Genomic DNA, 72089 nt, shown 5'->3' with positions numbered 1-72089 from the left:
CATAAAATGACAGCTTGCTTCATCAGAGGCAGCAAGAAAGAAGACCCACAGAGAGAGAAAGACAGAGAAAGAGAGAGAGAGGGAGAGGATGAGAGATGAGAGTCATAATCTTTTAGACCTAATCTTGGAAATGACATCCCATTACTCTTATCATACTCTACTCATTAGAAGCAAGTCATTGTGTCCTGCTCATTCTTAAGGAGAGGGGATTTCACAAAAACATAAATGCCAGGAAGCAGGGAACTTTGGGAGCCACTTTAGAAAGTTGCCTCATTCCCCCTTTGTAACTTGTTTATATAGCCATGTTGGCATATGTCACATTGTGTTACTGTTAACTGTGTACACACTTTTCCTTCCTTTCCTTCCTAGCATTTGTGTAGTTCCTACAAAGCTAGCACATACAAAGGCTCTCAGCAAATGTTGAGTCAGTGCATGTGTACAACTTTTGAGATCTCATGAGCTGCAAATCATACCTTATATCAGTTATCTACATTAAGGGCTAAGATAATTTGATATAGAGCCAACTGTTCCTGGCCACCAAGATTTTTTTCTTTTGATGGCTTTCTTTTTTAAAAAAAATTATTAGCATAAATTAGTTGCACAGAGGAGTTTCCTTGTTCATTGTGACATTTACATATGTGCATATAATATATGTTTGTTAAATTCACCCCAACTATTATTACTCTTTCTTAGTTCAGGGCCTCTTAGACTCTTTTTAATAGTATTTAACTGGTTCCATTATGGTATTTTCATAATATATATAATGTACTTCTATCATATTCACCCCTCCTCCTTTCCTTTCCCCTTCGCCCTTCCCATTGGTTACCCCCAGACTTATTCATTCTTTTTGTTTGTATGTTTTGGTTTTTCTTTTTTTTGTAGTACTGAGGTTTGAACTCAGGGCTTTGCTTTTGCAAAGCAGGTGCTCTACCGCTTGAGCCACAACTCCAGTCTGACTTATTCATTCTTTATGGGATGGTTTTGTATAGCAGTTGTCATTTTGAAAAAAAAATTGGGTTGTCCCCTGTTATCTGCAGATTTCAGAACACATTTCAAGAAAATGCATGATTATTTTAGATCTAAATGAAAAAACGAGGAACAGAAAAAAATTAAGTGAGAAGTATAAGATTCCTCCATAAAATAATTTCACAAGCAGAACAAGGGAAGTTAAAACAACCAATACCCTTTCTTCAAGCCTTTGTTCTCTCTTAGCTTTACCAAATGCTGTGCAGTATGTCAACAGAATTTCACATTTCAATCTGTTTCTGAGTAAGTTTGGAGATAAAACTAGCATTTCCTAAAACAGGTTTTCTCAACCTCAGCTCTACTGACATTTTGGAATGGGCAATTCTTTGTTGTGGGGGCTGTTCTGTGCATCCCACAATGTTTAGTAGCATCCCTGTCCTCTACCCATTAGATACCAGTAGCATACCCCAGTCATGATAGCCAGGGTCTCCAGACACTGCCAATGGCCCCTGGGTTGAGAGGAGGTGCCCCTGGCTAAGAACCACTGCCCTAAAGGATGTTATCTAGAAATACTCATCCTAGGAACTATACTGGCATCTCTTGTTTCCAGAAAATAGCACGTGTATACACCAATGCAGATGCATCCCAGAGAGTCCTAAAAGCAGAACTGACAAACATTTGGAGGGAAATGTACTAATGCCATCTTTTACTTTAAAATACGTTAAAAAAAAAAGATAGATTGAGCAAAAATAAATGGATGGATGTATGGTTAAAAACCAAGCACAGTAAAAGATAATCTAGGTGGTAGGCTTATAAGTATTCATTGTGACATTATTTCAACTTTTCTGTGTGTTTGAAAATGTTCCTAATAAAATGTTGGGGAAAAATAATTCATGCATATTTAACAATCACAGATAGGAAATCAAGAGTTTCAATTTGCTTAATTATCTCAGAGGGAAAAAAGCAGGAAAAGATCTTTATCAGTACTGACAGGGATATTCTTTTTCTTCCAAAATTGTGCTATTAAATCTAATTAATCTAATCACATGAAAAAAAACTACCTAATAGTCATGGGGCAGTTCAAAATATGAGCACTGACTAGAGTTGAAAGAGGACTCCAATTCATTAAGTGTCCTGTTCTGTAGATGTAGCTGAGTCCTGTAGAGATTGTGCTCTGCTTTATATAAGAATCTTTTCTAGTCTTCTAGTTTCAGGGATTCTGTCTTTATCTCCATATTAGTTAAAACTAACCATAAAAACTATTTTGGCCTAAGAGTTTCACTGCTAATAAAATCAGAGATATTGAAATATTTAAGTTAAAACAGTTATATTGCCTTCTATAAAACCCTTCCTACCCCTAATTATAGTAACTGTTGCCTTTTAGCATTTCATTAGACCATAATTCATCCAATGTTTTTGAAACTACCATATGTCAGGAACTATGAGTACAGTATCCACCCTAAAGGCACTGGACATTGTAGAGATTCACTTTTCACCAATGTGAAATGGTGGTACTGTTGTCATCCTGACACTTTTAGAATCAGATGACCCCATGAGTTTAGTATTTTGAACAATTTTAAAGAGCAGGTACAGAATGAAAGATGCTCAAAATCATTAGCCATCAGAGAAATGCAAATTAGAAGTACGGTGAAATACTACTGCACTCCTTCTAGAATACCTAAAATGTAAACATCTGACCATTTTAGTTGGTGCAAGGTTGTACCACAACTGGAATGTTTGTGTGCTGCTGATAGAGATGTAAAATAGCACAACCACTTTGGTGAACAGTTCAGCAGCTACTTCTAGAGTTAAAATGATTACCATACAACCCAGAGATTCCACTCCAGGATAGTTACTCAAGATAAATGAAATAAAAATAAATGTTTAAACATAATTCTGCTATGTACACAAATGTTCATAGCAGTTTTACCTAGCAGACAAAACCAAAAAAATATTCTTTATTTATTAACAGGCAAATTAGATAACTGAGTATATTTGTATAATGGAATATTACTCAACAACAAAAAGGAACATGTCCCACATGTGACATTGACTCATCTCAAAAACATGCTAAGAAACCACAGTTTGAAAACCACTGCTTTACCCCAATATTTACAAATTGTCCAATCCCATACACCTATTACTTATTTAGTTTTCATAATATATTCTCTCAGGGAGGCATATGTATATGCATACTGTATATGCATACACACACACACACACACACACACACACACACACACACACACATGCATACTGTGAGCATATGATCTAAGAAATAACTCCATGAAGAGTGCAATGAAGAATAGGTTTCAGGACCATAAGTTAATTAGAAGATCATCTACCACTTCTTCCCAATCCTTTTGAAAAATCTCCTTAAGTTCAGACAACAGGCACCAAAATACAGTTAGACAGGAGGATTAAGTTCCAGTGCTCTACAGCCCAGCAGAGAGACTATAGTTTACAACAATTTATTATATATTTTATAAAGAATCAGCAGAGAAAAGTTCAAAGGTACCCAACACAAAAAATGATAAACGTTTAGGAGAAAGAAATATTAATTACCTCGATTTGGATCATTGCACATTGTATACATTTATCATACAATCACACTCTATGCCATAAGTATGCACAATTATTATATACCAATTAAAAATTTAAATAACAATTGAAATTTAAAAGTTTAAAGTCTAAACTGTGCCAGTTTTGCTTTTTGCCTTGTTAAAGCCAGAATGCTGAAAAAAATGTTTTTCATTCACTCAGAATCTTGCTGTTCTTCCAAGTCTTCATTCAAAAGGCCAGTTTTCTTTTTAAACCAATCCATTTTTTAATTACTAAATTCTTGACATTACAGAACTAAACTGAAATTTACTAACATTCCACTTTTACATTACTTATTGACAAATGGAAATAAAATCTATGAGCCAAAAACTCAAACAAAACTAAAAACAGGGAAAAGTTTATAAAACTAAACATGGATCCTAGCATTAATAGCTGAATGGAGAATGTGATTTTTAAATTCTTATTGTACATTCTGAACACTTACAAATTATTTAAAACCTGGAATCACTGACCAGAAATTACATAGTAGGATCATGGGAAAATAGAAGGGGGTATGAGTGAACCAATACTGCTCTAGTTGTACCCTGTGCCCTTCTCAGAGGATAACTTGGCATTGATTAGATACTGGGCCAGACTAATACTGGCAGCCAAGTGAGTGACAGTAATCTGCTTACCAGAAGAACCCAAAAGGCCCAAGTAACAGCAGACTAATACAGATATTTTTGGTTTCCTTTTATTTCTTCTGCTCTTTCCCATCTTTAGCCATCAGGCCTCCCCAGCCTTCTTTTCCTATGAGTTGCCTTTTTCTCACTAGCAGTTGTTTAGGACTTGGTTCCTCTTTGGCCTCATTTGGTCACTTTATTCTCAAATTAATACCACTTCATTTATCAGTTTTTCTGCTACTTTTTTCTCAGTCAATAAGTGATCAACACTGACAGGTTTTTGTTTTGTTGTTGTTATTGTTGTTTTATATCTTTAGCTCCAAAAAGTCTGTTTCTACAGTTGTTCTTACTTTTTTGGTGTTCCTGAGGATTGAAACCAGGGCCACTCAGTCACACTCACAGCCTCTGTTTCTATAGTTTTCTTTTTCTTAAATCCTAGATCAGTGTCTCCTTGCTAATGTTGTCAGAGTATCTCCCAGTTTACTAAGCTTAATTGACTGATGACAAGAACCAGTGATCCTTCACCAGTAACTACTAAATGCCTTCCATCAGCTGGGACAGTCTTCCCATCTACCCATGACAATGAAAATATACCTGCACATTTTGTTCCAACTATTAGCTCCTGACATGGCAATGTTCCAAACCAACATGTCCTTTCATATTGCACTTTTAGGTCCAGGGCAGAATGGAGGTACACTACACAGTAATAGAGATGAGAAATAGATTCAGCTGATTTCTCTCACACGGCAATATCAATATAATCCTTTTCATTACCGACAAAATCAGTCACATGATCACACCAACTGGATATACATTTAGATGTAGATCTGTACTTGGAATAGTACAACAATACCTTGAAAAGTGACAATTTGCTTAGATCAATATGAAAAGAGTGACAGTGAAGTCCAAGTTCTACTCGTAAACACTACATCAAGAGGTGAGCTCCCGGAGCAAAGTAAATCAGCAAGAGAGTCTGGTACACCTGACAACAAACAATTGGGTCTCTGAATAAAATCCAGCAAAAGCAATTGATCCTGGGGGAACATATCCTAAGATAGAAAGATGAACAGTCCTTCCTGTGCTGCTGCATATATATCAATTTCAACAATATATCAATAGTTTCTAAATATATCAATAGATTACCTTGTGAATAGATGACATAAATCCAAACACACCATTGTTGACACACTAGGAAATGAAACAAGTTGTAATAGATGCTGAGACATCATTGAGTAGGTGTGGCCCTCAAAAGGAAAACTGTGGGTTGTCACGTGCTTTGTTAATGGTCTACATACATTAAAGGTACAAAATTACGGCTTCTTTCTTCAGTGGGGAATCTGATTTGATAGATGCTATTGTCATTTCCAGTGTAATTCCAGGATCCTTTCCTAGTATCCCTAGGGGCTGAAAACCTAACAGTGCTCAGATACAATAGTTTCTGCAATAACAAGGTGTCATTGTCATCCTTAATAACACTGTATGGTGTGTATGAAGTATGGGGAACCCCAGGTTAATCAATGCATAGTTCATATCAATAATCTGTTCATGAAAAACACTTTCCATTGCTGTCATAAACTATCTTACCATTGAGATTAAAACAGCATTTTGTGTCACACGTCATAAGTATGATATAAGTTGCTTGTCAGGACATAGATTAAGAAACAAATACCACAGCCTTTTAATAACCACTTTCTGTAGAATGAACTTCTATTCTGCTAAATCTGTGAAATCTCTTCTTGCATAGTTGGAGTAAATTCCTGGAATAGGTCTTCTTGATTCTACCTATAAGCACTGTTAAATTTCATCACTGATCAACTGTGCTGTGCTGCCACATCAAATGGGTCACAGGACATGACTGACTTGTAAGGTGCTTCATAAATGCAACCATTTGGTAAAAATGGTAGGCCATGGAAGAATCCAAGATGGGGACTAGGGTGCAGAAGCAGACAGTGTGAGCTCCATAAATCAAAAATACTGCTGAAACACTGGAGCCACACTTGGCAGAAATAAAGCACCAAGAAGAATCAAAATTTCGACACCCAGAACCCCTAGCCCGTAGAAAGCTTCTCCACACCACGTTATACTGAGAAAACAGGAGGTCTCCTGCACTGCCAGATGCCAGCTCCAAACCTGCTTGGGAGACATTCGGCAGACCAACAGGTGAGCACCAAGTGTCACGTGGTTTTCCCCCAGACACCCCAGGGATATGCCAGCATAGCCCCCTGGGCAGACTGACCCCCCTCCTTGAAAAAAAAAAAACCTGAACAATAAGCAAGGAAGTGAAAACAAACACACAACAGAGGGGGTGGGGTGTTGAAAGCACACCAGAGAAGGGGGGAGGGCAAGGAGCTGATCTTCATGTGAACTTTCAGTAAACAAAGGCTAGAAAGACAGAAGGGCTGACAGCGGGCCACTGATAAGCCACTGACTGAAATAGGGCAGTTAGTGGTCCACAAAACTCATCTCCTGAACCAGTGAGCAACATCCAAAGTCAAATGACACTGCAAAATTGAAAAATAATCAACAAACCATCACAACATGCAGACAGCATGGGGCCAGCTGATGGATCATTGACCTTGACCCACAGAAAGGGGGCGAGGCAAAGAAACGCCCCCAGTAAACCAACACAGTGAAAACCCAACTCCAAAGCAGGATGGTTGGTGGGCTACAGAGCTGATCTCTGGAACCTGAGGACAAGCCACACCTCACTGAGGGAGAAGCTGACTAAGCAGCCGCCATTGAAAGACAGGAGAAAAAATGGTGAGACTCCCCAACCACCTGGTGAAACTAAGACAGAGCCTCTGCTTAAATACCAACACCAGGGCTGGATGCTGTAGGAGTAACACCAGAACTACTAAGAATGAAATTCTATTGTTCCTGAACCTGGAGTTTTTCTTGTGTATTTGTTTATTTGTTTTCTTTCTTATTTGTTTGTTTGTGTTTGTTTGTTCATCTCTCCCTGTTGATTTCATTGGGGTTATTTTGTTTTGTTTTGTTAGTTTTACTATTGTGAGTTAGTCAATACTAAATTACACCCAGACAGGGACAGAAATAGCACACAAAAACTAAACTAAAAAAATCCAATACATCCACAAAAAGGGAAAGAAAACAGATGACTGAAACCACCACTAGCCTTTCAAGAACATAGCTACACAGTACCAAGTGGAACAATGGGAAGATGGAAAACATTCTCCCACAAAAAATAATTTAATACAGGATTCAGAGGGAAATGAAGAAAACAGATACCCAGTTCCAGAATCCAACAAAACAAACATAAACAATGCCAAGGACTCCAACTATATCCACAAGAATGTCCTCAAAGAAGAAATCCCACAAGAAATCACTGAGAATTTCATGGAGATGTTACTAGACATGGACAACCAAAATGTACAAGAGGTACTCAAGAAATTTCAAGACACCAAAAATAAAGAATATGAGAAGACACAGAAACAAACAAATGAACTCATAGGAGCCCTAAATAAACACCAAAGTGAAACAGAGAACACTATAAATGGAGAGATAAATAAACTAAAGATGAAAATTGACAATATTAAAGAGGAAGTGACCCATGATATAGAAAACCTCAGAAAAAAGAATGGAACAGAAATACAAAACACAATGGAAGGCCACTCCAGCAGACTAGAATAAGCAGAAGACAGAATCTCAGAACTTGAAGATAAAATGGAAATTAAAGGAAAAACTAAACAGCTATTAGTCAAACAACTCAAGACATGCAAAAGGAATATGCAAGAACTCACCAACTCCATCAAAAGACCAAACCTGAGAATCATGGGCATTGAAGAAGGAGAAGAGGTCCAAGCAAAAGGGATTCGCAATATATTCAACAAAATAATAACAGAAAATTTCCCAAATTTAGAGAAAACTATGCCCATTCAGGCACAGGAAGCCTCCAAGACACCAAACAGACTTGACCAAAATAGAACTACCCCACAAAATATTATCATTGAAACAACAAGCACAGAGAATAGAGAAAGAATATTGAAGGCTATAAGAGAGAAAAAACAAATAACACACAAAGGCAAACCCATCAAAATCACAGCAGATTTCTCAACAGAAACCTTAAAAGCAAGAAGAGCATGGAGTGAGGTATTCTAGGCACTGAATGAAAATAACTTCAACCCTAGGATACTCTACCCAGCAAAACTATCATTCAAAATAGATGGAGCAATAAAAGTCTTCCATGATAAGCAGAAACTAAAACAATATATGACAACCAAGCCACCACTACAAAGGATTCTTCAAGGAATTCTACACAGAAAGTAAAAGCAAACAAAACCATGAAAGGGCAGGCAGTACCAAACCACAGGAGAAGAAAAGACAAGGAATCAGAGAGTAACACTGATTCATCTGCACACAATCAAACCCGTAACAAACATAACTAAATGACAGGAATCTCCACATACCTATCAATACCAACACTGAATGTTAACAGAAGCAATAGGGATAGGCAAGGACTTCCTCAATAGAACCCCAGCAGCTCAGCAACTAAGAGAAAGGATGGACAAATGGGACTTCATAAAATTAAAAGGCTTCTGCACAACAAAAGACATGGTCTCTAAACTGAAGAAACCTTCCACAGAGCAGGAGAAAATATTTGCCAGCTATACATCAAACAAAGGACTGATAACCAGAATATACAGGGGACTCAAAAAACTAAACTCTCCCCAAATCAATGAACCAATTAAGAAATGGGCACCTGAACTAAACAGAACTTTTTCAAAAGAAGAAATTCAAATGTCTAAAAACCACATGAAAAAATGCTCACCATCTCTGGCCATAAAGGAAATGCAAATCAAAACCACACTAAGATTCCACCTCACCCCTGTTAGAAGAGCTATCATCAAAAACAACACCAACAACAGTGTTGGTGAGGATGTGGGGAAAAAGGAACCCTTATACACTGTTGGTGAGAATGCAAGCTAGTGCAACCACTCTGGAAAACAATGTGGAGGCTTCTAAAAAAACTAAACCTAGATCTGCCATATGATCCAGCCATCCCACTCTTGGGGATATACCCAAAGGAATGTGACACAGGTTACTCCAGAGGCATCTGCACACCCATGTTTACTGCAGCGCTATTCACAATAGCCAAGTTAGAAACAGCCAAGATGCCCCACCACTGACGAATGGATTAAGAAAATGTGGTATTTATACACAATGGAGTTTTACTCAGCAATGAAGAAGAATGAAATCTTATCATTTGCAAGTAAATGGCTAGAACTGGAGAACATCATCCTGAGTGAGGTCAGCCAGGCTCAGAAGACCAAAAATCATCTGTTCTCCCTCATATGTGGACTTTAGGTCTAGGGCAAATGCAGCAATGTCGTTGGACTTGGGTCACACACTTAAGGGGAGAGCACATACAGGAGGAATGGAGATAGGTAGGAAACCCAAAACTTGAAAGTGTGTGATGTCCCCACTGCAGAGGAACTAATACAATAACCTTAAAATAACAGAGGTCAATATGGGAAGGTGACCGGGAAGTAGTGAAGAAGTCAGGTAGAGATGAATCAATTCGGGTTGTAACACACTTGTGCATGGAAGCAATGATAGGAAGCTCTCTGTATAGCTATCCTTATCTCAACTAGCAAAAATGCTATGTCTTTCTTATTATTGCTTATGTCTTCTCTTCAACAAAATTGGAGAAAAGGGCAGAACAGGTTCTGCCTGGAAGCAAGGGAGGATGGGGGAGAGGGAGGGGCCTGGGGGCTGGGGGGAAGAAATGGCCCAAACAATGTATGTGCATATGAATAAATGAATTTTTTAAAATGGTAGGCCATGGCCAGGCACTGTTGGCTCTCGTCTTTAATCCTAGCTGCTCAGGAGGCAGAGATCAGGAGGATTGGTGTTCGAAGTCACCCCAGGCAAATTGTTTGCAAAACCTTTTCTTGAAAAAACCCACCATAAAAAAGGGCTGGCAAAGTGGCTCAATCCCCAGAACTGCAAAAGGACAGATTTTTAAAAATTTGTTGTGCTGGATGGGGGTACACTGTGGTATTTACAAAAGTTCTTACATATAACAAATATATTGTACTTGAAATCACACCCTCCACCAGCTAGGGCAGTTTTGAAGGTAGAACTTTTCTGATGCAATTTCCTGGCTACAGTCTTGGTGTGTTTTAACAAGGAATAACATTCCCTCTATTTCCTTGCCAGCCTGCAGTGATGCAGCAATTAAATTACAGCCATGGTTGGAAATGGAGAGAGCAATCCTTTCCTGACTTAAAATATGCAATCATAAAGTCAGTTGTAAATTTTACCAATGTGCTTACAGTATTCATGCTACTTCCTCATGCACAGTTCATGATGCTCAGCATGGTGGGCAATCTGTGATACATTTTTGGCCTATATACACCCCCCTTTTGTCTCAACGAGTGATAGAGAAGTATCATTAAGTTTGAAATTTCTAAAGCTCTCTTAATTTTAAACCAGTCCACAAGGGCTAGGAGATCCTGTGGTAATTCTAAGACAGAAACTGTCCTTATCCTTTCCTCCTGTTTTGTATCTCCTACTTTTGGAAACATGATCCCCAAAACAAAGTTCTTGGCTTATAGCAATTATAGTGCTTGACTTTTGGAATTTGTCCAATAAGGTAAGAACATCTGCCACATTACTCATTTCAAAAATAGCACTCATAATCCAAGGATATAGAGGCTCCACTGATGCAAAGTCCTTTGCCAAAATTGGTTTTTTTTGTTTTGTTTTATTGTTTTATTATTCACATGTGCATACAAGGCTTGGGTCATTTCTCCCACCTGCCCCCACCCCCTCCCTTACCACCCACTCCGCCCCCTCCCTCTCCCCCCCACCCCCTCAATACCCAGCAGAAACTATTTTGCCCTTATCTCTAGTTTTGTTGAAGAGAGAGTATAAGCAATAATAGGAAGGAACAAGGGGTTTTGCTGGTTGAGATAAGGATACCTATACAGGGAGTTGACTCACATTGATTTCCTGTGCGTGTGTGTTACCTTCTAGGTTAATTCTTTTTGATCTAACCTTTTCTCTAGTTCCTGGTCCCCTTTTCCTATTGGCCTCAGTTGCTTTTAAGGTATCTGCTTTAGTTTCTCTGCATTAAGGGCAACAAATGCTAGCTAGTTTTTTAGGTGTCTTACCTATCCTCACCCCTCCCTTGTGTGCTCTCGCTTTTATCATGTGCTCATAGTCCAATCCCCTTGTTGTGTTTGCCCTTGATCTAATGTCCACATATGAGGGAGAACATACGATTTTTGGTCTTTTGGGCCAGGCTAACCTCACTCAGAATGATGTTCTCCAATTCCATCCATTTACCAGCGAATGATAACATTTCGTTCTTCTTCATGGCTGCATAAAATTCCATTGTGTATAGATACCACATTTTCTTTTTTTTTTTTTTTTTTTGGAGTTTGGAGATGAGCTTGGATGCAGCCAACATGGTGCACAGCTCTTTGTTCTTCCTTTTTTTTTTTTTTCATTTTTCTTTTATTATTCATATGTGCATACAAGGCTTGGTTCATTTCTCCCCCCTGCCCCCACCCCCTCCCTTACCACCCACTCCAGCCCCTCCCGCTCCCCCCCTCAATACCCAGCAGAAACTATTTTGCCCTTATCTCTAATTTTGTTGTAGAGAGAGTATAAGCAATAATAGGAAGGAACAAGGGGTTTTGCTGGTTGAGATAAGGATAGCTATACAGGGCATTGACTCACATTGATTTCCTGTGCGTGGGTGTTACCTTCTAGGTTAATTCTTTTTGATCTAACCTTTTCTCTAGTTCCTGGTCCCCTTTTCCTATTGGCCTCAGTTGCTTTAAGGTATCTGCTTTAGTTTCTCTGCATTAAGGGCAACAAATGCTAGCTAGTTTTTTAGGTGTCTTACTTATCCTCACCCCTCCCTTGTGTGCTTTCGCTTTTATCATGTGCTCATAGTCCAATCCCCTTGTTGTGTTTGCCCTTGATCTAATGTCCACATATGAGGGAGAACATACGATTTTTGGTTTTTTGGGCCAGGCTAACCTCACTCAGAATGATGTTCTCCAATTCCATCCATTTACCAGCGAATGATAACATTTCGTTCTTCTTCATGGCTGCATAAAATTCCATTGTGTATAGATACCACATTTTCTTAATCCATTCGTCAGTGCTGGGGCATCTTGGCTGTTTCCATAACTTGGCTATTGTAGATACCACATTTTCTTAATCCATTCGTCAGTGGTGGGGCATCTTGGCTGTTTCCATAACTTGGCTATTGTGAATAGAGCCGCAATAAACATGGGTGTGCAGGTGCCTCTGGAGTAACCTGTGTCACAGTCTTTTGGGTATATCCCCAAGAGTGATACCACATTTTCTTGATCCATTCGTCAGTAGTGGGGCATCTTGGCTGTTTCCATAACTTGGCTATTGTGAATAGTGCCACAATAAACATAGGTGTGCAGGTGCCTCTGGAGTAACCTGAGTTGCATTCTTTTGGGTATATCCCCAAGAGTGGTATTGCTGGATCAAATGGTAGATCAATGTTTAGCTTTTTAAGTAGCCTCCAAATTTTTTTCCAGAGTGGTTGTACTAGTTTACATTCCCACCAACAGTGTAACAGAGTTCCTTTTTCCCTGCATCCTTGCCAACACCTGTTGTTCGTGGTGTTGCTAATGATGGCTATTCTAACAAGGGTGAGGTGTAATCTTAGTGTGGTTTTAATTTGCATTTCCTTTATTGCTAGAGATGGTGAGCATTTTTTCATGTGTTTTTTGGCCATTTGAATTTCTTCTTTTGAGAAAGTTCTGTTTAGTTCACTTGCCCATTTCTTTATTGGTTCATTAGTTTTGGGAGAATTTAGTTTTTTAAGTTCCCTATATATTCTGGTTATCAGTCCTTTGTCTGATGTACAGCTGGCAAATATTTTCTCCCACTCTGTGGGTGTTCTCTTCAGTTTAGAGACCATTTCTTTTGATGAACAGAAGCTTTTTAGTTTTATGGGGTTCTTCATTTGCCAATATTGTTGTAGCTTCTATAAATGGAGTAGAAAATAATTGTGATAACTGTTTTAACTTTGTGTCAGTGAGCATAGCATTGTCAGTCCACTCTTAAGACTCTCTTTGGTCTCCACAGGTGAGTGATATTCAAACACATTGGATCAGATATCATTGCAATGTACCATCTCAGTGCAGGGATTCTAATACAGGAGAGTTGATTTGCCACGTGTAATGGCAGATCATCACCCAAGCCTGACCTAAATATGGATATTTGGAGAGGGAGAGGATGAGGAATGCCTCTACACAATACAGAGGACACGACAGCAACTGTGGGCAATCCACTGAGAGGAAGGCCCGCAATAGATGAAGAGACAACTCTGTCAACATCACTTCATATTTCTTAGTGGTTTGAATGGTAAGTTCACTGTGGTACTGGATGTAACCTATTACTAATGTTGCCCATGGCACACAGTAAGCTTGAGCAGATGCCTCCCAGGATGATACAATACATGCCAACTTTGAATACACAATAAGAAATATTTCCCCAGTACTGTCTAATCCTCTAGACATTATTTCCAGGAGATTAGATACCCTAGCATCATTAAAATATCATCTTTCCCATATTTGTACAGTTACTTGTCCAATATCCATTTTTCTTTAATTGGTGACCCGTTGTCTCAGTATGCAATCTAATAGATTGAAAAACGTTTTTACTCAAAGTCAGCTTGTCAAACTGAAAACTATCAATAGTAATAGTTTGGTTGTCACCCTGCCCAAGTATAACACAATTTGCTCCTATGTATATGATATGTGTACATATTCATAAAAATAATGGAAGTCCATTATTTTTCTGATAAGGTAGATTGAACTTGTCTTGAATTATAAAGGTTCTATATCTTGGAATTAAACTCCCCAAACAAAAGAACTACCCAAATCCTAAAAATATATCTAACTCTTTACATAAGGCATGCTGTACTTCTGGTCTAAAATAATTGCACCAGGAAGAACAATTCAGGTTTATTACAAAGCTTCTTCTAGATGATGCTACATAAGAAAGCGTAGCCAAGGCATGATTCAAGTTGGTTGATGGCATTGCCATTGAATGAGTATGGATAAAGGGCATTACTTTTTCTTTGAGGGTCAGTTCAGCTACAACCTGGTATATTTGATGGGTCAAGGGCTGTACACTAAAATTCTTTCCCTTTCTTTTGATTTCTTTTTCTTTGTGAATGTATCACCATTGAGTTCTTCCAAGCTCAATGCTCATTTCTCCAAAACAGATGGGGAATTGATGGCACACCATTAAGTCAGCCATCAACTAATGCCTTTAGTAGTCTCTTGGCTCCTTTTGGATGTCACAACGATCTCTGATACTTTTCTCCATATGTTGCTTTGTTGAACTCTTGTGGGCAATGATTATGCAATTCAATGATAGACTTGTCAGTCACAAGATCACTGATATTTAGGTCAAGAGCTAATGTACCATTTGAACAGTTCAACACCACATTACAAGATTCATCATATATAAAGTTATTAGCCCAAGCCATATTCAATTTATAGTATGTAAGACATTTAGATCTAACAATACAGGGTGGCCAAACTCATTGGTTATGTAGTAACACATACACAGTAACAAAAATGTTTCTAGTCTTTTGTCCATATGATTAAAGGTCTTCAGCTGTCACTTCTCTTTTTGCATCTTAAAAAAACTATTCTGGACCCTTTCTCAATGTCTATTTCAGGAAAAACATGTACTTTGTTAACTGAAAATATTTCCAGTGAAAACTACAAGTGATGATGATGCTAAAAGCATCAATAATAAGTTTTAGCTCTAGAGATAACTTATGTACTAGCTATTCAGCCACAGCTTTGAAATCTGAGGGAAACTCAGGACTATTATGGTGTGCCATTATATACCCTTGACAATAGGAAAGTATTGACTCGAACCCTCAAAGTAGGCATCAGTACCTAGAACTAATGCTGCATTATATAGAAACTGTAGCATGCTGATTATAGTCAGGTTCACAGAAGTTAAGCTTCTATTAACTACATCACTCATAAAACTAGAGATTAGTAGATTTATCTATGACTTAATGGTATCAGCAAAAGCCAAAAAGTAGATGGAGGTCATTAGATAGGATTGGTATGTTTGTGTATGTTTGGCCAACACTAAAGAGCTCTAAGTTATATAACCTGATTCCATAGACTCTGCCTGGTGTGAAAAACTAACCTTATTAATTACATTTTGGATTTTTTTTTCATTTTTCTTTTATTATTCATATGTGCATACAAGGCTTGGTTTATTTCTCCCCCCTGCCCCCACCCCCTCCCTTACCACCCACTCCACCCCCTCCCGCTCCCCCCCTCAATACCCAGCAGAAACTATTTTGCCCTTATCTCTAATTTTGTTGTAGAGAGAGTATAAGCAATAATAGGAAGGAACAAGGGGTTTTGCTGGTTGAGATAAGGATAGCTATACAGGGCATTGACTCACATTGATTTCCTGTGCATGGGTGTTACCTTCTAGGTTAATTCTTTTTAATCTAACCTTTTCTCTAGTTCCTGGTCCCCTTTTCCTATTGGCCTCAGTTGCTTTAAGGTATCTGCTTTAGTTTCTCTGCATTAAGGGCAACAAATGCTAGCTAGTTTTTTAGGTGTCTTACCTATCCTCACCCCTCCCTTGTGTGCTCTCGCTTTTATCATGTGCTCATAGTCCAATCCCCTTGTTGTGTTTGCCCTTGATCTAATGTCCACATATGAGGGAGAACATACGATTTTTTACATTTTGGATTTTAATATACTTCTCATTAATAGACATGATTTCAGCACATGACAAACAACCTTGGATAGAACTGACTCCTTGGATCTAAAGATCTTCACCACCCTTCCATGCTATAGCCATTGTTAACCAAGTCTTTCCTACTGAAGTGGCAAGTAGTGACAAAGAAGCTGATGCATGCAAAAATCAGATAAACACTCTGTACATAACAAAGGTGAGATGGGCTGCTTGTTCCCAACCCTCTGCAAGATTCTTTGGTGATGATCTAGCTTTATCTTTGAAGTCAGGCAAAAACTGGCCCTCGTAGGAAGAAGAGAAGACTTTCAGTGTTTGGCAGTTTGATTAATTTCGTTGCCTCTAAATCCATCTGGATCTTGCTCCATTCTACACTTAATCTTGTATATGCAGGATGTACCAGGTATATCTGTTGGCGGTCAGGGGCTCAAGGGAGGTGGATGATCAGGCTGGGATCAAAGAAATAGATTATATTATGCAACTATTAATGGGCATGGAGTTGGGAAAATAAATTGTATTTATGCTACTCAACCCTTTACAAGCAAAGAATTAGGAGTAAATAGAGATGGGAGACAAGGTGGCAAATGAGTAACACTACACAGCATTCTTCTTCCCAGCACACCTTACTGAACAACGATTCTCATACCCAATTTCCTGCAGAATCAACACCCAAGGAGTCAAAAGTAATTGCAGTAACAAGGACTCATGGACGGCAGTCCCAGAAAGCTCCAGCCAGGGAAAGGTCCCTCATTACACCCAGAAGCACACAGAATCCCATGGCTGGCGCACTCTGCCCACAGACCTGCTGAGGCTCGGCAGGTCTAGCATGCATACCCTGTTGCACCCAGAAGCTACTCCTGGAGCCCAAAAGTCAGTTCCTGGGGTGCTCTGCCTACAGACCTGCCAAGGCCTGGCATCCCCGGCACAGTATCCCCCAAGCCCAGAAAGCCCAGCATCTGCTCTCTGCACAGGGACTCACAAGTTCCCACAGGGTGCTCTCACACAGTGCATCTAGTGTATGGATTGCAAAGTGGCAGGAAAACCAGTAAGAAACAATAGCCAACAGAACCATCCCCACTGTGACAAAAAAAAAAAAATAGAGCCCTTAGGACCGGAGGGGCACTGCTTCCATCCCCAGCCCCATCTGAGAAATCACAGCAGTATGCATCCTTTTTGGGAGCTGCATGCCTGTTCTTCCCATCCCACTTCAGAGACATGCCACTGGTGCAGATACCTAACAGAAGACTGTGCCCAGATTACAATGATAGTCTATTACCAAGACTCATCTTTGCTCCAACATACCTCTAAAGATACTGGAGCAGCAACAACAATTGATCTTCTTTAGTTTGCCATAATCTCAAGGCTGTGATTTATCGGTTGTGATAGCTTCAGCAGTTAAGTTTCCTCTCCCTGTGTGGAGTAGGGAGTGGCACCCAGCATCTTGAGAACTGAAGCTGGATTGTTTGACTACTGAGACACACCCCCAGGTTAGAGACAAGAAATGACACCACCACCCAGCCACTATGTGGCCCTACATAATCTTTGAGAAAGCTCCAACTAAAGAGGCTCAGGGATTGGAACCTCCAACCCCAATGCCTAAATCCCAGTGGAAAAAAAATGAAGCAACAAGGTGACAGCTCTCCCTCAAAAGCCAACAATGCCACAATAAAAGTCTTAAACAACAGTGAAGAGAAAGAAATATCAACCAACAAATTCAAAACAGCAATGACAAACATAATCAATGAATTCAAAGAAGAGATGTATAAGCAAATGAATGAAATCAAAGAAGATACAAATAAACAACTAACTGAACTCAAGAAGGATTCAAACAAACAAAAGAATGAAATAAAGAAGACAATGCAGGATATGAAAGAGGAATTCAATAAAGACATAGATATCCTGAAAAAATCAAATCGAAATCTTGGAAATGAACAGCTCAATACCTCAAATAAAAACCTCAACATAAAGTCTGGCTAACAGAGTGGAATAGGTTAAAAACAGAGTATCAGGGATGTAAAATAAAGTAGAGGAATTCAATCAATTAGTCAAAGACAATGAAAAAATACTAAGAAAATATGACTAGAATATGCAAGACATTTGGGACACCATCAAAACACCAAACCTATGAATTATGGGTATAGAAGAAGGAGAAGAGATACAAACTAAAGGCATAAATAACTTATTCAATAACATAATAGAAGAAAACTTCCCCAATCTCAAGAAAGGGAAGGGCATTCATATACACGAATCTATTAGAACATCAAACAGGCAGGACCAGAAAAGAAACAACCCCCAGATACATTGTAATTAAGACACTAAATATACAGAACAAAGAAAGAATTTGTTATTAGCATATAATAGCTGTACAGGGGAGATACATTGTGACTTACATATGTGCTTACAGTATATCTTAGATTTGCCCCTCCATCGTTTTCCCTCATCCTCCCTCCCCCCTTCTTAGAATAATTTCAACAAGTTTCATTGTTCTGTTTTCATACATGAATACAAAATACATCTACCATATTCACCCTCATTTACCCTGTTCTTTTGCCTCCCCCTCCCACTGGTACCCACCCTGAAAAGGACCTGTTTTACTTTCCTTTCCTTCAATTTTTTAAGTGTATATTGATTGTTCAAGTGGGGTTCACCTTCATATTTCAGACATGTATATATTGTGCTTTAATCAGATTACCCCCTCTATTACTTACTCTTTCTCTATTGCCCTCCTCCCCTATTGTACAAAGCTTACAGTGCATTGTATTATAATCTTCATACACAGATGCAATGTATTTCAATATTTTTCACTCTCTGTCATTCTCTTCCCCTTTCCCACCTCCCTCCCTGAAGTCCTCTCAGACTCACAAATACCAGCATGCTCACTCTCTCTCAATTCATATATATATATATATATATATATATATATAATCATATACACATTTATGTGTACATTGTCTTATATGGGAGGAGGGCAAGATAGTGGAGGAGTAGAAGCCTTCATCATTGAACCCTGTGAATAAGAATTTGGATAAGAAAGAAGAGAATACACACAGGAAGAGCCCACAAAAGACTGACAAGATATCTGAAAAATATGGCAAATCAGAAAGATGACAGGAAAAGAAAGAATTTTGAAATCTGCAAAAGAGAAGTAACAGGTAACATATAAAGGCAAACACATCAGACAAAAAGCAGATTTCTCAACATGAAATCTAAATGCAAGGAGGACATGGAATGATATCCTTGAAGACCTGAAAGAAAACAACTGTCAACCTAGACTAGTCTATCCAACAAAACTATCCTCATAACTGAAGGAGAAATAAAAACTTTCCACAATAACCAAAAACTAAAGGAATTCGTAACCACCAAATTAGCACTACAGAAAATAATTAAAGGAATCCTACATTCAGAAGAAGATAGATACAACTGGGAAAATTCAAGAAAGAATAGACCCATCGGGCACCAGTGGCTCACACCTGTAATCCTAGCTACTCAGGAGGCAGAGATCAAGAGAATCATGGTTCAAAGCCAGCCTGGGCAAATAGTATGAGAGCCCTATCTCAAAAACATCCAACACAAAAAGGGCTAGCAGAGTGGCCCAGGTCGTAGCCCATCTACCTAGCAAATGTGAGGCTCTGAGTTCAAACCCCAATATTGCCAAAAATAAATAATTAATTAAAAATTTTAACAAGAGAGATAAGATTGAGTTGGGCACCAATGTCTCACACCTATAATCCTAGCTACTTGAGAGACTGAGATTGAGAGGATCACAGTTCAAGGCCAGCCTAGGCAAATAATTGGAGAGACCTCATCTCCAAACTAATCATAGCAAAATGGACTGGAAGTGGCTCAAGTGGTAGAACACCTGCTTTGCAAGTGCAAAGTCCTGAGTTAATCTTCAGTATCACCAAAAAAAAAAAAAAGCGAGAGAGAAATGGGACTGCATCAAATTAAAAAGCTTCTGTACAGTAAAGGAAACAGTCACCAGACTGGAAAGAATCAACAGAATGGGAGAAAATCTTTGCCAGCTATACATCTGACAAGGGATTAATAACCAGAACATACAGGGAGCTCAAAAAACCAACCCTGCAAATGAACTGAACAGACCATTTTCAAAGGAAGAAGTACAAATGGCCAAAAAACACATGAGAAAATGCTCAACATCCCTGGCCATAAAGGAAGTGCAAATTGAAATGACATTGATATTTCACTGCACTCCAGTCAGAATGGCTTTCATCAACAACACATATAACAACAAATATTGGCATGGAATATAAATTAGTATAATTACTATGGAAAACAGTATGGAGATTTTCTCAAAAACCTAAAAATAGACCTGCCATATGATCCAGCAATTCCATTCCTAGGGATATATCTAAAGGAATGTAAGTCAGGATACAATAGAGACACTTGGATACTGATGTTTTGTGGATTTTTTTTTTAGGTTTTTAACTTTTTTGGTGGTGTGGGATTTGAACTCACACTTGCTAGGGTAGGCTGTGTACTACTTGAGCCATGCTGCCAACCCTTTTTGTGTTGGTTATTTTATTTTATTTTTGGCAGTACTGGATTTGAACTCAGGGCTTCAATTTTGTGAGGCAGGACTCTACTTCTTCAGTCACACTTCCAGCCCCGCACAACAATGTTTATTGCAGCACTGTTCACAATAGCCAAGCTATGGAAACAGTCCAGATGCCCTACAACTGATGAATGGATTAAGAAAATGTTGTATATATACACAATGGAGTAATAAATTCAGCAATAAAGAAGAATGAACTTATATTGTTTGCAGGTAAATGGATGGAACAGGAGATCATCATGTTAAGCAAAGTAAGCCAGGCTCAGAAAAACAAAGGTCATATGTTTTCTCTCATATGTAGAAGATAGACTCAAAAGATAAACATGTACACAAATACAAACATCACACACACACACACACACACATAGAGTGAGAGAGTGAGAGAACATGTCTGTAATAGTTGGACTGTTTGAGGGGAATAGGGAGAGGAAGAAGAGGAAAAGAAAATGATAGAGAGTGAATAATACAGAAATACATTACATAAGAAAATTCACTGAAAGCTGTTGAATGATGGGGGAGTGGGGGAAGGGTAGGGGAAAATAACAGAGGGGGTTAATCTGAGTAAAGTAAAGTATGCATGGGTGAAATACCATGATGAAAATCCTCTGAACAATGAATATACACTTTAAAAATGAAAAACAAGAATGGAAAACAGATCCTATTAGGGGATGGTTATTAGTGGGAGGGGGAAGGTGAGTGGAGAGTGTGAAGGAGGGTGAATATGGTCGATGTAATTTATATGCTTGTATGAAAATAGAACAATGAAACCTGTTGAAGTCATTTTAGGTAGGAGGGAGGGGGATGAGGGAGAATGATAGTGGGGATGAACCCAACCAAGGTACCTTGTAAGCATATATGGAAAGGTCACAATGAACTCCCCTCCATACGGCTAATATATGATAATAATTTTTTTTTTAATTCTTCCAGTTTTGAACAAAATTTCAGAATAAAAAGTCAGTTGGCATCTTTATCTGTCATTTTGGTATTAAATAATGAATTACAAAAAAAAATTTTTAAGTAAATAGAAAAGCCACTGGTGACAGTATAAGGAAATTTGGTTGTATATTTCTTTACGTATTCTGTTTCTATAGTTTCTATGACTTGGTTCTTCTAAATCTTTCAGACTCTAGAAAGCTTCCTACTCACATGTCATTTTCTTGAAGTTTTACTAAATATCTTCATAATATTACCAACATAAAATATGTTCTCTCTAACAGCCCTGACCAAGAGTGGAGGATTATAAATTGAATTACTACCCCAGGCAGCTTAGCCATTGCTCACCTATTTCTATTTGGTCACTATCTCTTAAAAAGAATTTATTACTAGAGCCTATGTCAGTGTCAGCTTCATATAAATTTCTTTCTTTTTTTTGCCAGTACCAGGGCTTGAACTTATGGCCTTCACCTTGAGCCACCATTTCAAATTACATTTTTGTTTTTTAATTTTTAATTTTTTTTTGACAGTGCTGGAGTTTGAACTCAAGGCCTTACACTTGCTAGGCAGGCAGGCATTCTCTTACTGCTTGAGTCATTCCACCAGCCCCTTCTCCTTTTCTCAATTTACATTTAACCTGTATCATTTTTATAAGAAAAACAATAAAGATTCATATTCCTACAGGATACATTTTTGAAGCATCTGTTTTTGCAAACAACAGCTTTTCGTTAGAAGTCTTGGAGCTGTTGAAAACTAGCCAGTATGTATAGCAAATTTTAAACAATGGACCTGGTCACCTAAAAGTGACTTTATGGGACTTTGCTAAGCTTCAAACAGCAAATCTCCACACTCACTAACTACCTTCCCAATTAATAAACACCACCTCTAAGTATGAAAGACCATTTTCTACAACAACGAAGGGTGGAGGGAATCTAAAATGCTTGGGTTTTTTTTCTTCAGTACTGAGGTTTTGAACTCAGGGCCTACACCTTGAACCACTCTACCATCCCTTTTTCGTGATGGGTTTTTTGAGATAGGGTCTTGTGAACTATTTACCCAGGCTGGCTTGGAACCTCAGTCCTTCTGGTCTCTGCATCCAGAGTAGCTAGGATTACAGGCGTGAGCATCCAGTGCCTGGCCCAAAATGTTTTTTGCATACAACTTATGCTACCTGTGACATCTTGTGGTGCTTTTTAATCCCCCTAACTTCAGTGCATCTGCTACTTACTCATTACACAAAGTCATCATAAAGTACTTTAACATTCCCCCACACCAAAATAAAACAAAACAAGCAGCATATTTAGGAAGAAATAGCTCATTTTTATCTTTCTAAAATATTGTATTTAGATGTTTACTAAACAATCCAAAAGCATTTCTGGGGACAAATGAAACCAAGAGACTTATGTCACCCTATAATAGTACTTGTACTCCTAAATCATTTCTATCCTTCTGTTCTGATTTTAAAGACTACTTTATACTTCTATCTTTTATATTATAATGTGAGGATTTTATGAATTGTGACCAGTAATAGACTTCATTTTCCTACACTCAAGTTTTGCTTACAGGAAACATAAGTTCCTTGGACTTAAAAAGGAAAAGAATAGAACATTCTGTTTTAGTTCTAAATTATCCTAACATATTATAAATACTCGAAAATTCTTATTTCTCAGATTCACTTGTCTTTAAACTTTCATTTGTTCTGTGTTGCAGCACTACTTTCACAATAAAACACTAATCCAATCACTGAATATATTAAGAATCAATAATGTTAGACATTCTTTAAAAAGAGAAAAGTTCAGGTAAGGATTTAGATGAAAGTAGAATTACTATTCAAACAACTAAAAGAATACTAAATATATTTTACAACAAAAAATGGTTTGTGGAATATTATTCAGGCACAAAAAGCAATGAAAGTTTGATATATGCTGCAACATGGATGAAACTTGAAAACAATATGCTTGGTGAAATCAGCCAGAAACAGAAGGACAATTATACCACTCTTGGGGATATACCCAAAAGACTGTTACTCCAGAGGCACCTGCACATCCATGTTTATTGCGGCACTATTCACAATAGCCAAGTTATGGAAACAGCCAAGATGCCCCAGCACTGACGAATGGATTAAGAAAATGTGGTATCTATACACAATGGAATTTTATGCAGCCATGAAGAACGAAATGTTATCATTCGCTGGTAAATGGATGGAATTGGAGAACATCATTCTGAGTGAGGTTAGCCTGGCTCAAAAGACCAAAAATCGTATGTTCTCCCTCATATGTGGACATTAGATCAAGGGCAAACACAACAAGGGGATTGGACTATGAGCACATGATAAAAGCGAAAGCACACAAGGGAGGGGTGAGGATAGGTAAGACACCTAAAAAACTAGCTAGCATTTGTTGCCCTTAATGCAGAGAAACTAAAGCAGATACCTTAAAGCAACTGAGGCCAATAGGAAAAGGGGACCAGGAACTAGAGAAAAGGTTAGATCAAAAAGAATTAACCTAGAAGGTAACACCCACGCACAGGAAATCAATGTGAGTCAATGCCCTGTATAGCTATCCTTATCTCAACCAGCAAAACCCCTTGTTCCTTCCTATTATTGCTTATACTCTCTCTACAACAAAATTAGAGATAAGGGCAAAATAGTTTCTGCTGGGTATTGAGGGGGGGAGTGGGAGGGGGTGGAGTGGGTGGTAAGGGAGGGGGTGGGGGCAGGGGGGAGAAATGAACCAAGCCTTGTATGCACATATGAATAATAAAAGAAAAATAAAAAAAAAAAGGACAATTATTGTATGATTCCACTTATAGGAGAATTCATAGAGACAGAATAGAGGTTACCAGGGCTGGGGAAGGGGAATTATTGTTCAATGATGATAGTGTGAACTGTGTTTGGTCTTCCTCATTTTCCTTAGGAGCATCCTAAAATCTTTAGAATCTCCAGAGTGATAAGAAAAATTTTTATATGCTAATGAGATGACCAGAGCTCTAATATAACTTCAGGATGGAGATATGGTTAGAGAGTTGGGACTTCCAGCCCCACTCCCCAGCCCTCAGAGGGGAAAAAGGGGCTTGAGGTTAAGTTGATTACTAATAGCCAATTATGTAATCCATCATGCCTATGCATTGACACCCATATGCATATGCCTATCCATAAACACCCAAAGGACAGGATCTGAGGAGAGATTCTGAATAGCTGAATGCAAGGACATTCCTGGATGGTGGGACACAGGGAGAAAGCATAGAAGCTCTCCACCCCTTCCCCCAAACCTTGCCCTAAGAATCTCTGAAACTGTTTTTAAAAAGTCTGCTAAAAAATGCTTCATGGAACATTTTTGTTAAGTATCACCTTGTGGCCTGTGCTATAGATGAACTGAGGAATAAAGCTAGAAGTGGAATTGCTGAGTTGTATTTTCAACTTTGTTAGATATTGTCAATTTGATCTTAAAATGCTAGTGCCAATTTTTATCCCTACTATCAGTGAATGAGAAGTATAATTCCATCATTCTTTCCCAATAACACATGCTTCCTCATTGATTTTTATTATTTTCAAGTTTTGATTTCCTTTCTTTTTTTTTTTTTTTGCTTTGCAAACATGCTGGGTGAAAACACAACATGTATAGCTGCTTTAACTTGCATTTTTGGGATTACTGGCAAAGATGATTATCTTTCCCTGTGTATTTGAGGCAGGTTAAAATTAGGGAGAGTTTGGGACTCATAGAAAAAATATTACACCTCAGATTAACCAGACTTTGGCTCAGGGACCATCCTCACCTGGCAGGGAACCACCATTCCCCTCCCCAGTTATTGATTATTGGATGGGAATCACCTGGTTCTGCCCTTCCCAGGGGTAAGCACAGGTTTTAAAAGTACATGGACAAGAGAAGCAAGCTCTTTCTCTATCAGCAGACTCCACCTGTGTCCACCATGCTCCCCTTTCTATTTCCCTTCCCCAACTTTTAATAAACTCCATTTACACCTATGTGTCCTGCCACAGATTCTTCCATGAGGGACAAAGAATTTGGAAGTCTTCTGATCACAGACTGCACCAGCACCATTAACATGTGGCGAGCCAGTCAGGAGAAATGATGAGCCCCTAGATCCCGCACTTTAGAGGGTCATTTTTACTGTTTTTTCTATTTTTCATTCTGTACAGCCAAGGGAATGAGCTGAGCTCTCCCTTGGGGAAAGCAGCTGAGAGATGCTGGGTCCATCTGCCTGACACATAGGCCACATTGTGGGGGTGGGCAGTCTCCAGGAGCCAGTGGTGTCCATCTGCCCAGTGTGCGATTCTGCCATGGCTTGTGGTTCATGGAGAATGGGCAGGCACTTTAAAGTGGAATGCCCTTTCCCTTCTTCCTCCCTCCCTCTCCCTCCCCCTCCCCCACTCTGCATCATGCATGCAATGTGTGTGTTCATGCCCCTCCCCACTCATTGATTATGGTTCTTGCCTCCAGCAGGAGCCAATTCAGTGGAAGTGACAGTAAAGTTTGTTGGGCAGGGAGTGCACTTATAGTAGACTGAAGGCGGGTTGTCTCTAGAGTGAGAGCAAGGGGTCAGGTTTTAAGGTTGGAATATTTGTTTAAAAAAAAAAACCACTTAGCCTTGGGTCCTTTTGGCCCCTGGGGTGATTTCCTGAGTTTGGGTCATTGTCTTGTTAAGAGAGACATTGAGTGATCTACTGGTTCCTCCTCTAATTGGTAGAGAATTTCTGTTTAAGATTCCTAGTGTTTAGAGATAAGGGCAAAATAGTTTCTGCCTGGTAGTGAGGGGGGTGGGGGGGGGAGAAGAAGGGGGAGGGGGGAAGGGAAGGAGTGGGGGGAAGGGAGGGAGTGGGGGGAAGGGGGGAGAAATGACCCAAACATTGTATGCACATATGAATAAAAGAAATTTTTAAAAAAGATTCCTAGTGTTTGCTCTGTCTAGCTCCTATGTTTGGGTTTTTGTTTTGTTAAATTTGCTTGTGAAAACCTTGCTCCAAACATAGTTATTTAGGATGTTGATTGCTCTTGGGTAGAGAGTGAATTAGGCTTTAGGGTAGTGGCTAACTTTAGAACTTCCTGTGTAACCTCTGGGCTCTGGCTACCTGATCTTAAATAGAGATTAGTGGAGTTGGAAAATTCAATTAAAGTGATTTCTTTGTGTGACCGCTGTTTATGCCTACCTGTTACCTATCACAGGGACTAGAGGCACAATTGCGCCCTGAGTATCTGGCCCCACCTATCAGCACCAGCCTGGGAGCATCAGCTCAGAGGCTGGGAGGCTTGGCACCACCCGGGTCCCCAACAGCAGCAGTAGCAGCAGCAGCAGCAGAAGCAGCAGCAGCAGCAGAAGCACCAAGGGAGGGCCAGGAGCCCACCCCATCTCTCAGAACCCATTGACTCTTCAGCTGTGCCCTCACACTGGCCCTGCCTTTCAGCACAGCCCAGAAGCCCTGCCCCTCAGTGTGTGCCAGCTTTCCTGACCTGCCTCTTAGTGCAGACTCAGAAGCCCACCTAGCCCCCAGTCTCAGAAGCCTGCCTAGCCTGCCAACAAGTAACCTAGCCAGCCTTCAGAATCCACTTACCTGGAGGTAGCAGCAGTGGTAGTAGGAAGCTAAAGTTGCCCACTCTGGTGCCATGGCCCCAGGTCAGAACCTTTTTCCTGTGGCTGCCTTGTGTCTACACCATGGGTCCCCTGTCCCATGACATCACTCTCTTGCCTGCCATGCTTCTATTTGCCCTGGACACCTGGTCCCAACTCTCGCCCACACTCTCCTTATCTCTATGGCCAGCAGGGGTTGAGGAAGTGCTCACCCCAAAGTCACAGTCCTTGTCTCAGGGATGCATGCCCCAGGCCTGCCAGTAAACAGCTGATTATTTGCCAAATTCTAAAGATAGTTTCTATGTCTCCTTTCTTTAGGAAAGATAACAAGGACTTGCCTGTATAGCAAATGTGAAGCCATGAGTTCAAATCCCACCTTATTTTGCTTTGATAATTTAGTCTTTTCAATAGGATGACTAACTCATATGGACACCTGTCTCTCCAGGGGAGATGTCTTTTATTCCTAAAACACATTGCTATTTGCATGTATATGTTGCATGTAACATGTCTTTGTGCTCCATTTCAGAGACCTTTTGGGGAAACCATGTGGTCACAGAAAATGCTGCCATCATGATGACAGTGCCACTCCCTAGGGATAAGAAATTCATGGGTAATGCCTTCTTGCCATCCTCTAGGAAAATTGTAAGTAACTTGTGGTTAAAATTCCCTAAATTGGTATAATTTTTATACATGCTGTTTTTAATACATTAATCTGTTAAGGATTGGACAAAGAATAGAGTATTTGTGTTTAAGATTTGTTATAAACTACTTAGGAATTTAGCTGACTAATCTAAAGATTATGACAAAGAAATGATTTGTTTAAGAGTGCACATCAACTTAATGTGATTGTTTTGTGTGTCATTGTGTGTGTTTTCTGTGTATGTTTTTGTCTCCTACCAATTGTGGCCACTTAATTTTTACTTTTTTGAGCTCATATATGTGCACTTTGACATTTTTGGCATGCCTAAGGCAAAATACCTGTGTGTGTGTGTGTGTGTGTGTGTGTAGATGTCTTTAGGATGGCTCTTAAGCTACTTTTATAAAATTAATATGTAAAACTCTTATTTAAAAGGTTATTTAAAGTTCTAATCTCATCCAGGCCTAAATAGCTTCTGCTTTAGGACTAACAAAAATTTATGGACAATAATCTCAATCTGTTTCATTGTATCATGAATGTAATTTACATTTAACTCTTTTATAATTAGGTTTATTGATTTATGTCCTCTTATACATAACTGTTATAAAAAGCATAGTTTAATTTTCTTCCTAAATCTTTCAGGGTATAAGCTTGCTAAGAGTTTTATTAAAAACAATGCTATCTAAATTTGGGTTTTTACAAAAGTTGTTTCAAGATACAAATTAAGGATTCGGGGAAAAAAATGGTGGCTAAGGTAGGGAATCATATCTCCTAAGATCCGTGCCTTAAGGAACCTCCTTGAGATGCTGGAGCCACACTTGGGTAATTCTGATAACTCCTTGCCAAAATAATAACCACCATCACATTAGGTGCAGATAATAGTCAAAGACTGACCATTAAAAAAGCCTTTAATTGTACCTAACTGCCACAAAAATCCTGTCCAGCACAGCCAGCAAGGTGTGTCTGCCCTCTGGCCTTGGGATAAAAGCCCCTGGCTGCTTCCCTTTTCTTTTTTTTTTTTTCTTTTTTCCCTCTTTTCTTTTTTCTCCCAACAAACAGAAGACAAAGCATCAATCAGAATCAAACCCTGTGACATCCTAGACCCCTAGCCCATGGAAAGCCTCCCTACGGTACACCACACTGAAAATAGAAAAAAAAAAAACCCTGCATTCTATCTGATCACAATGCAATAAAACTAGAAATCAACAACAAAAACAACAGCAGAAGACATGCAAATAATTGGAGGCTGAATAACACATTGCTCAATGATCAGTGGGTCATAGAAGAAAAAAAGTCAAAAGGTCCATAACATTAATGAAAATGAAAACACCAGCTATCAGAACCTATGGGACATAGCAAAGACAGTCCTGAGAGGAAAGTTTAGAGTCATGGGTGCATATATTAAAAGGACAAAAAGATCTCAAATAAATGACCTAATCCTACATCTCAAACTCCTAGAAAAACAAGAACAAGCAAAACCCAAAACAAGCAGAAGGAGAGCAATAATAAAAATAAGGGATGAAATAGAGATGAAACCATACAAAGAATCAACTAAACAAAAAGCTGGTTCTTTGAAAAATAAAGAAGGTTGACAAGCCCCTGGCAAATCTGACTAAAATGAGAAGGGAAAAGACCCAAATTACTAAAATCAGAAACAAAAAAGGGGAGATAACAACAAACACCATGGAAATCCAGGGAATCATCAGAGACTACTTTGAGAACCTATATTCCAATAAATTGGAAAATCTTGAAGAAATGGGCAAATTTCTAGACACTTACGACCATCCAAAACAGAACCAAGAGGATGTTAATCACCTAAACAGATCTATAACACAAAATGAAATTGAGGAGGCAATGAAGAGTCTCCCAAAAAAGAAAAGTCCAGGACCTGACTGATTCTCTGCTGAATTCTACCAGACCTTCAAAGAAGAACTAATACCAACTCTCTTTAAACTTTTCCATGAAATAGAAAGGGAAGGAACAGTGTCCCACTCATTCTATAAAGCCAGTATTACACTCCTCCCAAAACCGGACAAGGACTCATCCAACAAGGAGAATTACAGGCCAATCTTCTTAATGAACATCAATACAAAAATCCTCAATAAAATAATGGCAAACCAAATCCAGCAACATATCAGAAAGATCATTCACCATGACCAAGTTGGCTTCATCCCAGGGATGCAGGGGTAGTTCAACATAAGCAAATCTATAAATGTAATACAGCACATTAATAGAGGCAAAGACAAAAACCACTTGATCATCTCAATAGATGCAGAAAAAGCCTTTGATAAGATTCAACACCACATCATGATAAAAGCCCAAAGAAAATTAGGAATAGAAGGAATGTATTTCAACCTTATAATAAGGCTATATATGACAAACCTATAGCCAACATCATACTTAATGAGGAAAAACTGAAACTATTCCCTCTAAACTCAGGAACGAGACAAGGATGCCCATTCTCCCCACTCCTATTCAACATAGTCCTAGAATTCCTAGCCAGAGCAATAAGGCAAGAAGAAGAAATAAAAGGAATACAAATAGGTAAAGAAACAGTCAAAATATCCCTATTTGCAGATGATATGATCCTATACCTCAAAGACCCAACAAATTCCAGCCAAAAACTCCTAGACACCATAAACAGCTTCAACAATGTAGCAGGACACAAAATCAACCTACAAAAATCAGTAGCCTTTCTATACACCAACAATGAACAAATTGAGAAAGAATATAGGAATACAATTCCATTTACAATAGCCTCAAAAAAATGAAATACCTAGGAGTAAAGTTAATGAAGGATGTCAATGACCTCTACAAGGAGAACTACAAACCACTGAAGAAAGAGATCGAGGAAGACTACAGAAGATGAAAAGATCTTCCATGCTCATGGATTGGTAGAATCAACATAGTAAAAATGGCTATACTACCAAAAGCAATCTACATGTTCAACACCTATCAAAACACTAATGTATTGAATGTGATGAATGACATTCATCACAGACATTGAAAAATTGACCCTAAAGTTCATTTGGAAACACAAAAGACCACAAATAGCCAAGGCAATACTCAGCAAAAAGAGCAATGCTGGAGGTATCACAATACCCAACTTCAAATTATACTATAGAGTCATAGCAATAAAAACAGCATGGTACTGTCACAAAGGCAGACATGAAGACCAGTGGAGCAGAATAGAGGACCTGGATATGAATCCACACAGCTATGCCTACCTTATTTTTGACAAAGTCACCAAAAACATATGATAGATAAAAGACAGCCTCTTCAACAAATGTTGCTGGGAAAAGTGACTAGCTCCCTGCAGAAAACTGAACTGAGATCCATGCCTGTCACCCTGTATTAGTATCAACTCAAAGTGGATTAAGGACCTTAATGTCAGACCCGAAACCTTGCAGTTAGTACATGAAAGAGCAGGGAATACCCGGGAAACAACAGCTATAGGCAAGGACTTCCTCAGTAGAACTCCAGCAGCCCAGCAACTAAGAGATAGGATGGACAAATGGGACTACATGAAATTAAAAAGCTTCTGCACAACAAAGGAAATGGTCTCTAAATTGAAGAGACCACCCACAGAGTGGGAGAAAATATTTGCTAGCTATACATCAGACAAAAGACTGATAACCAGAACATACAGAAAGCTCAAAAAGACAAATTCCCCCCAAATCAATGAACCAATAAAGAAGTGGGAAACTGAATAAACAGAACTTTTTCTAAGGAAGAAGTCCAAATGGCCAATAAACACATGAAAAAATGCTTACCATCCCTGGCCATAAAGAAAATGCAAATCAAAACTACACTAAGATTCCACTTTACCCATGTTAGAATGGCTATCATCAAGAACACCACCACCGCCAAATGCTGGTGAGGATGTGGGGAAAAAGGAACCCTCATACATTGCTTGTGGGAATGTAAGCTAGTGCAAACACTTTGGAAAACAATATGGAGACTTCTTTAAAAAAAAAAACAAAAACTAAACATAGATCTGCCATATGATCTCATGGATATAACTGAAGGAATGAGACTCAAGTTATTACAAAGGCACCTGCACATCCATGTTGATTGCAGCACTATGCATAATAACCAAGCCATGGAAACAGCCAAGATGCCCCACTACTGACAAATGGATCAAGAAAATGGGGTATTTGTATACAATGAAATTTTCCTCAGCCACAAACAAGAATGAAACTTTGTCATTCCCAAGTAAATGGATGGAACTGGAGAACATCATCTTAAGGGAAGTTAGCCAGGCTCAGAAGGCCAAAAATCACACGTTCTCCCTCATATGTGGATTATAGACCTAAAACAAATGCAGTAATATTATTGGACATGGGTCACACACTAAGCAGAGAATACACACTGGAGAAACATGGAAAGAAAAGGAAACCTAAAACTTGAATGTGGTTGATTAGCTCCCTGTTGAGGAGTTAATAAAGTAATCTTAAATTGTCAGAGGCCACTATGGAAAGGGGGCCAGGAAGTAGTGAAGACGTCTGGTAGAAATGAACCAATGTGGGTTGTAATACACAAGTGCATGGAAGCAATGCTAGGAATCTCTCTGTATAACTATCTTTATCCCAAACTAGCAAAAACGATATGTCTTTTTTATTGTCTCTTATGTTTTCTCTTCAACAAAATTGGAGAAGAAGAGGGCAGAACAGGTTCTGCCTGGAAGCAGGGGTGGGGAGGAGGTGGCACAAAAAATTTATACATATGTAAGTAAATGTAAAAACAATATAATAAGGGGAGAGAAGAAAAAAAGAGATACAAATTAAGGTCTTAAAGCTGGTAAGTTTATATGTATGTGTGTGTGTGTGTGATTGGGTTGGCTATAGTTTAAGTTTGCTTAGAGAGTTTTCTAAGGTCAAAATTTAAGATACTAATGTGTATTTAAAAATGGGTTTCTGTTTTATCAAAATAACTGTCGGATTTTTGGTGCTATAGGCTGATACAAAATTTTACCAAAACCAAACAAAATTTACCCTTCAGATAGGATGAAAAAAATCTTAAGTTTTAGGAGTCTACTAAAAGATTATTAATCCTCAAATACTAAATTATGTGTGTCATTAACTCTCAATGACTGAGTCTATTATTTTTGGTCTCCAGGGGCTACATGCAGGTCAACAACCCTGCTGTGTGTCCCAAGCTATTCTGTTAAAATCAGCAGTCTAGGATGTGATTTCTTATCAATATCTAAGCCATGACTAACAGTTATTGGTTTCCTAACTTTATGCTTACTCCCTTGTCTCTGTTTCTATATCTAATCATTTGAAACATTAATCTTCTTTATTGTTATCTTTTTAGAAAAGGTACATGTTCTTTCATTCTTCTCAGTTTACAAGCTGACTACAACCACGTGGCCTGATGTGCTCACATGTTGCTGGCTCTTCCTTCCCAGCCCAAATCCTGAGCTTTCTGCCCACATGTTCTCACTACTGCAAGCAAAGGACACAGGTCTTAGGGAAAACTGACCACAGGCTGTGGGTTTGTATCAGCCAAGCTTAGCTTGGTGCAATTTCGATTTAATAGTTAATTCTGTACTGGTTACAAAATTTCATATTAATATGTTTCTTTTTAACACTCAACAGATTTTCTTCCTTTATATTGTTATCTTTTCATTTTCACATGTTGTTTTTGGTATCAGCCTCTTTGCCCAGTAGATGCTAGTTCTGATGTTTTAATAGTTGGGATGGCATTCAGGATCAGTATCCAATGCATTTAGGAACCCTCTTGCAGGGGTTTAAGAGACTGGCCCTGACATATATCTCTTCAATTCATAGTAAAAATGGCTATACTACCAAAAGCAATCTACATGTTTAATGCAATTCCCATCAAAATCCCAATGATATTCATCACAGAGATTGAAAAATCTACCCTAAAGTTCATTTGGAAATACAAGAGTCCATGAATAGCCAAGGCAGTACTCAGCAAAAACAGCAATGCTGGAGGTATCACAATACCCAACTTCAAACTATATTACAAAGCAATAGCAATAAAAACGCCATGGTACCGGCACAAAAACAGACATGAAGACCAGTGGAACAGAATAGAGGACCCAGATATGAATCCACACAGCTATGCCCACCTTATTTTTGACAAAGGCACCAAAAATATACAATGGAGAATAGACAGCCTCTTTGCAGGTTATCCACCTGCAAAAAACTGAAACTAGATCCATGTTTATCACCTTGTACTAGTATTAACTCAAAATGGATCAAGGACCTTAAAATCAGACCTGAAACACTGAAGTTAGCACAGGAAAGAGCAGGGAATACTTTGGAAGCAATAGGTATAGGCACTGACTTCCTCAATAGAACCCCAGCAGCTCAGCAACTAAAAGAAAGGATGGACAAATGGGACTTCATAAAATTAAAAAGCTTCTGCACAACAAAAGACATGGTCTCTAAACTGAAGAGACCACCCACGGAGTGGGAGAAAATATTTGCTAGCTATACATCAGACAAAGGATTGATAACCAGAATATACAGGGAACTCAAAAAACTAAACTCACCCAAAATCAATGAACCAATAAGGAAATGGGCAGCTGAACTAAACAGAACTTTTTCAAAAGAAGAAATTCAAATGTCTAAAAACCACATGAAAAAATGCTCACCATCTCTGGCCATAAAGGAAATGCAAATCAAAACCACACTAAGATTCCACCTCACCCCTGTTAGAAGAGCTATCATCAAAAACAACACCAACAACAGTGTTGGTGAGGATGTGGGGAAAAAGGAACCCTCATACACTGCTGGTGGGAATGCAAGCTAGTGCAACCACTCTGGAAAACAATATGGAGGCTTCTAAAAAAACTAAACCTACATCTGCCATATAATGCAGCAATCCCACTCCTGGGGATATACCCAAAGGAATGCAACACAGGTTACTCCAGAGGCACCTGCACACCCATGTTTACTGCAGCACTATTCACAATAGCCAAGTTATGGAAACAGCCAAGATGCCCTACTACTGATGAATGGATTAAGAAATGTGGTATTTATACACAATGGAGTTTTACTCAGCCATGAAGAAGAATGAAATGTTATCATTTGCAAGTAAATGGATAGAACTGGAGAACATCATCCTGAGCGAGGTTAGCCAGGCTCAGAAGACCAAAAATCATCTGTTCTCCCTCATATGCAGACTTTACATCTAAGGCAAATGCAGCAATGTTGTTGGACTTGGGTCACAGGCTAAGGGGAGAGCATATATTGGGAGGAATGGGGATAGATAGGAAACCCAAAACTTGAAAGTGTTTGATGTGCCCACTGCAGAGGAGCTAATACAGTAATCTTAAAACAACAGAGATCAATATGGGAAGGTGACCAGGAAGTAGTGAAGAGGTCAGGTAGAGATGAATCAATTCGAGTTGTAATACACTTGTGCATGGAAGCAATGCTAGGAATCTCTCTGTATAGCTATCCTTATCTCAACTAGCAAAAGCGCTTTGTCTTTCTTATTATTGCTTATGTCTACTCTTCAACAAAATTAGAGAAAAGGGCAGAACAGGTTCTTCCTGGAAGCAAGGCGGGGGGAAGAGGGAGGGGGCAGGAGGAAGGGGGAGAAAAGGCCCAAACAATGTATGCACATATGAATAAATGAATAAAGGAAAAAAAGAGACTGGCTCTTTGGAGCAGTAGGAAGTTGGGGTACCCCACTGCTTGTTTCACAGAGACATCTGCTGAGGGCCTTAAGGCAAGCCAGGTCTAGAGGACCTGCAACTGAGACTTCCAGTATATAAGAGGGATACCCTGAGGATCTTGGAACTGTTCTCACTCTCTCTCAAAGGGCAATCTTCCTTCCCTTTTCCGATCTCTCTCCACCAGCAGCATAGGAAATTCCATTCAGGAGCCCTTATGCAGGGGTGGAGAGACTGTTTCTCCCCCTTCTCTTTCCCTCTCTCTCTTTCTACCAGCCAGCATAGGGGCAGCCAACAGATTCACTTGGCTGTATCCTTAAATACTGGAAGTGCTTTAATCCTGCTAATCAAAAAGACAATTAAATTTAATGAAGCCCAGTCTAAGAGCCATTTTTAAATAAACCTCTTTGTTGTTTAATTTGGCCAAGAAGGTCACATTGGCACTGACTTCTGATCTATTTGCTGTATTACTTCCCCTCCTCCGTAGGACAAAATCTGACTTTCTGGAAGAAGCCATGACTTTCCAGGAGAAGCTACTACTGTTCTGGGGGAAGAAAACTGCCAAATTGGCAAAATCTTCAGAGATGACTGTTCAGAAAAATAATTTAAGAGGATGTGACCCCTGAGTGGTCAGCATCCCCCAACTTCTTAGGGGAACAAGTGGCGTTCAGTCACCTAAGACAATTTGAGAGGAGTACACAAATAAGGGGACTTCTCCAGATCTAGATGGAGTCAATTATGCCATACCTCTAAAGTAATCAAAGCCAAGAGATTTTACAAAGGGGCTCTTATGTATGTGCTCTAATATTGAAGACTTCTAGGCTTCTGACAAAAGACAAGCTCATGTCTTTGGCCAAGGCCTTCTGTTTAAGCAAAGGTAATATTACCTTTGATGGTATCTAACTTCCACTTAGAGACACTGTGAGTCTACTTTATGTGCAGAACTGACTCCTATTGATGTTTACCCTCTAATTGGACTGACACCTGCCCCCTGGTATACTTAGCCCCTAATGTAGAACTGCCCACGACACCTATGAAAAGTAACTATAAGCTCTTCTGTCACTTTTCAAAATGAAAAATTAGATTCTTTATCCTTCCTGCTACACCTGGCAGGCCCTTTCTGATGATCCTATCATTGCTAATATTCAGGTCATGCCTTCTAAACCAGATTCATCTCTTCCAGAATAAAAGCCTTTAGCACCCAAATCATGAGGCAACAGGGCTATTGATCTCTACAGACGAAGAAGATCTCCAGGAACAACCCAAATCTCCATGAGAAACCTTGACTCTGCTGGACAATAACTCAGACACCTTATGTCCAAATGAGCCCCAAGGGAAAGAAATAGGAGAGGCAATTTCCCCTTATAGGTAGGGTCTGCTGCCCCTTGTCAGCTTGAAGCAGATTCAGAAGAAAAGAGAACTCAAGCCCTTCAGCAACCCCCCAAAAAAGAATGTTTTGGACTATTGTCTCTCGGGGAATTTGAGGCAGGCTAAAATTAGCGAAAGTTTGAGACTCGTAGAAAAAATATTACATCTCGGATTAACCATGCTTTGGCTCAGAGACCACCCTTTCCTGCTCATTCTCCTCCCTACTCATTGATTATTGAATGGGAATCACCTGGTTCTGCCCTTCCCATGAGTTAGCGTAGGTTTCAAAAGCACCTGGAAAAGAGACGCACACACTCTCCACCTGCGCCACCACACTCCCCTTTGTATTTCCCTTCCCCAACTTATAATAAGCTCCATTTATACCCACGTGTCCTGCCATGGGTTCTTCCACACAGGACAAAGAATTTGGAAGTCTTCTGATCACAGGCTGAATCAGTGCTGTAAACATACTGACCAGTAGAGTTTCCTCTTTTGTGTGTCCATGTTCATTTACTGTGATCATGTTTCTATTTATTACATTGTCTCTTGTCATTTTCATTTTGGTTTGTCAGAGTTCTTTACATATTTTAGAATATTTGTATACTACGTATTTGTCAAATATGTAGTTACCACAGTCCTAAGCCAGAGATTTGACCGGGGTTGGGGATAGGAGTGGGGTCCCCAACAGACCAGGCTTTGCCAACTGCCATCTCAAGAGTCCAAGCAGAAAGGTGAATGATGGTGAAGCAAGAAAGGTATTTACAATTCAGTGTGGTCATACTGGAAAACAGGGGCACTAGTATCCTAAGACTTGAGAGACACTGACAAGAACTCCAGAATTATACTGGGGGGGTGGAGAGGAGATCCCCCAAGAAGTAGATATATCTAAATAGTCTCAGTCAAACTATGGTCTGGTTGATCATTATCTCTGGTCTGTTTGTGCTATGTCCTGCTAGCTCTCTGTTGCTTCCTGGAGCAATTCACTTCCCATTATGAGATGACAGCTCATGCTTAGGGGGCAACTTCCATTTTCCTCATGGTGTAATTGCTGTTGCTTAAGGGGCAGTCCCATCAGGGATGAGCTGCCGGAAAGGCTCATTATTCCTGGAATCTTGAAAATATCTTAGTTACTCTTATCTTGGTTTCTTCAGTATTGAATGGGGACAAGAGAGGTTAGAGAAATTTGTATTAGCAGTTTTTAGACAGATTCTCCACAAGTTATTAACATGCTTAGGTGCAGAGCTGAGCAGGAATCTGACCCAAAGCTTAAGGTAGCAAAAGAGACAGATGCAAAGTGAAGTGGAGATACGAAACTTTTACCCTGCTTTTAGTTACCCATCAGACATCTGGAGGCCCAAGAGAGGAGTTAGGGGTTTTTAGCAAAAGCATTCTCTAAGTTTCTACACATCTTTAATTTTAAACTTTGTTTATGGTAAACTTTATGACACCAAATTTAAAAGTATTGATATAGTCAAATTTATCAATTTTTTTCTTAAGGCATGTACATTCTGCTGTTGCACTGAGAAATCCAGTTTATTGGAATAATAAAGCATTGTCCTATATTTCCATCATAAATTAATAAATAAAAAGGTAGTTAAAAAAATAAATGCTCAATAATTTGAAGTGACGAATCAGCACATGAGCAGAATATCTAGAAATGGACTCATCTGCATATTTAAATTTGTCATATGTTAAAGGTGACATCTTGATACAATGGAGGAAAAATGAACATTTTAATAAATGGTATTAGAGTAATTTGTTAGCTATACAGAAGACACATTTCAAATAGGAGATTCAAAAGTAAAAAAATATGCCATATATATCCAGAAGAAATCATGGGTGAATTCAAAAAGGCTTCCTAATTAAGACTCAAAAATCAGAAGAAAGGATGGAAAAATATTGCTAACTGTGAGCATATACAATTGAAAAAGAAAATTATATCCATAAAACATCATAGAAATACCAAAGAGAAAAAAAATCAATGGCAAACAAGAAAAACATTGCAACTTGTATCACAGATAAAGGTTTAATTCCTTTAATTATTTGTTTAAAAACAGAAAACAAAAAAACCATCTAGGAAAGAAAAATGAACATACATTTGGAGAAAAAGCATGTGGAAAGATGCTCAACCTGCATCTTTAATAAAAGAGATGCAAATTAAAGTTACATTAGGATATCATTTCCCATCCATCAGATTGGAAAAACCAAAAGTTTAATAACAGTTTGACTAGAGCTCATGGTACAATGTTGAATAGAAACGGTTAAAATAGACTTCTTAGTCTCATTCCAAACACACTTAGTATTTCATCATTAAGTATGATGCTAGCTGCAGGCTTTTTGTAGAAACCTTTTATCAGACTGTAGAAGTTCCCATCTATTCTTCTTTGTTCAGTGTGTATTTTTTTATCATCGATAATTGTTTAATTTTATTAAATGCTTTTTTTCCATATCATTGAGGGGTAGTATGACTTTTTCCCCTTTACTATTACTGAGGTGAAATGTATTGATTTTTCAAATGCATTCCTGTAATGAATCCTACAGGTTATAATGTAATGTCCTCTTTTACATTTTAGTGGATTTCATTTGTAGTTTTTTTTTTCTTGGATTTTGGAGTCTATTCATGAGCTATAGTAGCTTTTAATTTTCTTATAATGCCTTTCTTAGATTTTGGTATTAAAGTTATGATAGCCTCATGAAATAAGTTTGGTAATGTTTCTATTCTTTGGAAAATTTTTAAATAAGAATAACATTATTTCTTCTTAAAATGTTTGGAAGAATTTGCCATTAAAGCCATCTGGGCTGGAGTTTTCTTTAGGAGAGGCTCTAGATTATGGATTTAATTTCAATAACAGATATAAGAATCTTTGGAATTTATTCAGATTTCTTATTTCTTTTTGAATAAATTTTGGTAGATTGTGTTTTTTAAAAAAATTATCTACTTCATGCAAATTGTCATATCCTGCCTTTCCTGTGCTATATAAAGTACTAACAAATAGTGGCAGAGGAAATTTTCTTTTTCTAAAACAATTCAAGCTTACACAATATTTGTTTAAGAACAAATAATTAACTTAGAACACTACTGTTTTGTAACCCCAAATGAAATAACACGTCTAAGCAGCAATCTTTAATGGTTGTTCAAACATTAAGTTATAAGCTAGTGGGAAATTTTATAATGGCTGACTTAGCCTGATATCCCCTGAAGCCACTGATCAATCTTAACATCTCCTAAAGAGAAATAATCATTCATATGTGTACTTCTTGTGATACCTTAAGTACATACCACAACCTATTAAGTGCTCTTGCCAAAAAAAAAATCAAACCTGAATCTGATCATATCTGTAGATTTAACTACCAGTTTATGGGTAATTCAGGGGACAAAAGAGCATATTAACTAACACCACAGGATGCAGCCACTGACATCCAGAATACAGAAAGTTCTACATAACCTGGTTCCTTCAACAAATAAATTGTAAGGGAAACAAAGAAACAAAAAGAAGTAGGTCTAATAATTTAAAAGAGAATTATCAAACTTAACAGCAACCAAATAAAATGGACCATGTTTGGATACTGATTTGAAAACACCAGTTGCAATAAAAAGAAAAAAAATGAGACGATTGGGAAAATTGGAACACTGAGAGTATTTGATACTATCAAGTGATTATTTTGTTAATGGGGGGAGTGACAACACTAATTTTTTTAAAGAATTCTTATCAGCCAGGTGCTGGAAGTTCACAACTGTAATCCTAGCTACTTGGGAGGTCAGCCTGGGCAAATAGTTCATGTGACCTTATCTCCAAAATAACCACAGCAAAATGGACTGTGGCTCAAGTGGTAGAGTACCTGTCTAGCAAGGGCTAAGCTCTGAGTTCAAACCCTAGTCCTGCCAAGAAAAAATTCTTATCTTTTAAGGATGCATAGAGAAATATTTACTAGTAAGTTGATATATCTGGGAAATACTTCAAAATAATTAAGGCGGTTGGTTAGTGATAGTAGGGAAGTGTAGCTGAAATAAGATTGGCCATGTGTTAATAATTATTGAAGCTGGGTCACGGGCACATGTGGTTTCATTATAGTATTCCCTCTACCTTTATACATATTTGGAAATCAACACAATAAAAAGTTTTGAAAATCCCTAACAGTGCTGGAAAACAAAGGTGTCATTCATAGACCAAAACTTTTGTGAAATTCAGGATATTTGAAAGTAGATACAACCAGACTGGAAGAGAAACCAGGGGCCAGGAAATCACAAATCAAATCATCATAAAGGTTCTTGCCAAAGGAACCTGGACAAAGAGTGGTAGGGACTTATTGGCTGCCTAAAGTTACATATTTTCAAAACTTACTGTCATGAGTAGGGACAATTCGATTCCTTTCTCTCTAACCTGTTCTTTTTTACCCCTTACCTGAACAGAACTACTGCCAGGAAAAGTTCAAGAATGTTCTCTGAAGAAACTGGCCCTAATGAGAATGCCAAAACTTGAGAAAGAATTGCCACTACTTCAGGGAGCAGGACTAGAAAATAGGAAAAGGCTACATTCTCTAGTGACTCCACTTTCAAACTGTACTTGCCTCCTCCTCCCACATACCTACAAGGAAGCCTCCTGTTGCTAATACATGTCCCTTTGCAGAGCGTGTGCCCAGCTCTCCTCTTCAAAGGTAACTATTTCATGATCTCACTTATAAATAGAGTTCCAAAAAAAAGATTAACTCACAGAAGCAGAGAGTAGAATGGTGGTTATCAGGGGCCAGGGAGGTTTGGGAGATATCAGCCAAAGATTCAAATTTTCAGTTAGGAGACATAAGTTCAAGAGATTTACTCTATAATATGTTGACTATAGTTAATAGCAATGTATTGTATACCTGAACATTGTAAAGTATAGATTTCAAGTGTTATCACAAAAATGGTTAGTATGTAAGCTAGTGCATATGTTAATTATCTCAATTTAGTTATTCCACAATGTATGCATATTCAGAATCATCATGTGCACACCATAGTTATATACAGTTTTTTACTTGTCAATTTTAAAACAATAAATAAGAAAAGAAAAGGGAGCCACCTGTCAGGAAAGCAGATCAGAGTTGCTGCAAAAGGAAACCCACTTTGACTGTCTACATTAACCAAAGCAATCCTTCTATTCATAAAGATAAACAGAAAACCATGAATTGTTAGATGTTTGAGAAAAACTCATACCTCAAAAGAGAAGTCTCAATATGAATGAACAATGGAAACAGGCATTTCAGGGGACAGAAAAGGAAAACATAGCTGCAGCTGGGAGTGTAGTTCAATGGTAGGGCATTTGCCTAGCATGAACAGACCCTGGGTTTGATTCCCTGTACAAAAAAGAAAAAAGGAATGAAGGGAGAAAGGAAGAAAAGAAATATACAGACTGCAATGAAAAAGAAATATCCAGAGATAGAGAGAGAGGGCTTTGAAAATAAATGACAAAACAGCTTAAACATTTTAGTTAATAGACTAAATGATAAAACAAGCCTAAAAGACCAAATAGGGAGGAACTAAAAGTAAAGAATTATCCCAACAGAGCAATAAAAAAAAAACAGATGGAAAATATTAAAAATTTATGGTGAAAGAAAACTAGGTGCTCCAACATCTAAGTAGAGGATAGATACCATATTGAGAAAGAAATAATCAAATTACTAAAGTATGATTTTCTGAACACACTGTTGCAACTAAATTCCTTTCCTAGGCAGGCACTCTTACCACTTGAGCCACTCCACCAGCCCTAAATTCCTTTCCTAATAAACTTTACTGTCATTTTCACTACTTTCTCATCTTGCCTGAATTCTTCTCTCACAGGACACAAGAACCAAGGTATATGCCAGCACTAGACTTTCCATTAACACCAGTATTTTCAAAATTGTCCAGGTCATCAAAAAGATCAAAAGTCTAAGCAGCTGTCCCAGCCAAAAGGAGACTAAGGAGACACCATGATTAAATGTCAAGGTATTCTGCAGGGATCTTGGGACAGAGAGGAGACATTAGGTAAAAGATATATCTGAAAATAGTATGGACTAGACTTTAATAATAATGTATCGGTATTGGTTCATTAATTATAACAAATGTACCATGATAATGTAAGATGTTAGTAGTAGGAAAACTGTATGTAGGTCTAGGGGAGAATATATGTCAAGTCTCTGTACTATCTGCTTAGGTTTTTTTCTGTAAATTTAAAAGTATTTTTTATTTTATTTTACTTTACTTATTTATTTTAGTTTTTTGATGCAGAGTCTCCCTATGTACCAGAGGCTGGCCTAGAACTCACTATGTTGTCCAGGCTAACTTCAAACTCATGACCCTCCAGGCTGTGCCACCCAAGTGCTATGATTACAGGTATGTACCACCAAGCCCAGCTAAAAGTCTATTAAAAAAAAAGAACAATTTATTTGAAGGAAAGACATTGAATCTTCAGAATGAAAGAATGTATAAGATTCTGAGTATTGTAAAAGAAAAACACTCAGAAATTATTTCATTTGTATGATTCTGAATCCCTCTCATGTTTAATGAGAGCTTATTTGGGGCTCTCAATCTCACAATCCAGGGAGTGAATTTCAGCCTTGTTACTGGCTTTGTTATTAAATGTTATGTGTATGTATCTTCTCTTTAATGACAAGAATGCTCAGTGAAAGCACACTAACATGCATTTTACAAGCTCTCTAACTGAATTTTTTAAAACTTGGAGATAAACTTCTGAAATTTCATAACTCCACAGTAAAAGAAAAAAATCTACAAAGCTTTCAAAGAAAAAAATAAAGGTTACTCAGAAATGTTCAAAATCAGACAGATAAAATAAAACATAAGATACTGAGATACTAAAATACAATAAAGCAATGTCCTCAAAACTATAAGGGAAGTGGGTAGCAATGGCTCATGCCTATAATCCTAGTTACTTGGGAGGCTGAGATTGGGAGGATCCTGGTTTGAGGCCAGCCCAGGTAAATAGTTTGTGAGACCCCATTTCCAAAATAGCCACAGCAAAGTAGACTGTAGGTATGGCTCAAGCAGTAAAGCACCTGCTTTGTAAGCACAAAGCCCTGAGTTCAAATACCAGTCCCACAAAAAAATTTTTAAGAAAAAAAATTGTCAATCTTGAACAGATGAGAACAAGTTATTTTAAGACATATAAGAACACAGAAAATTTAACTCCCACACCCTGAGAAAATTTCTCAAGAAAATAGTTTAACCAAAAGTATAAGTAATCCAAGAAAGATGATATAAGAATTACTAGGTGCTAAATCTGTCCAAGATTGGAGGTGGGGACAGGAGGATGAAAAAAAATTAAGAAGACTGGGATTATAGCTCAGTGGTAGAGCACTAGCATGTGGGAGGTCCTGGGTTTGGGTCCCAGCACTGCAAAAAAAAAAAAAAAAAACGAAAAAGAAGAGAGGAGAAGAGAAGGGAAGGGAGAGAAGAGGAAGGGAGGGGAAGGGCAAGGAGAGGAAAGAAAAGGAGAGGAGAGAGGCTTTATTATATTTTGATGCCTGGAGAATTCTCCATTGAAAGGTAAAATTTTATAAACATTTCCTTTTCTTTTTTGGTCATACTGGCTTCACACTTGCTAGACAAGTACTACACCACTTGAACCAACACCCCAGCCCTTTTTGCTTTAGTTATTTTTCATACAGGGTCTCATGCCTTTGCCTGGAGCCATCCTGGGACTTGGATTTGCATGTACAACCAAGCCTGGCCTGCATTTTAATATAGGGTCTCAATAACTTTTTTTGCCCAGGCTGGCATTGAACCATGATCCTCCTATCTCCACCTCAGGAGTAGCTCAGATTACAGCAATGTGCCATGATGCCTAGCAAACATTTCCTTTTCTACAGAGCTAATTCCACTACTTGATATAGAAAGATGTTTCTATAGAATCACATTGTGAATTCTGTTCATTTTCCCCCATCTGAATGGTACTGATGAAAAACAGAAATGCCAAAAGTTTCATTGAACATTTTTATATGTTGAAGGTATATATTTAATGTATATTGTATAAAAGACAGCACTTGCTGGTCACTTTGCATGCATTTAACCCACACAAACTTTTTTTTTTTGCAGTACTGGGGCTTGAACTCAGGGCCTTCACCTTGAGCCACTCCACCAGCCCAAATTTTTGTGATAAGGTTTTTCAAGATAGGGTCTCACTTCAAACTGTGATCCTCCTGATCTCTGCCTCCCGGGTAGCTAGGATTACAGGATGAGCCACTGGTGTCTGGTTCACATAATCTCTTAAATGTTTGAACAATATTTTAAGAACATTTTGTTGCTATGGACATAGTGAATTAAATTAAGACTTAGGAAGAGTCTTCACTTAAACTGCCACACATAGGAAGAGGGAAATCAAGGATTAGTGTAACCACCCACAGAGTGGGAGAAAATATTTGCCAGCTATACATCAGACAAAGGACTAATAACCAGAATATACAGGAAGCTCAAAAAACTAAACTCCCCCAAAATCAATGCGCCAATAAAGAAATGGGAAGCTGAACTAAACAGAACTTTTTCAAAAGAAGAAGTTCAAATGGCCAAAAAACACATGAAAAAATGCTCACCATCTCTAGCCATAAAGGAAATGCAAATCAAAACCACACTAAGATTCCACCTCACCCCTGTTAGAATAGCCATCATCAAAAACACCATCAACAACAGGTGTTGGTGAGGATGTGGGGGAAAAGGAACCCTCATACACTGCTGGTGGGAATGCAAGCTGGTGCAACCACTCTGGAAAAAAATTTGGAGGCTTCTTAAAAATCTAAACATAGATCTGCCATATGATCCAGCCATCCCACTCCTAGGGATATACCCAAAGGAATGTGACACAGGTTACTCCAAAGGCACCTGCACACCCATGTTTATTGCAGTGCTATTCACAATAGCCAAGTAATGGAAACAACCAAGATGCCCCACTACTGATGAATGAATCAAGAAAATGTGGTATTTATACACAATGGAATTTTACTTAGCCATGAAGAAGAATGAAATCTTATCATTAGCAAGTAAATGGATGGAACTGGAGAACATCATTCTGAGCTAGGCTAGCCAGGCTCAGAAGACCAAATATCGTATGTTCTCCCTCATATGTGGACTTTAGATCAAGGGCAAATACAGCAATGTGGCTGGACTTGGGTCACATGACAAGGTGAGAGCACATATAGGAGGTATGGGGATAGGTAGAAAACCCAAAACATGAAAGCATTTGATGTCCCCACTCCAGAGGAACTAATACAGAAACCTTACCGTGACAGAGGTCAATACAAGAAGGGGATCAGGAACCAGTGTAAAGATCAGTTAGAGATGAACCAACTTGGGTTGTAACACATTTGTACATGGAAGCAATGCTAGGAATCTCTCTGTATAGCTATCCTTAACTCAACTAGCAAAAATGCTATGTCTTTCTTATTATGCTTATGTCTTCTCTTCCACAAAATTAGAGATAAGGGCAGAACTGGTTCTGCCTGGAAGCGATGGGGGGTGGGGGGAGAGGGTGGGGGTGGGGGACAGGGGGGAGAAATGACCCAATGTATGCACATGTGAATAAATGAATAAAAAAAAGGATTAGTGTATATAGCCTTGAGTGCTTGGACATATGGGACCTCTGACCATTTCCCCAACCTTCCACTGAATTCGTCTAATTGTAGGATTGTGTTACTATCTAGAGACTCATTGGTAAGCCAAGACATTCCATCTCCCAGAGTACATGGGGAGTTGCAGAAAAAATAAGATGTTTTTGCTTGGGGACTTGAGGGTCAAATTCCTGTCAGTGGAGTAAAATATAAACCAGGGGTGAATACTTAAGTATGAAGAGCTGGTTTCCCATTTCTCAAAGAGAGAGGAAGAAAGCAGGTAACTTACCACAGAGGGCTCAAGGGCATGCCCTCAGAGGCTACTGCCATGTGTACATACTTATGGGGAAGCATATTTCCCATCTGTAGTGAGCTGAGAAGCTTCCTTCCTGACCCACCCCTAAGCCTGGGTTGCTTGTGAACTGACCAGAGGACTTTAGGGTGTCCACTCATAGGTTATCTACACATGTACCTACCTACAGGACAAGCAACCTCTCCTCTCATAGTGACCTGCCATGAGCCTAGGCCATTTTGTCAGGGGCCCTGCCTAGTGATTTTCCTCTGTATACAGGGGGGCTACATTTTGTGGGCCATAATAATTCTAGTCACCCTTTAAGGGTGCTCCCAATCAGGCACCCTTAAAGATCCAGCCTGGTCCATAAATGCCATTGTCCCTTTACATAAATGGTCCACAATATTTAGTAGGTAGCCAGGGCCTCCAATTTTGGAGGTCCAGGAACGCAGTTTCCCCACAGATTCTCTCCTTCAGTTTCTACTTCGTGATCTTGGAGATGACTAAAAAACAGATAGAAATCTGATCATATGAGGTCCTGGGTCAAGTTGGAAAAGGGGTCATATCTTGTGAAATATGCAAAGTGTCTATAAGTACAGGAATAATAGTAAGTGAGGTCTTGACAAAGCTGGGAGGGGAGGTGTGACTTAAAAGAAAGTAGAAAGGCAGGAGATCAGAAGACAGTCCTCTAAACAATAAAGGGGGCAAGTACAGGACTTACTCCTTTAGTTGATCCAAGTGCACAGTAGCAAAATGTTATCAACGTATTGGGGTATTCCAAGCATTTCTTGGTCCTTGGGTATGGTATCTAAGATTATCCTACTGCCCCAGGTATGGCAGAACCACACACCAAAAAACCACAAAGAATAGAAAGATAATAAAGAGTGATTTATTAGCAAAAGCACACCTCGATGCAGGAGGCAGGCAGTTGGATAAGGACCAACTACCTGGAAGCTGTCAGTGCTTGGGGTTTTATCCAGTAGGATGAGGTTACTGAAGGGTATGAAGCTGAGGGCCTCCCCAAATGGTTTGGCTACTGAAAAGGCTGCTTGGGTGCATTTGATCATTTTTGCCTTTCTCAGTTTAACCTTGACAAAGGGAATAGGCAAAACAAGGAGGATATAGGGCCATTGTCACAATCATTAATGTAGGGTGTAGGCCATTACCTTAATCACTGGTTCTGGGGTGGGCCATTATGTCAATTGTTGGTCCAGGTGTGGACCATTAGGGGTTTTATGTTTCTGCTTCCTCCAACAGAAGTAGCCTGGGGCATTTCCTCCACCTGCCTATATTAACATTCCTTTTTTCTTTTGAAGTGTGATTACTAGTATATTAGATTTTATTTTTGCCATCTTTTTAAATGCTTTCTACTTACCTTTTTTTCTTTTTCTTTTTTTGGTGGTAGTGAAGGACCTCATGTTTGCCAGGCAAGCAGTCTACCACTTGAGCCATGTACCTTAGCACACCCCTCATTTTTGCTTTATTTTTCAGATAAGGTCTCCTGTTTTTTCTTCAGACTGAGATCTTCCTACCCATGCCTCCCACATAACTGGATTTCACAGGCTTGCAATACCATATCCAGCTTATGTTTTGAGATGGAGTTCTCACTAACTTCTTGCTTGGGCTGGCCTCACCTTGAGTCTCCTGACCTTCACCTCCTGAGTACCTGCTTACCCTCCTTTCTCTTGCTTCTTCTTCTTTTCCTGCCTTCATTTAGATTGGATTACTTGTTTGTATGTTTTTAATGTATTTGTTCACAAGCAACAGTAATATATTTAGGGCTTGCCCTTAAAATTGTAACATGTATGTATATCAATTTAAAATGTGAGGTTAATATGTTTTGGAATAATACAAGGACTTAACACCACAACTCCAGATATTTCAGTTCTACATTTGTTTTATTGCCATTCCCTCCCTGCCAACATAAGTGTGCAACTATAGTTTGACACATGCAGTTGTGGCTTAGGTTCACCCACTGCAGTGGAGGCAGTTGGTGCTCCATCCAGATTCCTTTTATTGGGCCAGGACACCCAGTGGCCAGCTCTTGTACTGGCTGACAAGTTACATAGTTCTCCTGAGAAATTCTCTCATGAGGACAGGATCTCTCTGGCTGGGAGGTTACCTACCCCCATCCCTGAGGGCACACGATAGCCAATGCCTGACTAATTTGGGGATACTGTTGGGTCTGGAGACCTAAAGGGCAAATGAGTATCTCATCCCCCATGGAGAGCACTATGACTCCTGCATCCTGAGAAGGAGTTATAAACCTGCATTCCTCCATCCTGAAGAGGAGATACAGGGTCTCATAGATCTACCACAGGGCTGATGAGCAAAATGCTCTCAAGATTGATCCCCCACCCCAATAAGGGGCAAACAAACCAATTCATCTAAGACAGCCCACTAATTCAGGGCCAATGAAAAGAGCGCACCTAACCCTTCCCCAAACCCATAGTTAAAAACATCCATAAAAGCCCCAGCCTTCACCTGAGCAGGGAGCCACCAGTTTCTGGGCTCCGCTGCACTGCTCTAGCTGTAACCTTTCCTTTCTCTCTAATAAATCCTACTTTGTGTACTGGCTTTGGCTCACAAGTCAATCAGCTACCTCACTAGCCAGTTCTCTGGCCTGTGAAGGCAAGGACCCTCAACACCAGCCCACAACACTTCACATTGGCATGTAACAATACAAAAAGCCAGCCCCCTTGCCACAAGAGGAGACAACTCAGAAGTGCCTATATTAGTTGTTTATTGCAGCTGCAATAAATAACTATGAACTTAGTGGCTTAAGACAACATGATATTACAGGTCTGGAGGGAAGACATCCGACTTGTCTTTTTAGGCAGAAACCTAGGTGTCAGCAGAGCTGTTCCTTTCTGAAAGCCACAGGGAGAATCCATTTACTTGCCTTTTCCAGCTACAAAAGGCTGCCAGCATTCCTCAGCTATTGGTCCCACTTCCTCCATCTTCAAGGCCAACAATATATAGCACCTATCTTTCCATTCTTTTGTAGTCTCATCTTTTAATCTCATTTCAGCCTCCTTCTTCCTAAGGACGTTTGTGTTTACAAAGGGCCCATAAATATAATCTCTTTGAGGTCAGATGATGTAACCTTCTTAATTCCATCAATGACCTTAATTCCCCTTGCCTTGTAACCTAACATATTCATAGGTTCAGAGGATAAGGATATGGATATCTTTATTTTGCCAGCCATAGTTCCCTTCATGCCCGAGAACTATTCACAGGATCAAGCTAAGGCAAGATCCAGCTAAACGCACATAAAGGGACTTACAGGATGTTGTATCTTTATCCAACAATAAACAATATTTGTCATAATGTATAAAATTTTGTAGGAATTTAATGAATTGTTACTACCAGGACTTGAAAAGGAAGGTGTTGTATTTTTTTCTTTTGGCAGTATTGGGGTTTGAACTCTGGCACTCTACCACTTGAGCCACACCTCCAGCCCAGGAAGGTGTTAGAGTTAAATCCACATCTCCTATAACAGGGAGCCCAAGTCAAATCATTTATCATAATAGAAAGTCTGTAAGAGGCCAGCTGCACAGGCACAGGCCTGTAATCCCAGTACTTGGGAGGCTGAGACAGGAGGATGGAGAGTTTAAGGACAGCTGTGCTACTTAAAGAGCCCCTGTCTTAAAAGAAAAAGAAAAAAAGTCTAAGAAAAATGGTTTTAGGAGAGGGGGAGCCACTAAGTTGGAGAGAGGTGGAACAAAGAAAGGCTTCTTTTCTTTAGAAGCCTTATTTGACTTGCTTTTTTTGGTGGGGGGAAGTACTGGGGTTTGAACTCAGGGCCTCACACTTGCTAAGCAGGCACTCTACCATTTGAGCTACTCCACTAACCCTGTTTTGTGTTGGGTATTTTTTAGTTGGTGTCTCATGAACTATTTTCCTGGGCTGACTTTGAGCTATGAGTTTCCTGATCTCTGCCTTCCAAGTAGCTAGGATTACAGGTGTGAGCCACCAGTACCCAGCTCTATTTGACTTCTTAAACTATGTCCAATGGTTTGATAAAAACTTAAAAATAAATTCAGTGAATGAAGTACCAAACTTCAAATAACACCCCCCCAAAATAGCAATAACCTACTAGCTCCCTGGTTCTAAAATAACTTATTTTAACTATTGTGGTGAACAAATATAAGATTGTTGTTGTATTGAAGGATTGTTGTGGTGAACAGATAAGATTGTTGTTGTATTGATGGATTGTATTGTGTTAAAGTATGAAAAATTGTTGAAATAAGAAGTATTAGCTAGTGTGTGTTAGGACTTAGAAGCCAGCTGGACTGTGGCAGGCTGATATGCTAATAAACCAACCCTAAGTTGGTGGCTGATATGCTAATAAGCCAACCCTAAGGTGACAGTGTGGATAACAGAAGTGGTGAGGTCACTACAGGGTATATAAACTCAGGCCAGAACCCAAAGCTTTGCTTGCCTCCTCCCCACCAGAGACCATGCTGTCAGAGTCCTTCCCAAGGCCCTAATGTGGAGGCAGCTGCCGCTTGTGAGCGTGCCCCTTCTCCCGACGACCCCTCGGTGTTGCTGGTGAACCATGAACTGGACCTGCACTGAAGGCAGTTGTGAAGATCCCCTGGGGTGCAGCTATGCCCCCCTCTTGCCACTGAACTTCACAACTACCTCTGAGCAGGCACTGACCCTTTTTAGAAGATAATGAAGGCACACAGCTGCTGAGTGACAGCAGGATTTAAACCAATGCCCAGGTCATCTGTCTTGGAGGAATGAGGTCCCTGTGCCACAATAACCAGTGCCCTCCTCTGCAGTGGTTTTGGCTTGACTGGAGTAGGCTCTGGTCAGGCCCAGCAGGAGCCAAGGCAAGCAAGACTTGGGGGAAGTTCTGAGTAACTCCTGGCTGGCTAGGGTAACACAGACAGGCATTAGGATCCATAGGAAAGTGCTGTGTGAATTTGTTTGAGTAAAACCCTGTTCTCTGAAATAAGAGTCTCCTGAGTACTGGCTCTCTGTACGCAATTGAACCAATAGGTGCTCGTGACAACTATAAATTTACACTCACTGTAAAAACTTCAGACAATATAAAAATGCTGTATACTGACCTCTCAGAGATAACCATGGTGAACATTTGTGTATACTTATGCTGGCTTGCTTGAGTATTTTTTTAAAAATGAGATTGAGGCAGGGTAAAAATAGGGAAAGATGCCATGGGACCCTTCAGACCCCAAGTAACTTTTTCTGACACATTTCATGCTAAACTCTTTATCTCAGCCCAATGCTATTCTTTGCAGTTGTAAATTGTAAGACACAAAGCCTTGAGGGTGATTCCACCCTCCATTATCTCTCAGATTAAAAAACCCAAAAACTTGAACATTGATCACACCCTGACATAGGCTAAAATTAGGGAGAGTTCAGGACTCATAGAAAAATATTACAACTCAGATTAATCATGCTCTACCTCAGGGAGAACCCTCACCTGGCCAGGGAGCCACCCATGCCCCTCCCCACTCATTGATTATTGGATGGAAATCACCTGGTCCCTTCCTTCCCATAGATTAGAATAAGTTTTAAAAGTACCTGGAGAAGAGAAGCACACACATGTTCCCCTTTGTACTTCCCTTCCCTAACTTTTAATAAACTCCATTTACACCCATGTGCCCTGCCATGCATTCTTCCATCCAAGACACAAAGAATTTGGAAGTCTTCTCATCACAGCCTCCACACACGAACAATGTGGTGAAGCCAGCCAGGAGAAATGGTGAGCACCCAGACTCTATTTGTACTCTCTTCTCTTCCCTCTGTTTCTCTGAAACCATAGCCAAGGGAATGGGCTGAACTCTGCCCTCAGGAAGAGCAGCTGGGAGACACCAGGTCCACTGGACCCAGCATTGTCCACCCTGTATGGGACTGCCCGCAAGGGGTCACGCCCCAGCAGATGGGATGCAGCATTGTCTGCCAGCTGGACGCATGGGTGCCTCACCCCGCACCTGGGTCTGCGGTCTCCTCCCCGGGATACACGCCCCAGGGGATAGACCACTTAAACTAAGATGCCCTTTGCCCTCAAATCCCAGTACCACCCCCCTCCCCCCAAAAAAAGACTCTTTACTGGGCACTGGTGGCTTACACCTGTAATCCTAGCTACTCAGGAGGCAAAGATTGGGAGGATTGTGATTCAAAGCCAGCCTGGGCAAACAGTTCCGTGAGACCCTACCTCAAAAAACCCTGCACAAAAATAGGGCTGGTGGAGTGGCTCAAGGTGAAGGCCCTGAGTTCAAGCCCCAGTACTGCAAAAAAAAAAATTTTTTTTAAGGTACTAATGTGTATTTAAAAATGGGTTTCTATTTAAAAAAAATAACTGTTGGGGACATTCGATGTTATATCCTGGTGCAAAATTTTACCAAAGCCAAACAAAAGTTCACCCTCCAGATGGGATAATAAAATCTTAAGTTTTTATTGGGGTCTACAAAAAGGTTTTTAATCCTGAAATACTAAATTATGTGTGTCATTAACTCTCAGTGACTGAGCCTGTTATTTTTGGACTCCAGGGGCTACATGCAGGTCAACAACAACCCTGCTGTGTGTCCCAAGCTATTCTGTTAAAATCAGCAGTCTAGGATTTGATTTCTACCACTATCCAAGCCATGACTCTCAGTCATCAGTTTTCCTAATTTCATGCTTACTCCTTATCTCCTCTCCTTATCTGTTTCTGTATCTAAATCATTTGAGACATTAATCTTGTTGATTTATCTTTTTTAAAAATGCACTTGTTCCCCCAAAATGATTTTCTATTATTACTTGTACTAATGCTCCAAAACTATTCAGTTTTCTTGCACTGAGAAACTATTCACCCATTATTAATGCCTAACTTCCATCAGCTAAGACTACTTTAGTGTGATTTAGATTTGGTAGTTAATTCTGTACTGGTTACAAAGTTCATACTATGATGTTTCATCTTTAACACTCAACAGATTGTCTTCCTTTATATTATCTTTTCATTTTACATGCTATTTCTGGTATCAGCCTCTTTGCTCAGTGTATAATAATTAAGAAATTAGTCTCTTGCCAGATGCAAAAACCCTAAGTTATTTTTTGGTAACACTGAGAAAACTAATTTTAAACTAAGTAAAAATTATTTTAAATAGTTCTAATACTACTACTGCCTTGTATGTGTATCTAAATGTTATAAATCATTTATAGAGTTAAAAGTGTATACATGTAAACAGCAATAGTTCTTTATTTAAGGTACATTCTATCTAGTGAGGTATTTGACATTCCTACTCTTTATGACAAATGCTAAAAGTTCTACCATTTAGGACTGACATCTGTTTGTCAGATAAACATTGGTTTCTCTGACATTGGCTAGATAAATATTGCTATATATATATGATATGCAATTGAGCATTAAAACAGGGGCTATTTGAAATTACTGATACTGCCTTCTAACCACTGGAAAATTTAGGGCTTTTAATTGTTAGTATTATATTGACATTACTGACAACCAGTAACTTATTACTTTACCTAACTACTACTTTACTTAAAATTCAAGGTTTAAACTGTGATGCTGCTACTGGGTCCTTTTTATGTTAAGTGTCTTTATGTTCTTCAAGCATATAAGCCCTCTAAAATAGTTATAAAAAGACTATACCAAGCTGGTATCTTAGCCTCTTTTCCAAATTGTAATAAGAGGTTTAATAATACTATATACAATTAAAAGTAATTAAACTATTAATTGCTAAACTGTGAACCTTGGTTACTTTAAGTTTTGGCCATTATAGTTGTAATCCTTCTAAAACATTTACAGACAAGCCCATAAAAAAATGATTCAGAGAAGTGCATACCTATCAACCAGGGACAGACATTCTTAAATATTGAGGTCATTTTGTATTTTCCTTATAAAAACTTTATAATTGTTGTCTGCTGACACTTTATGACAATTTAAAGGTGTCGTACATCCCATGTGGGACAATTAGATTTAATTATGCCCAGCCTAAGAGCCATTTTTAAATAAGCCTCTTTGTTGCTTAATTTGGCTAGAAAGTTCACATTGGCACTGACTTCTGATCGGTTCGGTGTGTTACTCCCTCTCCTCCTTGCGACAAATCTGACTTTCTAGAAGAAACAGTGACTTTCCGGGAGAAGCCACTCCTGGCTCTGGGGGAGCCAAACTGGTAGAATTTTCAGAGAAACAGCTTAAGAAGACGAGACCCCACAGTGGTCAGCATCTCCTAACTTCTTAAGAAGTGGTGTTCAGCCACCCAAGATAGTTCAAAGGAACTACGAAAATAGGGTATTTTCCAGATCTAAATGGTTCAATTATGCCAGACCTCTAAAAGTAACCAAAGCTGAGAGATTTTAAAAGGGGGCTCTTACACATGTGCTCTAATATTTAAGCCTTCTAGGCTTCTGGCAAAAGGCAAACTCATGCCTTTGGCCAAGGCCTTCTGTTTAAGCAAAGGCAATATAACTTTTGATGATATCTAACTTCTGCTTAGGGACACTTTGAGTCTTCTTTCTGTATGGAACTGATTCATTGATGTTTACCCTCTACTTAGATTGGCACCTGCTTGAAATACACCTGGCCCCTAATGTAGATATTGCCCCAAACAATGAGTCCTTAACTGTACACTACAGTGGCAGTCCAAACTGAGGGCCATCTAAGGGTTAAAAATAGATATAGGTACAAACACCTATAGGCAAAGTAACCATAAGAGGCTCTGTCACTTTGCAAAATGAAGTTAGATTTTTTTTTTTTATCCTTCCTGCTACACCTGGAAGGGCCCCTTCTGACGCTTCTATTATTGTTAATGTTTGGGTCATGCCTTCTAAACCAGATTTATCTCGTCCATGATAAAAGCCTTTAGGACCCAAATCATGAGGCAACAGGGCTATTGATCTCTACAAATGAACGCGATCTCCATGAGCAACCCAGATCTCCATGAGAAACCTTAATTGTACTGGACAATTCAGACACCTTGTGTCCAAATTAGCCCCAAGGGAAAAAGGACAGTCTGCTGCCCCTTGTCAGCTCAAAGCAGATTCAGAAGAAAAGAGAACTCAGGCCCCTTAGCAATCTCAAAAAGATTTTCTTGGGATCTTGTCTCTCAGGGAATTCAAGGCAGGCTAAAATTAGGGAGAGTTTGGGACTCATAGAAAAATATTACAACTCAGATTAATCATGCTCTACCTCAGGGATCGCCCTCACCTGGCCAGGGAACCACCATGACCTTCCCCACTCATTGATTAGTGGATGGAAATCACCTGGTCCCTTCCTTCCCATAGATTAGTATAAGTTTTAAAAGTACCTGGAGAAGCACACTCTCCACCTGTGCCCACCATGCTCCCCTTTGTACTTCCCTTCCCTAATTTTTAATAAACTCCATTTATACCCATGTGTCCTGCAGTAGATTCTTCCCTGCAGGATAAAGTCTTCTGATCACAGACCAGATGCCAACAACAACCCTATACATATGATTAAAATACCTAAGAGCTAGATTAAGTGCATGTGCAGAGTAACTGTTGATCACCCTAGCCCGACCCACCCACGAGGACCACTGAAATCTTTCCCCACCCACTTTTAAAACACCTTGAAAAGGAGAGCCTGCTCTTTATTTACTGCTTCGCCATCCTACATGTCCAGGTGGGGCCACTTTTGCTTTTTCTTCCCCTTTTTCCTGTTTCCAGACCATAAGCTTCCATCCCTACTTGCCCACCAGGCCAGATGGGATTACTATTGCTTTTTGTGATGCCTTCCCCTTACCTTTAATAAGCTCTGTTACCTTTCTTACTACATCCACTGTTTTGCCTGGATTCTTCTATGGGACACAAAGAATCTAGGAATCTTCTGCTCAGGGATTGATTGAGCCTACAAGATCACACTGTTTGTAGCCTCGTTTTATCACTAACATGTAAATGTCATTTTTCCCCAGTGCTGGAGATTGAACTCAGGGCCTGGTGCATGCTAGGTAAGCTCTCTACCACTGAGCTACATCTCCAGTATTTTCCAGATCAATTTATATAACTCTAGATTTCTCTCAATAATTGTATAGAATTCTATCATTTGAATGTACCATTAACAGTAATAATAATTTAATAAAAATTAGGGAAGAAATATCCTATTGTATCATCTTTCATTACAAGAAATTAGAAGTTGGTAAAGGAAGAATAATTGAAGAGTAATATTTAAACTAATAAAGGAAATCTTAATGCTGATTTATCTTTCTATAAAGAATGTTTCATCATTGATATTTTCTTTGAAATAACAAAACACTAAAAATCATCTATTCTTGAGGAGGGATGGAAGAACTTTAAGAAAAAATAAAAATCAGTCAAAATGTCCCTATATGTCTTCCAAAGCCTAACCCACAAAATAGCTATATTGCATGGTCAGGTTTTAATAAATCTTGCAAACAGCCTTTATGCCCCAAAACATAAAAATTTCCATTTCAGACAAAAGCAGGCTAAGCTTTTCATTGCAACCAAGCCCCATCAAGTCATTCCTGATAGAGTCTGATTAAGCGGATTGCTACATAAAGAAGGAATAGTTTCCTACAGGCTAACACTAAATCTAGCACAGTAATATGCTTTTCACATATTCACTCATTCACAAAATTAAGTGAATACCTACCGTGAGTAAACTCTATATAGGCTGAGTATCCCCAGCCTCAAAATCCAAAATCCAAATTTTGAAATTTTTTGAGCAACTACATGATGCTACAAGTGGGAAAATTCTACACCTGACCTCATGTGATGGGTCACAGGTAAAATGAATAAAGTTTATTCAACATCTCCAAGACTAAAACAAAAAATCACCCCTCAAGCCCCCTTAGCTGCGATATACAAACTTTTGTTTCAAATACAAAATTATTTAAAATATTGTATAAAATTACCTTCAGGCTATGGGTGTAAGGTATAAATGAAACAATAAATTCTGTGTTTAGACATGGGTCTCCTCCCCAAGATACCTCATTATATATAAGCAAATATTCCAAAATCTGAAATCTGAAACACTTATAGTCCCAAGTATTTTGGATAAGGGAAATTTAGCCTGTACTGTGTATGTGCTTTACAAGTTAGACATTGATTGACACTACTTGAGAATTCATGTAGACATAAGGCAGAACAAGGGGCACTAAAGAGGTGGGACAGTACAGAGTACAGGTAATCTTTTGCACTCGTGTGCAAATATTTTCAAATATCACAAGACACTGGGGTGCTGGTGGCTCATGCCTACAATCCTAGCTACTCAGGAGGCAGAGATCAGGAGGATCACGGTTCAAAGCTAGCCCAGAAAAAAAGTTTGTGACAAACTCAAAAAAACCCATTGTGAAAAAAGGGCTGGTGGAGTGACTCAAGGTGTAGGCCCTGAGTTCAAACCCCAGTATTGCAAAAAAAAATAAATAAAAAAGCATGGGTAAAAATGATGTGCTATCTTTTTGTTATCATTCATGTATTTGGACTCAAAGTAGTTATCTCTGCTACTCAGGTGCACTGTTTTGTCATATGTCAGGTTCTTCCACATTATTATACAATTCCTCATATAGGAATATTTTAATGTCCATTTATTTATTTATTGGTGGAACTGGGGTTTGAACTCAGGGCTTCATGCTTGCTAGACAGGCACTTTACAGTTGAGCCACACCACCAGCCCTTTTCTCTGTTAAGTATTTTTGAGATAGGGTCTTGGGAACTATTTGCCTGGGTTGGCTTTGAACTGTGATCCTCCTGATCTCTGCCTCCTGGGTAGCCAGGATTACAGGCATAAACCACCAGCGCCTGGCTTTAATGTGACTGGTTGAAAGTTTGAGGGTGTTTTGTGCCCCTCCTCCCCGTTTCCTAGTGTATCATGCAAAGAACAGACACTAAAAATATTTTTTAAATGAAATGGTTACAATGAAAAAAAGTAGCTTGCCAGTTGTATCAAATCACTCAGGTGTGGTGCACAGAAGCAGCATCAAGGTTCTACCTAACATGACCTGACCATACTCCTCAATATTTGTTCCTTTTTAATTCCATTGCAATGAAAAGCTTAGCAAGATAGAAACAGATAAAAGCTCAAAGAAGAAAACACAAGGATTTATAAGCAAATTCACTTCATATTAAGAAAGTATGAGTTTTATTTAGCATTATATTTGAAGCACTAATAAGAATAAAGGAAGAAATTAAGGATAAGATTCCACATTCTACTTTAAGGAGTCTCATGATAATGAAAGCACACACGGCCTGTAACCAATTTTGAAAGTAGGAAATGTCATGTTTACAATACAGAAAATACACTATGGGGACATCCTATCAAATAGAGATGATCTGAATAACTGCAGTCTTTTGGATCTGAAAACTTCAATCCACATTGTTCTATTATTTGTCCCAATTCCAGCCTATGGAACCTGTATGGACAAAACAATACAAAAAGTTTTTTTTTTGGGGGGGGGGGCAAAGAAGGCTCTTAGAGAGGGTAATGTTGGCCCTGAGAAACCAGTAAACGGCCCAGTGTTCAACCAACATAATACTGTCAACACCTGAAAGCTTTAGTACTTCCATCTCAGACTCAATCAAGGAGATAATCTCTAAGCTACAATTTCATGATTACACAGAAAATAACAGTCCTTCAGATATAGCATTTTTAAGCAACTTCTTGGTGAAGGAGCCAAAATAATAATTAGGATTTTTAGAAATGAAAGACAAGATGCATTTGAGACTAATGACATGAATCAATGACCAAACTATGTGTTCCCAAAATAATTAGTTCTGCCCAGGTTGCCAGGATAAACAAATAAAAAAATTAGAAGCTAACATATAAGAATGTATTTTTAAAACTACAAACATCAAAAAAGGAAAAGCAGCTTTACACATGTTGTAGTACTTCCTTAGAGTATTTTAAATGTACAGTTAATATATAAGCAAAGTAAGAAATACAGGAAAAAAAACACCTAAAGATTGGTATTATAGTACATCAGTAGTCTGTTTAATATCTTTAATAATTCTATTATTTCTAAAGCTTTCCACAAAAGGGCACTACTGTTCTTTCATTCATTGCAAACATCTTAAGAAAAAAAGTCAGCCCTAATAGTGAAGCTATAATGACAAATTTTTAATTACTGACACTATACTGCAAAGCACAATGAAGAACATCTTACTTAAATAAAAGATAATATTTCATTGGGCAATAAAACCAATGCATTTTTTTTCTTTATATATACATCTATATCCAATGGTGATATTATATAGGCTAGTTTCTTAATAGATGCAAATTTAGAAAAAAATGACAAAAGCCATATTTGCTCAAGAATGCTATTATTGTTCACATACCACATAGGTTTTACAGCAGATACTAGTTTGCCAAGCTTCAGATGGCAAAACGCTAAGTTGTGAATTTGATATTGTCCAGCGAGTTGTTTCTCCTTGCTCTGGAGAGTCTGCAGCATGTGCTCTTGAGAGCGCCACCACTTCTCTTCTCACAGGTGGATTCACTAGAGTAGAATATTCGTGTCCTTAAGATGCAAGGCCTAGCAAAAAGCCTCCCACAAATCCACTGGATATCACAATGTTCTGTTTGATAAATTCTGTTGCCTAAAAAACAAAGTAAGTTTCAACAAACTCTTAATTATGCTACAACATGGATACATCTTGAAACATTACATTGAGTAAAATAAGAGACAAAAAGGGACAAATGTATGATTCTACTTATGAATAATCAAATTCATAGTCAGAAAGTAGAACAGAGGTTACTAAGGGCTGAGGAGAGGGGGAAATTGTGGAATTAGTATTTAATGGGAACAAAGTTTGTTTGAAATGATAAAAATAAAAATTCTGCAAATGGATAGTGGTAATGATTGTACAGAAGGGTGAATGTACTTACTGCCTCTAAACTGTACACTTAGACATGGTTAAAATGGTAAAATCTATGTTATATACATTTTGTCACAATAAAAACATGCAAAATTTTTAAATGCTTTTAATTATTGAATCTGAAACTAAATAACATTCTCAGCTATTAACCTTAATTTAATAAACAGTAAGCAAATATTCCTATGCACCTACTGCTGGTGCCCAACACCATGCAAGATCCCAGAGCTGTCCATTACAAACTGAAGGACCTTAGAGCCCAGAGGCAGCCCCAGTACGCTCCTTGCCTACTGAGATAATAGGTATCTGAGCAGCAATAATCTTGTAAGTAAAAAGAAATCTATAGCTGGCAGAGTGGCTTGAGTGGTATAGCACCTGCTTTATAAGTGTGAGGCCCCAAGTTCAAACCCCAGTACCTTCAAAAACAAAACCAAAAATCTCTGTATAAGGCAGATGTAAATGATTCATTCGTCAAGTTACTAACACAGATGATTTAATAAACTGCACAGAGCAGACACAATGATAGTTAATAGTCCATTTAGCCAGTAAGAAAAATGTAAAAAAATCATTTTGATAAAATAAGTAACCGAATAAAAATTAACCAAATGAGAAAGCTATTATAAAGAGTCAGAGTATGAGATGTTCTGCCTAGGTATGTGTGTGTCCTTGGGGTGGGGGTGGGGGGCTTGGCAGCAAACAAAAGGAAAACAACCCAAAAACCAGACAAGAGAACTGTTTAAGATTAAAAAAAACTCTAGAGGTGATATCCAAATGTAAAACATAATTCTTGATTGGAAAACAAAGTCATAAACGATATTTCATGGGAAGATTTTAATATAAACCATACATTAGAAAATATATGTTAAATTTTTTTGATTAATAATTAATGGTATTAATTATTGTATAGAATATCTGTACTCTTAGGAGATACATGCTGAGGTAATCTGGGAAAAAATATAAATCTCACCCACAAAAACACAAAGCAAATGCAGCAAAATGTGAACAATTTTGTAAATAAGTGAAGGATATTTGGGTATTTACTTTTGTCTTTCAACTTTTCAAATGGTTTGGAAATTTTCAAAAAAATAAAATGTTGGGAGGGGATAAAGCAAAAACAAAGCCAAGGGAGATTCAATTCTAAACAGAGTACAAGAAAAAAAGGGCAAAATACACATAAAAATGTTAATAAAACTAACATATTAGTCATATTAATAGAACAAAATATATATTTTCAAACTACTCTATCTCAAGAAAAAAGTTAGTAGTTTTACTCTATACCTCATATATACACATATACATTTACAAATGTACAGGAAAATTTTTGAAAGAATATTGTCAGCTTTTACATGCAAATGAAAGTGGGTGGGAAATGGCAGAAATGGCTATGTTAACTGCCAAAAAAATAATGACTGATTTAAATGGTGGATTGATCCCAAATTTTACTTAGCACTCTTTTGTTTAAAAGAAGGCAATCCTCAGTCACATTTTCTATTATGTGAGATCCACTAACTAACAACAACAAAGAAGCCAAAACTGTATATAGTCTTACTTCTTCAATTATATTGTTGATTTCAGGTGCTGCTTTATTTGCTCGTTTCTTAATCTGTCTCTTTGCTTTGTTTACATCTTTTTCAACTCTCTTCCAGTCGATCTGCACATAGCCACTGTGACTGGCGATCTGCATAAATATAATGAAAATGGCTATTATCCAGAAGTTATATGAACATTTAGATTTTAAGAAATTCATGAAAGCCAAGCACTGGTGGCTCACGTCTATAATCCTAGCTACTCAGGAAGTTGGAAGCCAGCCCCAGAAAATAGTTTGTGAGATCCTATATCATAAATACCCAACACATAAAAGGGCTGGAGGAGTGGCTTAAGTGGTAGAGCACCTGCCTAGCAAGCATGAGGCCTTGAGTTCAAACCCCAGTACTACCAAAAAAATAAAGAAATTCATGAAGCTTATAAATAACAAACTGTTACTTATTCCCTAATTTATTCATTCAGAGGTACTAATCTATGCTAAGCACTGATCAAGGGAGACATAAGTCCCTATTCTCCAACAGTTCTGGGATAGGGAGAATAGACATTAAACATAAATAATTACTTAAATGTGATGAACACTGAAAAGTACAGTACATGATATGAAAATATTTTGAAAATCATATCATAACTGCACTAAAATTCTATCATACCTTTTGGGATAGGGAATCAGCTAAAAAGATACAGAGACTATCTAACTTATATAGCTAATAAAAGCACCTTATAATTAAGTAGATGTTTAATCACTATAAATCAGAAGCCAATCAGATAAGTCACGAAGAAATCTAAAGTAGAGTGGTACAGGCCTTTCAAAGACTCTGACTCTTTAAATTAAGAATACTTTCTGATAATTGCTTTTGAAAGTAGAATGGTAATTGCTTTTGAAAGCAGAATAGAAAAGAAATATATACCTTACAAGTTTTATGTTTTAAATTCTTTTAATAAAACTATAGCTAAATACCTATTAGTCATAAGAAAAACCTTCATATGGTGCTACTGAGACAATGCAAAACCTGAACAGGATCCACAGAATGAGTGTAATCTAGTATAGTAACTTAGTGTCTACTAAGTAAAATAGTAAAATAGTAAAATCAGTAAGAATAATTACGAGTAGTAAACAATTAAGCCATACACATAATTATAAATCACTTCTATCACACTTATGCTTTCTTTGTAAGTTTTCAATACATTAACTTTTAATTATTGTATTTAACACATACAATAATTAAAATACTTAACCATACAAAATATTTCAAATAAAAATCTCTGATCTTATATAAATAGTTTGACTGGAAATCTTAGGTTCTATTTTTCCTGCGATTGACTCCAGAAGAACTGTTTATCTGCATTTCTTCCTGTATTTACTCACCTACTAGCACTTCAAACTCCAGCCTCAGCAAAACAGAGGTGATCAAACTTAACAGCAAGCAAAAGCTTTTTCTGGTACTACTTGACACAGTAATTTGGAACACAGGAATGGAGGTGATAATGAACCTTAGGGAAAGGAGCCTTTTCTACATATAAATTGAAAATGTCTTACTTACTTGCACTAAGTAATCAAACTAGTGGATTACTTTGAAGTTTCTGGAAATTTTAACTTTTTATTGTGTCTCAACATATTTTCTTACTCAATCCAAAGCTTGTGAGAAGTACAAAGATTTTATGTCTGCATGGCTTTATTCTTTGGTAAGAATAAGCCAAAACTATTACCTATGCCACCACCCATCAGCAATCCACAATTCAACTACTATTTTCAAGACTTAACATTGTAAGGTATGAAGTTTAAAAAAAAAAAAGTTAATCTTTGTGCCATGAGTTATACTAATGATGAAAAATATTCAAAAATCTTTATATTACCTGGGGTGACTGCTTATCTCCTAATCCCTGGCAAATGAATAAAGGAAGCCACTTAATCTGATTAAACAAATTCTCACAAACACCATTGTAGACACAATGAAGATATTTTTAGACAGCTATTTGTTACTGAAAGTTAATAAATCTGAGGTTATCTGAATGACAACGACAGTGAATAAATACTAAATCCCCAAAGCTGTATTAACCAACTTGGCTCAAGTAAGACTTTAATAAAGTGACTGGGCTAGATGATCCCAAAGGATCCTCTCATGTCTAGTAGTGAGAGAGAGGATCTCTTTCAGATGCTGATATGACCCACTATCACTGGACAGATTTCCATGAGAAGTTCACTGGTATCTTCCCTTGGTGACAATCTGCTCAAATTAAGGATACCAGTCCAAATTGAGCAGCATGATCTAGTACAGAGATGACCAAGGATAAGCAATGTGTTCCCAGTGGAATTCAGGTACATTCAACCTAATTGACAAATAGCTCCTAAGAATGGACCACACAGGATTCAATTCAGTCTTGTTTACCCCCAAAACTCATCTGGGTAATTCCAGGGCAATGCGAACTTGTTGAGGGAAAAGAAGAATCTGCTAAGAGTTCAAGGTGGTTGCCTCAAAGGATGGAAAAATGAGGGTGGAGAGGGATGCAGAGGATTATTCTAATCTGTTAACAAGCCTTGCACAAGTATTTGACCCTTTGAATTATGTGTATATATAACTTCAAAAAACCCAAAAGATTTATATACCATTGTCTATCTTTTTTAAGTCAAGTGAAGCAGTGGGAGTGGAGAAGGAACAAAGATATCTGTAACTAATTGTTATCAATTACTTGCAAACGCTACTACACTCAGACCAGCCCCATTTTCTATTTTAAGATGGCAGTATGATAAATATATACTGGAAAACACTTAATATTGTTATTAACAAGGCCTTAAGTTTTAAGTAAACTAATATTTATTTTTAAATATTAGTAAAAGTTATAAAAATATGGAAATGGGCCTAAAGAACATTAGGTAATTGGCTTAAAAGCCACTTAGTCCTCTATTTCCTCTTTCAGGTTCCTCTTACTAAGTTTGCAAAGCTAATTATATTTGTGGGGGAAAGTGGTCTGATGCTGACAGGACCTGTGTTCTTTTGCCTTAGAGACTTCAAAGAATACATGGACTAAGTGTAGAAAAGTAGGAAAGAGACAATGGCAAAATGTGGTTTGAACAGTATATACTGAGTGGACTGAAATGAACGTCTGAGAACTTGACATGCAGAGTAGATTAAAATATATAATTTTCTCTATTCTGTGAACAGAACTGATAATTGAGTTTTCATAATGATGATAAAATTAAATATGTTCTTGATTCTATACAAACCCAAGTCAAGATCAACTTAAGTAAAATTCTCTTCTGTATAAAAACTGGCATATTTATCCAAAGGACCACATTTAGATATTAATCATAATCATTTTCACTTCTTAACACAAGAAATAAGTAATTGCTCCTAATACTGTCGCTAATAGAAAGAAAATCTATTTTAAAAACTGCTATTTAGTAAACAACTCAAAATTAGTTCTTGACACATATGAATCTTACCCCTTTGTACTTAAGGCAACTACTCTGATTAGTACAGGATTAATGACTTAGTTACTGAAGTCATATTTTGGTTGCTATGAACATCAATTACTTTTTAAATCTAGTGTAACTAACAGTCCTCTGTATCTTTAAAATTGTTGGTAACATTCATTCCCAGAGATTTTCAATTTTAGGATTTACTATATTTAATCTTTAGGGAATGGTATTTCTGGGAAAATATATGTCAAACAAACATGAATGTTAGATAATATCCTGATAAACATCCTCTGATGGAAAGCATTTTTAGACCTTAAAGAAAAATGAATAAAACTAAAATTTTAATCCACATGCCTCAGAAACAGGATTATGGATATTTTTTTAAAACTAATTTTCCACTTTCTATATTATTATGCTAGGCAAGCACTCTTCTACTGGAGCCATACCCCAACCCTTCTATATTATGGTTCTTTAGTTTTATTGGGTTTTTTTTTAAAGCAGGGTCTTGCTATGTAGCTCTGCTGCCCGGGATGGCCTCAAACTCTGATCCTTTTGCCTTAGCCTCCTGAGTGCTGGTATTACAAGTATGTGCTACCATGCCTGCCTTTGGTTCTTTAATTTTTAAAAATATGTTAGAAATTGTTAATAGCAGCTTCCTTTGGGGAGAAAAGCTGCATACCTAGGAAATGGGAAAGAAGAGACCTTTGAATTTGTACACATGCATTTTAAATATAGGTTTGAAATAGTCAGGATGAGTAGGTTGTATTTCTGCAGAAATGTTTACTCTGCTAGGGAAATAGTTAAGGGAAATTTGGGTAGTAACAAAAAATGGATTTTTAAGTTTTAAGTTTTAATAGTTATCTTTGTATTTTATTTTATTGTGCTGGATGGGGTACACTGTGGCATTTACAAAAGTTCTTACAATATATCAAATATATCATACTTGAAATCACCCCCTCTACTGTTCTTATTTATCCCCTCCTCCCCCAATTCCTGCAATAGTTTCAATAGGTATCATTTTTCCATTTACATACATGTATAAATAGTTATCTTTTGCTTAAAGAACTTAGAAGTATTTAATTTATTGTCTTTCATAACAGATGTCAGCTTTCAAAACTCATTGTAGTTTTTCTATAAACTGATGTCTAAAAGAAAATGTCTACCTTCTATTAAATGGATAGGAGAGAAATGACTAAACTTGATGTTCTCAGTCCCCAAAGGGCTACCTATGTAAGCAGAGGCAAGTACAAAAAGCTCTGACATACCTGAAGAAGAAGAAAGCCACCGCCTACTGCAGTTGCCGCAAGTTTTCCAACCTTCTGGAATAAAAATCCTGCACACCTTTAATCAGAGAAATAACAAAAGATAAGAACAATCAGTGACGTACTGATCCCTCTCCCCTTCTACTTTCTATTGCTTTCCTAATAAAATCTTAATGTCTTCCCATTTCTTTTGATCATGTTCCTTACCTGTCTACAAACCTTCAATACTTCCCTTCAGTAATATAGGCTAGTAAAAAAATGCACCATCTAAAATGTCTGAGATTTGCTGCAAAATAAGGGATGGAGAAAAAAGGAGGATTTATAGGAAAATAATGGCACTGAAACTTAATGATGAGTACTCGGGGGTTCATTATATTCCTCCTTCTGTATTTGTATAAGTTGAAATTTCCCATAAAAAGTCATTTGTTTTGTTTTGTTTAATACAGTCAAGATGTTTCATATACTTGACTGACACTCACTCTACTCAAACCTGTTCCACCTTGAAGAGGAAGATAGCCTTGAAACAGGGTTGTAAAACGTGGTAAACTGTCAATTAAAAGCTGTAACCTCGGACAGAGCTGTGAGGAATTGCCCATTAGAGCCATGCAAAAGTTCAGGACCGAGATGATAGGCACCATGCAGAGATAAGCACCCATTCCTGCCTTTCTTTGTCTCCACTTGTAAATAAACTTTCCAAAGCAGGACTCCCCTGCTGTTCTTATCTAAACCTTAGATCTCTAACCCACTACTAGCCCTACTTTATGGGAGAGCACATTCCTTGTAACCTGATACCCTACACTGCCTTTTAAATATCCTGTGAACCCTTTGTTCAGGGCTCAGACACAGGTATACATCTGGGCCCGCTAGCGTAAAATTAAAATTTGAGTTCTCCACTCCTCCAAGTGTCACTTGGTTTCTCCTCTGACTATACTGCCACAACAACCTCAATTTCCAAATAGGTCATCACCTTAGCTTGACCTATTAATCTTCCTGGTTCTAGGGATTCTGTCTGGGTCTGCCTATCTAAAGCTTTCCTACCCTTTAAGGTCTAGGTATAGTTCCACTTTTCTACCTACACTTCAGTCCACATTTCCTATAGCCTCATTGTCTATATCTATTTTTATATTAAGTCTGTTTTGTCACATCTATCCTGGAACAGTGTGAGCCTATACATCTTCCAGTGAGCTCATACCCCACCCTCTAGGATTCTAGATTTCTAACTCTAGCCTTCTGCACTGAATTGGTGTCCCCCAAAATTCATATCCTTCCTAGGACATCAAAATGTGATCTTATTTGAAAACAGTTACTGCAGATGTAATTAATTAAGATGAGGTCATACTGGAACAAGATAGCACTTAATCCATTATGAGTCATGTCACAGAGACACAAACACACAGAGGGAAGATGACCATGTTATGACATCAAAGGGAGAGAGATTAGATTGATCTATCTATAAGTCAAAGAATGCCAAGGACTGCTGACAAATCACTAGAAACTAGGAAACAAACATGGGAAATTTCTCCCACTGAATCTCCAAGAAGGAACCAAAGTTGCTAATACCTTGATTTCAGACTTCTAGCCTCCAGAACTGTGAGGGATTAAGTCTCCATTGTTTTAGCCTACATTGTGGCGCTTTGTTACAATACCCCTAGGAAACTAATACACCTTCCTAAATGGAAAATTTACATTTCAAATTATATGATGGGTTTCTCCAGTACCTAGAACCACATATTCAAAATGTCCCAAAGTAAATATCTTTCTAGTAAAAACAGCTGTTAGTAAGGTCCCAATTTATAAGTGATAATACCATTCTCCAGGCTTGCCACCTCACATTCATCTCAGTCTCTTTCTTCTTCATTCATGGTACAACTGAATGCAAAGTTCTATATACCCTATTCCCATTATCTGATTTTGTCTTCTTTCCATTCTTAAAGGCATCATTATCTTGGTAATGATTTAGGCTTTTATTACCTCGCTTCCAGACCACTCCAACGGCACAAGAACTGGTCTTCATATCCTCTATGGATCCTAACAACCACCCATCCTGATAAGTTTTTATTTCTTATGATGAAAATCCTATAGCTAAGAGCTAGAGTTGTGGCTCAAGTGGTAGAGTACATGCCTAACAAGTACAAGACCCGGAGTTCCAACCCCAATACCACCAAAACACAAATAAACAAAAACCCCTACAGCTAAATACAATCTCAGCAGCCTCTCATTCATGTCTTTAATTGGTCTGGATTGTTAACTAGTTAGATTAATGCCTACTGTTTCTCCTTACCATATACCACAATGTCACATTATTTTTATACCCTAAGAAGATTCCAAAAAGTTGCCAAACCCCAGTGCCACCAAAAAAAAAGTTGCCAAAAAGTTGTCACACTGAATCTATATTACAGTAGAAGTTGTCACAACAAAACACTTATATTAGTGTCCTATTATACAGCTCCTGAATATAATCCAAATGTAATATAATTACTAATGTAATATTAGTTTTAAGAATATACCTCTTATAGGGGAGTTAGCAACAAAGGCTCAGGAAAAGGAGCAGAAGCAAGTAACCAGGTCTCCACAACATCCCAGGTTGGGTGCTCCAAAACCTTGTATATCCATTGCTTGATGTCATTAGTCACTAAGATGAACCTACTAACTTCTGCTGCTCTGTCTCTAGGCTTTCCAAGCAAACTTCTTCTACATATAGGGCTTCTTACCAGGTTTGGTCTACAAGAAGAATGACCTAATAATTCTATTTCTCAATTATTCTTTAGTATCTTTTAATAGTGTGCTTTTGGCCCTCTCACTAGCCAATCGAATTATGAGCTTATTTAAGCAAAGGGTCATACCCTGAATTATGGGGATAGAGGTCCAATCAGCCTATGGTGAATCATCTCAATGAACAAAACCCTCACCAGAAGTCTCTCATCTAATCACCTCATCTAATCTCTCATCATGCAGGCTTTTTTCATAAAGCAGTGTAAATAAGTACACATTATGGATAAATATTGTACCTTTGTGCCATAGAATCTTCACAATGGGTATTTCTACATAAAACAGCATTTACAAAAATGCACAAAGAATGCACCATTATTCCAAGGTGCATGAAAAACAAAAAATCTATACATAACAAGTGGAAGTATGTAAATATTTAAATTAACATGACATGAGTTTAATTTACAATCTAAAGAAAAAAATGAATATTCACAAGTTAAGCACCCTAGCTAACTTCAAAAATTGTCTAAGGTCATCAACATTTTCAAAACAAAGAGTTGAATTTGTTTCTGCCCCTTATTACCTAATCTTTTACTTCAAATACAGAATTTGATCCACAGCAACGACCATATAAATCACATGGTCTGAGTTGTTACTTGGTTTGATTGTTAACCACTCCTCCACAATATTATTGAAGAGTAAGCAGTCTGTTAACACCAACGCAGAACCAATGTTCTCAGTTCTTCTTTAAAACATCATAATCGTGGGGGGAGGGGAGATAAAGGAGAATGATGGACAGGGTGAATTCAACTATGATATATTGTAAGCACTTTGGTAAACGTCATATTGTACCCCCAGTACAAAAATAATTTAAAAAAAATAAAGTTACAAAAGAAAAAAACAACATATCATAATCTGAACCAGCCCACAAAAAAAAAAAATATCAGCTACACAGTCATCAATAATTTTTAGCGAGCATTTACACTGTTCCCTATAGGGCTGACAATCCCAGAGGCTAGTTCTGCTGTTTCTGACACTGTTGGAAATTTTCCAGTTGTTGGCACTGAATGCCAAATAAAAATGTAAAATTAACTCACATATTTCTTCCTGTCTTCTATCACTGTGTCAGATCCACTACATTTGCTGAACTTGAAAAAGGGGGGAAAATATATAATCAAAGGAAGGATAAGGAGGGAAGAGAGAAACCAACGTGGTGGTTATGGGGGAGGAGGATCACCAGAATTCAACAGGGCATCTCTAAAGGGAGAGCACACCAATTATATCAGAGAAAGGCCTCAAAGTGGTGCTCTTCTGGAATTTACAGTGTAGACCCACTAAATGTATGTATATGGTGACTCTGGCCCATTTACAAAAGGACAACAGCTGGACTCCCAATGAAATACAACGAAAAGGATGCTGTTCTCACCAGCCAGTCACGCCACCCGTTACAATCTGGGTAGCTACTGAGTATTTTTCTACCATAGGTCCAGAACTGTGGCCAAACACTCGATTCCACCAGTGGTGTCTTCTTGCATACTCAGTTAAATCCAACACTTCGTATGAGTCGTCATCACTTTCGTACTCTTCAAAACACAAAATGGAAATAAGAATCAATCTACAGTCAGAAATGTCTCATACTTTAAAAAAAGAAAAAATCTGTTAGAACTCACTGCTTCTTGTGGTCTACAAATAAAAATGCCCAGATGGAAACTAATGAGCGTTGTTAATTCCTGAGACTAGGGCCTCAAGAGTAAAGAGCCTGGCAATAACACCCCATCTCCTTTCCAAAGACCCAGGGACGCCGGGGGTCATGGAGCCAGGGCCATCTGGGTTACACACCAGAGAGGGGTCACCCCGCAAATTAAGGTACGGTCAGGGTCAGAGCAGGGTCCGTTTTCACCAGGGGGTAGGGCAAAGAGGGATGGGGGTCTTCCTCTGAAAGAACAGGTTAGGAATCAGCAAGAGAAAAATCACTTCTGCGTGGGGCTCAAAAAAAAAAAAAAAAAAGGCCACGCCGTTTGAAGGTGAAGACAACGAGCCAGACGTGGAGGTAGGGCAGGGACTGTGTTGGGGGGTCCGGGACCGCTTTCTGCCTGAGCACCGCAGAGGGTAGGGAGAAATCTAGTTCGGAGGAGGTGCTCAAAGGGGCTGCCTCGAAACAGAGCCCCAGGAACCCTGGAGCAGGGGAAGGAAGCGCAGTGGGAGCAAGGTCGAGAGCTGTGAGCCGCGTCCCAGATATTACTTCGGGCCCCGGCCGCTCACCTTGGGGAGGGGGGTTCCGGGACGCCATGATACCGCCAGCGGCCAGTTCTAGGGTGGTCCCCACCCGCCCTCCTCTCCCCCGCACTTTAAGGGCCGCTCTAGGCCGAGGGAGAAGTCTATGGTCTCTTTTTTCCCTTCCTCCTCCTCCTTCAGGCACCCTGTCCTGTCACCGCCCACTTCTCACGGCACAGGATCTTCCGCGCAGGCGCACTGGCATGGATTGGGGGCGGGACAGTAGGCTCACCGCCCCCGCGGTGGGTTATGGGAATTGTAGTCCGTTGCTCTCCTCAACTGTGACTTGGTTATTCTCCCCTTCCCCACCGCCTAGAATTTTCATAACCATATTTTAGTTATTTTGCGAAAAAGTCTCAGAGCTGGAGGAATGGGTGGAAGGGCGGCACATGGGGGTATAACGGGAAAACCAGTTTGGTATTGACAGGCTCCCCTTGATCGAATTTTAGTTAGGAGGCTCCTCTGAAGCTTGTTGTTTTTTTTTTTGTTTTTTTTTTGGTGGT

General features: G+C 38.5%; 1 protein-coding gene across 1 annotated transcript; it reads right to left on the bottom strand.

Annotated features, from left to right (window-relative positions):
* Nucleotides 1-58625: 58625 nt before the first annotated feature.
* On the bottom strand, nt 58626-71750 carry Fundc1 (FUN14 domain containing 1). Its single transcript, XM_020184439.2, has 5 exons — nt 71575-71750; nt 70739-70895; nt 66607-66682; nt 61928-62056; nt 58626-60102 (listed from the first exon to the last, which is right to left on the bottom strand). The coding sequence occupies exons 1-5, from the start codon at nt 71600-71602 to the stop codon at nt 60025-60027; spliced, it is 468 nt and encodes a 155-aa protein (XP_020040028.2). The 5' UTR covers nt 71603-71750; the 3' UTR covers nt 58626-60024.
* Between the last annotated feature and the right edge of the window lie 339 nt (nt 71751-72089).

This window comes from Castor canadensis, chromosome X (genome assembly GCF_047511655.1).
Source record: "Castor canadensis chromosome X, mCasCan1.hap1v2, whole genome shotgun sequence".
Taxonomy (NCBI): domain Eukaryota; kingdom Metazoa; phylum Chordata; class Mammalia; order Rodentia; family Castoridae; genus Castor; species Castor canadensis.
This window is presented reverse-complemented; position numbering and strand designations above follow the sequence as displayed.

Excerpts from the sequence above, each read along its gene's own strand:
- Fundc1 (XM_020184439.2), bottom strand. The coding sequence starts at position 71,602 with ATGGCGTCCCGGAACCCCCCTCCCCAAG. Across the intron at positions 62,057-66,606 it reads GTGGCTTTCTTCTTCTTCAG|ATCGCCAGTCACAGTGGCTA; the intron begins GTATGTCAGAGC and ends ATATTTATGCAG. Across the intron at positions 60,103-61,927 it reads TCAACAATATAATTGAAGAA|GCAACAGAATTTATCAAACA; the intron begins GTAAGACTATAT and ends TTTGTTTTTTAG.